This window comes from Delphinus delphis, chromosome 1 (assembly GCF_949987515.2).
Source record: "Delphinus delphis chromosome 1, mDelDel1.2, whole genome shotgun sequence".
In the NCBI taxonomy this organism is placed as follows: domain Eukaryota; kingdom Metazoa; phylum Chordata; class Mammalia; order Artiodactyla; family Delphinidae; genus Delphinus; species Delphinus delphis.
In genome coordinates this window covers 1,328,268-1,396,470 of record NC_082683.1, presented here as the reverse complement: position 1 = coordinate 1,396,470, position 68,203 = coordinate 1,328,268, and the positions used below count along the sequence as shown (strand labels likewise).

At 59.1% G+C, this 68,203-nt stretch overlaps 3 protein-coding genes across 4 annotated transcripts in view; 2 read left to right on the top strand and 1 right to left on the bottom strand.

Moving 5' to 3' along the window:
• TTC34 (tetratricopeptide repeat domain 34) overlaps nt 1-6,164 on the top strand; it is a 22,256-nt gene extending 16,092 nt beyond the window's left edge. Inside the window, exons 6-8 of the mRNA XM_060012095.1 lie at nt 1,598-1,868; nt 2,650-2,864; nt 5,637-6,164. Coding sequence (XP_059868078.1) covers nt 1,598-1,868; nt 2,650-2,864; nt 5,637-6,164 — 1,014 coding nt within the window. The remainder of the gene's footprint in view (nt 1-1,597; nt 1,869-2,649; nt 2,865-5,636) is intronic.
• Nucleotides 6,165-14,873: 8,709 nt separating this feature from the next.
• Nucleotides 14,874-46,571, top strand: MMEL1 (membrane metalloendopeptidase like 1). The gene is made up of 23 exons (XM_060026575.1): nt 14,874-15,012; nt 28,662-28,739; nt 29,448-29,507; nt 30,500-30,661; nt 30,838-30,918; nt 33,532-33,627; nt 33,946-34,064; nt 34,601-34,666; nt 36,071-36,205; nt 36,288-36,377; nt 40,413-40,549; nt 40,906-40,999; nt 42,205-42,333; nt 42,738-42,836; nt 43,254-43,337; nt 43,703-43,806; nt 44,086-44,144; nt 44,351-44,470; nt 44,944-45,077; nt 45,175-45,240; nt 45,781-45,876; nt 46,323-46,399; nt 46,472-46,571. The coding sequence occupies exons 1-23, from the start codon at nt 14,889-14,891 to the stop codon at nt 46,569-46,571; spliced, it is 2,310 nt and encodes a 769-aa protein (XP_059882558.1). The 5' UTR covers nt 14,874-14,888.
• A 1,428-nt stretch (nt 46,572-47,999) lies between these two features.
• On the bottom strand, nt 48,000-51,456 carry PRXL2B (peroxiredoxin like 2B). Of its 2 annotated transcripts, XM_060026368.1 has the most exons (7): nt 51,315-51,456; nt 50,876-51,080; nt 49,896-49,947; nt 49,216-49,279; nt 49,058-49,133; nt 48,654-48,772; nt 48,000-48,163 (listed from the first exon to the last, which is right to left on the bottom strand). In XM_060026368.1, the coding sequence occupies exons 1-7, from the start codon at nt 51,375-51,377 to the stop codon at nt 48,140-48,142; spliced, it is 603 nt and encodes a 200-aa protein (XP_059882351.1). In that variant the 5' UTR covers nt 51,378-51,456; the 3' UTR covers nt 48,000-48,139. The 2 variants fall into 2 exon arrangements, with proteins under 2 accessions (XP_059882351.1, XP_059882437.1); XM_060026454.1 differs by lacking the exon at nt 49,216-49,279.
• Nucleotides 51,457-68,203: the final 16,747 nt, after the last annotated feature.

The following is a 68,203-nucleotide window of genomic DNA, read 5'->3' as shown; positions in this document are numbered from 1 at the left end:
CTAGACACACAGAGAGCCGGGAAATGCGGCCAACAGTAAGGAAAGTAAGTACTCAATAGAAACAGATGTTCGTCTGGAACAGCCACCTCAAGATGGTTCAGATGCTGGAATTAGCATACAAGGATGCTAAAACAGTGATTGTAAACATGTGAAGAACTTCAAGGAAAATGTTTTCATAATGAGTGAACAGATGGGGAATCCTAGCAGAGAAATGGAGACTATAGAGAAGAATCAAGTGGAAATTCTGGAGCTGAAAAGTATATCTAAAATTTTTTAAATTTACCAGATGCGCTTAACAGCTGGTTGGAAATTGCCAAAGAAACGGTTAGTAAAATTGAGGATGGACCAACACAAATCATCCTGTCTGAAGAACAGAGAGGAAAAGGACTTTTTCCAATGAAGAGAGCTTCAGTGACCTCTGGGATGATTCCAAGCAGTCCAGTATACGTATAACTATAGTCCCAGAGGAGAAATAATGGGGCAAAAATATATGCATGTGTGTATATATGTATATGATGTATATGTGTATGCATATGTATTTGAAGAAATAATGGCAGAAAATTTTCCAAGAAGCTCAACAAATCCCAAGACGATAAACACAAAAAGAACCACACCTAGGCACACCTTGATCAAATTTCTGAAAACAAAAGATAAAGAGAACATATTCAAGGCAGCCAGTGGGAAAAAGAAACATTACATACAGCAGTATGAAAAGATGACTGACTTGTCATAGAAACGATGGAAGCCAGAAGACAATGGAATGGTGTCTTTAAAGATACATATTTTGGGGACTTCCCCAGCAGTCCAGGGGTTAAGACTCCACGCTTCCACTGCAGGAGGCACGGGTTTGATCCCTGGTCAGGGAATTAAGATCCCACATGCCATACAGCAGGGCCAAAAAATAAAGGTACATGTTGTCAGCTTATAGGACAACTGCCAACAACTGTTAGAGGCAGAGTTAAAAGGCCAATGGAGGAACTAAAATGAAATACTAAAACTATTCAGTTAACCCAAAAGAAGGCAGAAAGGGAGGAAAAAAAAAACAAAACAAAAGACCATCCAATAGGAGGTCTAGAAAACCAATAGGAGTGTGGACCTGAAGATGACTCCATGGCTTCCGACTGTTGGCCAGGTCAGAGGTCAGATGCAAATGGCTCACCAGGGTCAAGGCTCTCCTAAAGGGGCCCAGCCTCCCCCCTGGCCTTGTGTGCTTCCACAGCACAGTCAGGGCCTCTAGACTCCTCCCCCGCCACTCCAAGCTGCACACTCAGCCCCTGGCCCGTGGCCCTTCTGGTACCAGCCCAAGCCCACCTCTGTGCCATAGCGGGTTCTTTATCAGTGTGGCTCTTCTGGGGTTCCAGACCGTTTCCCCCGTCCAGAGCTCTGATACGCTGGCCTCAGTTTCACCACGCCCTCCGTGACTGCTCACCATATGGGCCCTCACGTTGGCTGACCCTCATTCCTACCCCATGCTGGGAGGGCAGGAGCTGGGCCCTCTGCCCATTCTGGTGGCGCCAACACCCGGCATCAGGAGGAACACGACAGATACCCAGCTGGGGCCACTTCTGCCACCCACCCTGGCCTCCTCCCCTTGCAGGAGGCTGTGGACGACATCCTGTCGGCTCTGAGGCTCAGCCCAAGAACGGCGGTCCCTGAGATCCGCTCTCTGAAGCCAGAGGTCCAGGCCCTCATCACGCAGGGCCTCTCATCCCGCTGCCGGGCCCTGTTGATCCAGCTGCCGGGCACAGGGGCCCGCCTGAGCAACGAGGACACACAGAGCCTCCTGGCCGCGGGGGAAGCACTGATCGAGATCGATGCCGCGCAGCCCAGCTGGCACATCCTCCTGGCAGACGTGCTGGCTGCAGCGGGTATGTGTCAGCCCAGACACGCAGAACATGGGCGTCTGTCCCTGTTCCTCCCACCCCTGGATCCTTTTCTTTAAAATGGGAGAAAGAGACTCAGGACTCTGGGTTGTAAGGTCCCTTCCAGCCTGAATCCCAGGACCTGGTCCCCGTATGGGTCCTCCGTGTGGCTTTACCCACCAGGAGGTGAGACAAAGGAGTGATTTGGGGTTTCGTAAAAGGCTCAGATGCTCAGGCCTCCTCATTAACTCATGCGTGTATTCAGCAGATGTTTACTGAGTGCCCTGCTCTAGGTGAGATTGTCTTAGGCCCACATGTGTCGGTCTTCCCTGCAAAACCTTGAAAATATTCCAGCATTAATTTGAAAGGGAGACCTCTCTGCAGCCTGCGTTTCACAGGCCTGTCATCATCACTTGCAAGCCTGTGAGATGCCCCCACCAAGGCCTTCAGGGCCTCCGGGGCTGCTCTAATCCCATGCAGCCCTGCTCAGGAGAGAAAGCAGGTCCTTGCAGTGACCATGGTGAGGGGGCTTAGAGTCCTGTTACTCCACCTGGGGGTCGAAGAGTGTAGTGACTGCCCCCAAGTGGAGGGGCTGGGTCATCAGGTGAGTCCGTGTGAGCGACATGGTGTCACCGTGCCCCTCTGCTCCCTGCTCCTTCCTTCTGGTGCTGAGCCCCTCCATCAGCCAGCCACTCCCAGAGCCAGCACCAAGAAAGGCTGAACTGGGCTTCCCAGTGGCCCCCCTGCCCCAGCTCCACCCTGACTGTCCTTCCCCAATCCCTGACAGGCAGCTTTGAGAAGGCCGGCGCCCGCCTGCAAAAAGTCCTGCACCTGGCCCCTGCATCAGAGGCGGCCCGGGCCCGGCGTGGCCTGCTCCGGCTCAAGAAGGGTGATGTGCCGGCCGCCACACAGGACCTGCAGCGTCTGGCAGAGACAGACGCCCAGGACCTCGGCTTCCTGCTGCATCTCCTGGAGGCCTCGGAGAGGCAGAGCCTCACCCAGGTGGGCACAGCACCCCACGGAGGCCCCAGCCCAGCCCCTCTCCAGCACCTCGGGTGGGAGACCCCCAGGCCCGGGGCTCCGGGTATGCTAACTCCCTGTGCGCCTGATCGCACTTGGACATGGGGGGGGATGGAGGTTCAAGCGGGAGGCACCCAGATCTGGCCAGCTCAAGCCCTGACACCCCCAGAGACCTCAGGGCTTCTTTACATGAGGCGTACAAGCCACAGCTGACTCGGGGTCTGGGAGAGGGAGGGGGCCCCATCCTCAGAGCCAGACTGAGCCAGGCAGGAACACCTGGCCCTCGTTGAAGCCCACCCCAGCCCCAAGGTCAGGCCAGGATAGGTGTGTCCCTCCCCGTGAGCACGTGGGTGGCGGGCCAGCTCCTGCCCCTCACGAGCTGAGAGGGACCCTGAAGGGATGTTGGGCTGCGGCTGCTGCCTCCTTGGGTGGGTGATTGTTCCACTGCTCATCTGACAAGAGCAAAGAGCACCTTCCCCCAGGCCTTGGGTGGAGCCACTGCCCGCACTGTGGCCCTGGCAACTTAGTGGGCCGGGGGGGCGGGGGGGGGGGCGGGGGGGGACTGTTTCGGGGGAGGGGGAGTTCACTTCAGAGAGTGAAAGTGTATGGAAGACCCTGAGACAGGGCAGTGGGGGTGCGAGGCGGCCCTGGAGGTGAGACCACGGTGGCGACAGGTAGGCCAAGGCAAAAGCCTGGAGGCAGGAAAGATCTCAGTGTTCAGGAAACAGGTGGGCAAAATGCAGCTGGTGTGGGAGTGCAGGAGGAGGGGCTTGGGAGGGGGCAGAGGGAAGGGTGTCCTCCATCCTGGTCTGGCCACCTTATTCCCTTCACTTGCTGGAGGCAGGAGCAGGAGAGGCAGGGCTTTGGAGGGGGTGGGCGGTGAAGGGACCAGCAGGTTGGAGTGGGGCGGGGCCAAAAGCATCAGCCGGTGAATCAAAGCCCTGCGCGGCCAGGGCACGTGCTTCACCTCCTTATGCTTCCGTGGGCTCTATCACTCAGGGTCCTTCAGGAAAACGAAAACCCCACTAGGTGTGTCAACGAGGGGGTCAGTAGGGTAGTTGGCTAAAATGAGCGTTAGGGACGGAAGGAGTGAAGCGAGCAATAGGTCATGCAGGGGGGGACAGCCCTCATAGGGCTGAGGGGGCCAAGAAGCGTGTTAACAAGGGCCTAGAACTCAGAGGAGCGGCCGCGGAGCCCGGGGATGTCGGGGGAGGGGGCCTGGCTGGGGTCTCAGAGCCTTGAGGCGGGGGAAGGGGGGGCTCTAAGCTGGGAGCGGGGACCTAGGTGAGCGTCTCTCGGTTCACAAGGTGGGGCTGGGCAGGGCTCTGTCTCTGAGTTGAAACGATGGCCTGGGCCCGGAGGAGAGCACTAGGCAGGGCCGCCTGGAGCCCAGATTCGGTGCCGCGACAATTCGCTCCACGTTGGCCGTGGCCGGGCGACGAGGGCCGACCCGGAAGTGAGACGGAAATAGTGGCGCCCCGTTTCCGGCGATAGTACGGCTGCACGGCCGGTGGCGCCGCACTTTTCCCCAACTCCGGGAGGACCACGCAGAGCCCGTGGGGAGGGCGCTGCACGGAAAGGATGGGTCGCCGGTCCGCGTCGCACAGCAGGGCCGAACTGGCTCCAGCCCGGGCTCCGGCCTCCCGCCAGCCTGTGTGCACGGTCGGGCTGGTGGGAAGACAGGACCATGCGTTCAGCCCGCCGGGTGCTGGGTGCCCTGTGCTCTCCTGGGGACAGGCGGGGATCGGGGCGTTGCTAGTACCTGGCTGCATGGAAGAGGGAGGGTCTGGAATGTGCCCGTTCAGTCCGTGGGGGGCCACTGTGGGCTCTTGGCAGCAGGAGGAGACGAATGAGGCCAGCGGATTTATCCGGGCCAGTTCGGCGGAAGAGATGAGGCATTTTGGCAGGTTTGCGGAGTGGGCTTCAGTCACACTCAGAAAAGGAGAGTGAGCCTGGGGGCCAGAGGAGAGGCATCGGCCCTCAGGGCTGCGCCATCCAGACGGGGGCAGCGCCATCCAGACGGGAGGCAGCGCCATCCAGACGGGGGCAGCAGGGGACTCAATCCAGCAGTCCCCAGGGAGAGAAGTGCTAGGGCGGACAGCGCCCTCTGATCTCTGGCCTGGCCCTGCGGCATCCAGCGAGGCCGAGGCTGAGTCCACCACAGCCCTCCTGGACGCGCCGCTCTGCCCGTCCCTGAGGAGCAAACGCAACCCCAGCCCCTGGGTCATGCTGGCAGGCGCTGGCAGTGCAGGGGGCGCCCGGAGAGTGTCTCCCTGGCCTTGACTCTGGCTCCACAGGGCCTGCGGGAGCAGCTCGTTGGTTAGCAAAGTGAGAAGCACAGAAGCGCAAAGCAGACCCTGCTTTTCTGACCCGGGGCGCAGGGGGAGGCCCAAGGAGCAGGCTCAGCGGAGGCGATGTTTGCTTCTGTCCTTGGGGCCAGGGCGGCCTCGGTGGGTGGGCAGGGCGGGAGGCTGGGAAGGGGAGGGGAAGGAGGAGGTCACCCCGGTAAGAGAAGCTGGGCCCGCAGGTGGGGCAGTAGGGCTGTGAGGAGGGGGAGGACGCCTTCTGAGCAGGGTCTGCCTAGGGAGAGCTTGCAGGGTGGAGGGATTGCAGCGGGTGCCTCCACGCTGTGCCTCCACCCCTTCCAGAGGGAGCGGGCAGCTTCTGCCTGGGGAACAAGCAGCGGCCAGCCCGTGAGGGGCCTTCAGTGTTCTGGGTTGACCTGACCTTCCTCCCTCCATCCTCTATGTGCAGGCCGCAGCCCAGGAAGCTGACACCCTCATGAACTCAGGGCAACCCGGCCAGGCGCTGGGCTACTGCTCACTGGCCGTCCTGGCAGGCGGCGGTAGCGCCTGTCACCTGCGCCGGCGGGCTGCCTGCCTAGCCGAGCTACGGGAGTTTGGCCGGGCACTCGGGGACCTGGACCACGTGCTCCGAGAGGGTTCAGGGGACGGTGACCTCCAGGCACGGGCGGAGGACTTCTGCTCCCAGGGCCGCCTGCTTCTGAGCCTGGGGGACGAGGCCGGGGCCGCCGGGGCCTTTACCCAGGCCCTCAGGCTGGCGCCCGCCCTAGCCCAGAACAACCTGTGGCAGCAGCCAGGCCGGGCCCCCACTGCCCACGCGCTCCTGTGCAGGGCGCAACGCTGCCTGGACGAGCAGCGCTACACAGAGGCCTGGACGGCAGCCGAGGGCGGCCTCCTGGTGGACCCGGAGCACAGCGGCCTGAAGAGACTGAAGGCGAGAATCCGGAGGGAGGCAGCCTCGGGCTGCCGGCTCCACTGAGCCAGCGCTCCCCAGGCCCAGCCGTGGGGCCCCCCTGTCGTTAGCATTTCTCGTCCGGACCCTGGGGTGCACCCCGCCCCCAGATCGGGGAGGTGCTCACCCACCCTCCCCCTCCTCCCAGTCCTGGGGTGGGCTGGTGACACCCAGCCTCGGGAAGCAGAGGCAGAGAGCTCCCCACTTGCCTGAGTCACCATCCCAGGAGGCTCAGACACCCTCCTCTCAACAGCAGCCTGGTCCCCAAAGCTGCGGCCCTCTTGGCCCACACGTGGGGCTCGGGCCTCAGAGAGCAGCCCCAGTCCTGTCTCTGGCTTGGGACCTGCAGGGTGGACAGGGTTCAGGCCGGCCCCTCGTGGCCCTGGGGAGACGGTGCCAGCCCAGGAAGCCCTTCTCCCGGTGTGAAGCAGCCCTTGACCCTGGCCTGACGTTCGGGCCAGCCTCCTGCAGGGCCTGGGCCCCCTCAAGGACAAAACTGCCAAGCTGGGCCCCAAACCCACGCTTTCATCAAAGTTGTTCTCCAGGGAACCCAGTGCCTCCTCCCCCACCTGCCGTGCAGAGCCCTCCGCCCCCCCGAGGGGCCCCTGATGAGCAGAGCAGCCAGACGTCTACTCGGCAGGTCTCCGGCAAAGCTGCCTGATGTCAAGGCGCTTCCTACGTGATTAAACTGAGCCACCCCCGCTCACCAGTCTGCTTGGAAAACCTTCTCTCCTGGCGGGAGCGGAGAAGCCCACCCTTCTCCCATCACTGGGGTTTCAAAGAAGCCAGGTCCGAGTTACGCAGTTTTTCTCTCCTGTTCCCGAACGCAACTGCTGGACGGGCCATCGGGTAAAGCCGGGGGCCATGGGGTGCGTTCGCCCCTGCTGTCCTGCCCCCAAGACGTCCTGCCCTCATCCGTCCCCTCAAGGCCAGAGATCCCCGCGCTGAGCCTGCAGGTGCCCGACTCACCACAGCTCTCCAGGACCTGATGCTCTTTGCGGAGCCCCCGACGTGCCTCCCACCCCCGGCTGCTCACTGCTGAGCTGGAGGCTGAGAAGCTGGGCCTGCATGTGTCCCAACAGAAGGCACAGAGGGCAGCCCTCTCCCTGCAGCCTGGCCGCCTGGCCTCATCGCCTGCCCCTGCTGGGCACCAGGACTGCTCACAAGTGGGCCTCTCAGCCCGCGGCTTCCTCTCCCCCCTCCTCCAGGGCAGAAGCTGGGAAGGTGGAGCTAACTGCTGTCAAGCCCCTCACCACCAAGCGCATCTCCCAGAAGCTTTTCACGTGTGTTGCTGCTTCCTTTTTCTCACTGGAGGCTGAAGTAAGCTCGTCCTGTTCTGAAAGCTGAGGCTGGAAAGGTCCAAAGGTTCACAGATGGTCACAGTCAAGTTAGCCGGGATGTCTGGGGACCACTCCCAAGCTCCCGGCTCTCCGGGCAGCTTCAACAGAAGACAGGCCTACGGGACCTGCAGAGAGGGCCCATCCTCCCAGCTCCACGGGCCAAGTCTGCCCTGCCCCGAGTCGTCCCCGCCCACCTCCACCTGGGCAGGGGGTGGTTCTCACATCTGCAGGTACACGTGAGGCCACTGTCCGAGCCTCCTGTTGTGGTGCCCAAGTGGACAAGGACTAGCAGACGCCGGACGGCCTCCAGAGCAGATGATCAGGTGGGTCTGACGCAAATCAGACTCCTCCCCCAGAGCAGATGCTGCACCTTGTTTTCTCAAAATCACATTTCAGCTCACCAAGAAAATGTTTATGATGTGGTATAGAGAGCATTACCTACTCTCAAGGCGATAAAGCTATAAATTAATTTTTTAAAATTCCCTGCAGGAGGGGCTTCCCTGGTGGCGCAGTGGTTGAGCGTCTGCCTGCTGATGCAGGGGACACGGGTTCGTGCCCCGGTCCGGGAGGATCCCACATGCCACGGAGCAGCTGGGCCCGTGAGCCGTGGCCGCTGAGCCTGCGTGTCCAGAGCCTGTGCTCCGCAACAGGAGAGGCCACAGCAGTGAGAGGCCCGCGTACCGCAAAAAAAAAAAAAAAAAATTCCCTGCAGGTGAAACACCTCTTGGATCCAACAGGAAATCAAATCTGGAATTGCAGAATATTGGAAAAAATAATTGTGACAAAAACAGTCCAGGGAAGCCCCTAAGGGATACAGTGTCCAGAGGGAAGTTCACACCCTGAGTATATAACTGACCAACGAATATGAAGCACATCTTCATCTTGAGAAGTTAAAAAAAGACAATAAAATAGAGAAAATCAGCAGGTAGGAATTAGTAACAATAGGAGCAGAAATTAATGACTTAGGAACAGAAGAATGGAAGAACTCAGAAATCCAAGATACAATTCTTCAAAAATCAAATAGATGAACCAGTAGCTAACTTAGTCTAGAAAGATGGAAAAAGCACAAAGACAAATTTTTTGTAAGTAATAAGGACAAAATAACAGGAAATTTAGAGAATCAGGCATTACTTTTCTCAATTTCTGCGCAAATAAATTTGAAGGGCTGGATGAAATGTATAGGTTCCTAGGAAAACATTATTTAACTAAACTAAGTCCAGAGTAGACGTAAACATTACGGGACAATTACCGTGGAGGGAAACAGAAGGTTGTTAGGGAGCTTTCCTCAGAGCAGCTCCAGTTCCAGATGGTGTCAGGGAAGATCTGCCAGCCTTTAAAGAACAGTCAACTCGTAATTGCTTTAAACTCCTTCATAGCCAAGAAAAAGAAGAAAAGCTTCCAAGTTCTTTTTTTTTCTATCGAAGTATAGTTGATTTACAATATTGTGTTAGTGTCTGGTGTACAGCAAAGTGACTCAGTTATACATATACATGTATATATCTGTATTCTTTTCTTTCGATTCTTTTCCATTATAGTTTATTACAAGATAGTGAATACAGTTCCCTTCCAAGTTCTTTTTTGAAGAAAGCATGATCTCAACCAAATGAAAGCCACAAGCCAATTTCGTTTAGATTTCCAGTTCAGAAACCCTAAATGAAATACCAACAAACCTGAATCCAACAGCACGTTAAAAGAATAACACACCACAAGCAACGTTCACGGGAATGCAAGGATGGTTCACAATTGGGAAAGGTGTTCATATAGTTTATCACAGGAATAGACCTAAGGAGAAAGTGAGTCCCGTGACCCTTCCTGGGTCTGTAGCGGGGGCACGGGTCACGCGTGGTAAGTCCACTCCTACATGTCATCTCCCTGTGCCATTGGGTTCCTTCCTCTATGGCACACAAGGGAGGTTCTGGCATCTCAGCTCCATTAGCTACAGACCACCATTAAGTCCAGATAGAGTCACTACCCGCAGCTGCCGTGAGCCGACACACAAATGCAGAATCTTTGTTAGGTGCACCCGTATGAATGGGGCCAACCCAGCCCAGTGCTGGGCTCCCTCCACTGTGGTCTGACACCCCTAGACCCAATCCCCACACATAATCCTCAGCTTTCTCAGTGTCAGTTAATTATACCTTGAAATTCTTTGGGTGGATATGCTATTTCCTTCTGGGAAAGATGTCGTACTTTCCCCCACCCTGAGCGTGCTGAGATTGGACCCTACTTATGGGTCTGGGGTCAACAGGGGGGTTGAGTAGAATGAGGATCCTCTTTCTAGGCACCTGATCCACGTGAGGTTCTCGCAGGGTTTATAGTGAAGAAGGGCTCGGGCTTCCCTGGTGGTGCAGTGGTTGAGAGTCCGCCTGCCGATGCGGGGGACACGGGTTCGTGCCCCGGCCCAGGAAGATCCCACATGCCGCGGAGCAATTGGGCCCGTGAGCCACAACTACTGAGCCTGCACATCTGGAGCCTGTGCTCAGCAGCAAGAGAGGCCGCAACAGTGAGAGGCCCGCGCACCGCGATGAAGAGTGGCCCCTGCTCGCTGCAGCTAGAGAAAGCCCTCGCACAGAAACGAAGACCCAACACAGCCAAAAATAAATAAATACAGTGAAGAAGGGCTCATCTCCTCAGACCCTGGAGGGGCTCAGAGGACCCTGTGTGTTCAAGGTTCTCAGCTTCATCTGAGCCCAACCACACATCCCATTCCTCGTTTCAGGGTCCCATTCCTTCCCAGTCAATGCCCGAACTTTCTCATAAGAAACTTGGTGAGGCTGTGAAGGCACCAACACTGCTGGGATTGTGCTACTCACAGGATCAAATGCTGTGTTTGCCTTTCAGCCACATCAGCGCTGTGCTGCTGAGAAATGAGGGGCTCTTAGGGCTGTGGCTGGAGCTGAGTGCAGACCTGAGCTCGCGAGTGTCCAGGACACCAGGGACCTCGGCTGCTGTCATTCTGTCAGCAGTGGGGGCAGCCCTCAGCTCCCGAGGCCCAGATTCAGCTGTCACATCACAGCCGAGCTCGGTGGCAGCTCGGTCACTCCCGAAGCCACCATGTGCCACGAGTCACATCTCCCACGGCCTCAGGCCCAAGGACACAACTAGGCCAGTCCCCAAACCCATCTCCGGAGGCACCTGCTGGGGCCACTCCTAGTGCCAATTTATGTGTCATCAGGGTCCACTCAGGAGACAAAAACCACAACCAGTGATTCAAATAGCGAGAATTTAATATAAAGAACAGTTAGTTACGGGGGTAAAATAACTCTAGGGTCACGGAAGTAGCAGCCGAGCTCCAAAACAGGCAACCCGGCCCTCGGCACAGGGCCCTCCCGCCCCCAGGTGTCTCCCAACCACACTGTTGGGCCAGGCACTGCACATCTGTCTTCTCCTCTGACTCCGTGGCAAACCTTGTAGGGGAGGGGACCAGTGTTCCAGCTATTGGGGCTGGGTTGGGCACTCAGTGACGGAGCCCTGGGGCACAGTCAGACCGCCCTGGCCCCTTCCCTTCTGCCCAGGAGGCCCAAGGCCTGGCCTCAGGATGCAGCGAGCAGGGAGGGGGTGCGGGGGCTCCCAGAGGCCTGGCTCTCATCCCAGCTCTCCACCTGCCTCAAAACTATTTAACCTCTTCCGGCCTGGAGGTCTTCTCCAAGCGGGGCACCTCGTGCCTGCCTGCCGCGTGGATGGGCAGGGCCAGGAGAGGTCCGGTTCCCGTCGTGCTGAGGCCCAGAAACACGCCTGCTAGGGGATGCTGGGCTTCCTGCAGAGGACAGGACCTACCCCAGACCACCCAGCCCGAGAGCGTGGGGCAGGGAGGGACTGGACCCAGCAGTAAAGGGCAGGCGTCTACAGGGTCTGAGGGTAGCCCCAGGAACAGAGGCTACTCCCTGCCTGCCATGGTCCCAGCACTGATGAGGGAAGGGATGCCCACCACCTGCCATCATGGGGGGCTGCCTTCTTGGACCCCAGAGCTGACGCTGGGCCTCAGACCTCCACATCCCGCATCTGCTGCCTGAGAGACAGGGAGGGGTGGGCAGGGAGCCCGCACTGACCCCTGAGCTCATCTAGAAGAAAGGACCAAAATCCACCTGTTGGAGGTGTCCTGAGCAGCTGGGTCGCTGTCTGTCTAGGGACCTGGCTGGGGCTGGGAGTCTGTAGCTCCTTGGCCTGTGGACTCCCCTGCCCCGCTTCCCAGCTTCTCTTGGAAGGGAGCCAGCACTGCTAGGCTTGGCACCCCCAGAACCTGCCGGCCTCAGCGCACTGCCTGCTAGGAGGCCGGGCCAGGACCCCAGGCTCCTTGCTCCCTCAAAGTTTCTATCTTTCACTGATAGAGCTACAGACGGGGAGGACCCGGAACGGGGCAGTGTGGGTGGGAAAGCGCAGCTGAGCTCCTGAGACCAGCCAGCCTCTGCATCCACGCAGCCTCTGGCAGGGATGGGCGCCGCTCTGGCTGCACTGCAGGGAGCGTAGGTCCCCAGGGCCGTCACACTCTGGGAAGGAGTCTCTAGCTGGCAGGCTGGACCCTGACCCACCTCTGGCTCCCAGGAAGGGCAGTTGCAGCTTCTCAGTCCCCTGACCTTGACCTCATCCCCATTCAGGCCAGCAGCCCAGACAGCTTCCAGGCCAGGCTGCCAGCCCCTCGCTCTGGCTGGGTTCGGGGGAGTGGAGGGCTGCCAGGGCAGCCGGGGGCTGAGGAGAGCCTTGCCTGGGGGTCGGGGTGGGTTCTGGATCTGAGCCCCGGAAGTGCTGCCCTCCTCCCAGGGAGGGGCCAACCCAAGAGGCCACCTGAACGTGGACTGGAATATTCCAACAAGGCCCAGTGCGGGCCTTCTGGTGAGGGGTGGCATGAGCGGCTGTGTACCCCCACACCCCTGGCTCTGTGGCCTGGCCCCTGGCCTTGGACACCCTTACAGAGTCCCAGGGGCCTGGGAGGATCCCTCCGTCCGTGGGATTCTGAAACGGAGGCAGAACCATGCTGATGACCGACTTGGGCCCAAAGAAGGGACATCTGGGTCCTGACTGGGGCCCACTCCACGCAGAGCCCCCCAACCCGGCCTCCAGCCCTGGGCCAGGGGCACCCGCCTAACGCTCTGAAGCACTGGGGTGCCTCTGCGAAGCCCGGAGGGCCCCTCCTGTCCCCCAGCCGGGCCGCCTGCCTCCTAGGGGTTAGGGTCTGAGCCTCGAGGCCCCCCAGGGGCAGAGAGGCAGCCGAGCCCCACGCCAGCTGAATGTGGGTGTCTCTGGGTGCAGACCACCCCCGTCATGATGAGCAGGGACGCCTCTTCCCCTGACACCCCGGCAAGACCGCCAGAACCCACCAGCCTCACTGGAGATGGAAGGGAAAGGACCCCGCGGCCCGCGTGCTTCTCTGGTTCCAACCTCTCTCGGGCAAGGCGGGCAGGGTGAGGAGAGGGGTCTGGCCTTCCTTCCCAGGAGCCGTGCGGCCCCTTCGGACTCCGAAGGGAGGGAGGAAGGAGGTCCGGGAGGCAGGGTCCTCAGCCTCCGGGGGGCGCCGCTCAGCAGGGAGCCTCGTGCCCCTCCCCCCACACCAAGCCCGGATGGAACCTGGCAGCTGTGAGCAGGGGGCGGTCCAGGCCTCCAGAGAACCCATGACCGCATCACAAAGGAGGCCCCACCCCGGGAGCCCTGCCGACCCAGCCTTCCGAGACCTGCCCGTGGGTAGCGGCCTTTCTGAGAGACCCGCAGGTGAGCCGGGCCAGCTTTCCTGGGCGGTGCGGCGGGGGGAACACTCTCCAAGCACCGGCCCATTTCCCAGGCCGTGGGGCAGGCAGCCCAGCACCCCAGAAGTCAGCAGGACAGAGTGAAGTGGATTAACTGAGTGATGAGCGGACTCTAGTTCTGATCAGAGAAAGAAGACGCTAGTGACCCCAGAGCCACAAGTGCCAGGCGAGGCCCGGACCCGGGCATTCATTCATTCGACAGTCGTCGATGGGTGCCTCCAAGGTCGTGGGCACCCGTCTAGGTCCTGGGGACCAGGCAGAAGCAGCCCCCTGCCCCGGCACTGACGTTCCCAAGGGGGCGGTGGGCAACAGAAGTAGAAATAAGGGCCGTAGAGGCTGAGCCGTAGGCGAGGTGGTGAAGCAGGCCAGGTCTGGGGGCAGGTGGGCCCGGAGAAGGTCTAGCTGAGGTGACCTTGAGCATGGACTTCCGGGGGCGAGGGGCTCAGGTGGGGGTCCGGGGTGGGGAGTGCAGAGAGAGGTGATGGGGGCTGAGGGAGCTCCTGAGATCAGAGCGGGCCTGGCTTCTCCTCTCTGCTTGGGTCATGTGACAGGTGATGTCACAGGTTGAGAGACCCAACCCCCCCACCCCCCAGCAGGTGAGAACAGCTAACCCAGCCCTGGGCGATCTCCGGGCTGCGCGGGCGCGTGGGACAGGGTCTGTCCTCTGTCCTGGGGCGGGGCTGGGCTCCCACCGACCCCAACCCCGACGTCAGGAGCGTGAGCTTGTGTGAGGACTGAAGCTGGGCAGGGCAGCCAGCTCTCCCCCGGGGCCCGGGCGCACTCCTGGGTCAGGGCTCTGTGTACCAGCAAGAGCGGCGAGCACACACGGACGCCCAGGAGCACGCGCAGCCCTTGGTCCGCTGCCCCCACCTGACCGGAGCGCACACAGCAGCAGCACACCCTCTCCCGCACACAGCAGCAGCCCTGGGTGTCTTCCACCGCTGCTCACCGCCCGGCTGTCACCGCCTGGCTGGCTGGAGAAGGCGTCCCTTCTGTAGTGACGGGGTGGGGAGACGGCGGGAACTGCGCGCCAGCCAGGTGACTCCTGGAGCTGCCCTGCCGGGGCCCGTCGTGGCCTGCGTGGTCACCGCTGCGTAGGTTCCAGTCATTCTCGCCTCCCTCTTGCCCCTTGGGCTCCAGGCAGGAACAGTGGGCAGGGAGCCCAGTGGCCCAAGCCACCTCCCAGAGCGTGTCCCTGATGCTCCCAGGCCCACAGCTTCTCGGCACAAGAACCCCAGGCAGGCTCCGCTGCAGAAGCCCCTTGACAAGCCTGGGAGCTGGGCCTCTGGGTCCCGCACGCCCACCGCAAGCTGTGAGCGGAGCCGCCCCGGACCAGCCCCGGCCAGAGAACAAGCTTGGAGGGGACTCCCTCCAGAAGGGACGGCCACCAGGGCCAGCAGGCCAGTCCTGCCCCACCCCCGGCACTCAGACGCTGGCCCGGGGAGAGAGAGAGGAAAGCCCTCAGGCACAGGCCGGCCGTGGCCTTGGGATGGAGAGAGGGGCTGAGCATCCGCCAGCCTCAGGCAGGGCCTCGGGAGCTCCACGCCCGTCCTGCGGGCCCTGGCGCCCCAGGCTGGGTGGACGCCGCCCCAGGCCTCGGTCCTGGAGCTTCTCAGCTGTGCGCTTTCCCCGTCTAGAGACTTGCAAGGAGGAAGCCCGAGAGCCTGGTGGGGATGGTGGAGATCGCAGGCTGCGCAGGGCAGAAGCGCCGAGGCTTCCTGGAGGGAGGGCTGCTACTGCTGCTGCTGGTGACGGGTGCCCTGGCCGCCCTGGGCCTCCTCTACGCCGACAGAAGAGGTGAGTGAGGGCGCCCCTCCCCTCGGGCCCGCCACCGACACCCTGCTCACCGCCTCTTCCCCACGCGGCCTCGGCAACGTCTGCGTGCCCGCCCACCTGGATAAGCCAGCCATTGAGCGGGCAGGTGGGGTCTGCTGGGGCACCAGGGGCTGCCGGGCTGTGCTGCAGCCTGGAGAGAAGGGGCACTGACCTGCGGGGGCCGGGGCCCTTCCAGAAGGCTCCGCCCAGGCGCTGGCTGGCACAAGGCTGGTTCTGCTGGCTCTGGGCTGGCGGGGCCCTGCGGGACTCCCGAGATGCGGCAGAGCGGTTCCCCACGCCACATCTGCGCGGCCCCCTCCCCTCCCCTGCCGCACAGGGCGCTGCAGTTCCCGGCCTGCCCAGCAGCAGGAGCCCGCGCTCCAGCGCTGGGGACCCGCGGCACAGCATCCCTCCAGCCAGCGGGGCTCGCCTGCCGCCTCCCGGGCAGCCATCCTGCAGAGAACCTGCTGGGGTCCTCCTCGCGGCCTCCTGAAGGCCTGGGTCCCCGGGGCCTCGAGGCTTCCCAGGCCCTGCTTTTTGCACAGTGATGGGTGGGGGCCAGGCCGGGGTCCTAGGGAGATGGGAATGCCAGGGCCACCCTGCAGGAACACCCCCACTCACAGTCCCTCCCCAAGGCCAACGTGGAGGAGCCTGGACTGTTCCCCCCTTGCGTCGGGAAGCACTGCGGGGGCGGGGGGAGGTGCTCGCCTGCCTGCACCTGGGCGCCAGGTGGCCTGGGTCATATCCCAGAGGCACCTTACTCCCAGCAGGCACAGCCTCGGGCACAGCTGGGAGATGCAGTTGGTTCCTCCTGCAGGCGGGTGGGTGGACGGGTGGGCTCAGGACTCAGGAGGATCTGCAGGAGAAGCCCTCCCCACGGCCCCAACAGTAGGGCAGCACAGGCGTTGTTACTAGAATAGTCCCTCGCTGGCCAGAGCCACCTGCGCTGCGGTGGGACCATCCATCCGTCACAGGGCAAGGCTGTTTCTGAGAACCAGGCGCGGGTGCTGCCTACAGATGTGGTGGGCGGCCCCTGCCCAGGGCTGCTCCCACCTGACCAGGTGCCTGGCCGGACCCTGCCAGCCGCTGCCGTCTCTGGCCCCTCGGGGTCTCCTGGCAGGGTCGATGGACACTGCATCTCCATGGTCACGGGATGTGGGGAGGGACCGCTCACTGCTCGGAGAGCCCTGGAGAGCCCAGACCCCAGGGAACCTCTGTTCGGGACTACTGGGCTGCAAACACCTGGTTGAGAGGCTCCCAGGGGACAGGGCTGACCCCCCCCCCCACCCCACCCCACCCCGCCCCACCCCAGTCCTCATCTAGGTGGTACCAGCCTGACAGCAGGGACCCTCCCTGCCCAGCCTGCCTCCTCCTCATGGTCCCCTAAATACAAGTGGGGTCTCTGCCAGGGCCCCTCAGGCAGGACTCTGTGCCCCTACCCCCCCGAAATGACCCAAGCCGATCTCAGCCTCAGGCCCTGATGGAGCCCGTGGAAGAGTTTAAATGCTGCATTATTATTTATTTCTAAAGACTTTCTCATCCACTATGGTTTTGTGGGGTTTTTCCATTGATTTATGAGTTATTTAGAAATCTCTCTTTTTAAAATTTCCAGATGCTTGGAGACTTTTTCTTAGTTCCCTTTTCAAACTGGTTTCTAATTTAATTGCATATTGTCGGCAGCCCTGGTTTATGTGATGTCGGTTCTTTGGTCTTTGCTGAGGCCTGCTTTAGGGCTACTGCACGGTCAGCTTTATAAATAATCCACGTGTGCACGTGCAGTGAAAGTGGAGACACGGACAGAGGCTTAGATGCCTCCATTAGGTCAATCAGATCGTCTGTATGTTTGTTTTTTTCCATTTTCTTGACCTTTCAATTATTGAAAGATGTGTGTGGCTAAAACCTTGGCCTAGAGAACTATCAGTCTTCTTTGTAGTGATGCCAAGTATTTATTTGTGTATTTCAAGGTTAAACTACGGGAATTTCCTGGCTGTCCAGTGGTTAGGACTCCGTGCTCTCACTGCCGAGGACGCCGCCAAAAAAAAAAAAAAGCCACATTATTATGTGGATGCAAATTTAGAATCAGTGTATCTTCACTCCGTATGATTACGTAGCGCCCCTTTCTGCCTTAACTGTGCCTTTTGCCTTAATATGTTTTGTTTTGACTTCTGTTTTGTCTGATATGAACTAGCATTTGTTCTCTATTTTCTCCATCCTTTCTCTTTGAGGCTTTGTCTCTTTGGCTCTAGGTGTGTCTTTTGGAACCGTGTGCAGCTGGGTTTTGTCCCCATCTTGTACCTGGAGGATTTAGTCTATGTGCACTCACACAGAAATGTACGGTTTTTTTCTGTTGTGTCCTTCCGTGTTTCTGATGCCTCTTCTTTCTCTTTCCTTACCTTCTTTTGGACTGATCTGTTATTTTTCACTCTGTTTTCCTGCAACTATCTTGAAAGTTTTATATTTCTAATCCTTTTAATGGTTACCTTAGTTTTTTGTTTTAATATTTATTTCAAAAGTTATAGATAAACCTTTTTCAGAAAATTGAGTGTTTTTTGAATAAAACTTTGAGTGGGAGATACAATCCTACACCCACAATCCTGCCTCCTGGAATTCTGCTTCTCAGAAAGAGCCATATTCATTGTCTAGTGCAGAGGTCTGCAAACTATGGCCTGTGGGCCAAATCTGGCCCACTGCCTGTTTTTGTAAATAAAGCTTTATTGGAACACAGCTGTGCCTACTCACTTATGTATTGTCCGTGGATGTTTTCAGGCTACAAGCGCTAAGTTGAATAGGTGAGACAGAGTCTGTATATGGCTCACAAAGGCTAAAACATATATTGTCTGGCCTTTTACAGAAAAATATTGCCAACCCCTGGACTGGAGAGTCTAAGCCTCATCTTTGGACCCTTCTCTCTTTATCGTCAGTGTTAGATCACAGGGAGGCATCGTAAGGTTGTGGTTAACACCCAGGCTCCTGAATCTGACAGCCTGGGTGGGCTGCCAGCCCCCCGGATCCCAGCTGTGTGACCTTGGAAGGTTTTCTTCACACCTCTGTGCCTCAGTTTCCTTATCTGTAAAATGGAACACAACATAGAGGCTTACTGGAGGGTTCAATGATTTAATACATCAATAACACTTAGAAAAATGTCTGTCATGCCATTTATGATCAGATTTAATAATAAAATATTAGATTTGTCATTGATTCCCTATCCATATTGTTATTGACATCCCGAATGGGCGGCAGATTTAGTTCCTTAAGCCACCCAGGCTTCCACTGTCCTGGTATAGGTACATCATTGCTTTTGGATAAATCCATATGCGTCATTACAATAGTTCTCCTGAGCATTTTTCACAGCTGAGCCATGAAGAATAGTTGGATTACATTTACTTCCCTTGTTATTATTTTGTTTTCTTATCATTAATAGCTATCTTGTTTAAGGAGTTTCATTTCTCTCTCTCTCTCTCTCTCTCTCTCTCTCTCTCTCTCAGACTCTATATACATATCTGTGGGATGGTTTGATATTATCCCACAGTATTTGGGTGCCCTGTTCAGATTTTGTTCATTCTTTTACTCTTTGTGATACAGTTTGAAGAGTTTGACCCTAATTAGTCTTCAGTTCCGCTGGTTCTTTCCTCAGCTGTATCCAGTGTGCTGGTCAGCCGGTCAGAGGAATTCTTCATCTCTAATAACATGCTTTTTCTTTCTGATATTTCCATTTCCCTCTTTTTTATAGTTTCCATCTCTTGTTGAAATGTCTTGTCTGTTCATGCATGTTATCCACCTTTTCCATTGGATGGAAACGTATTACCATATTAACCATAGTTATCGTGCAGTCCTTCTCTGATAATGCCAGTATCTGAGCTATCTCCGAGTCCAGTTCTATTGATTACTTTATCTCATGGCAATGGACTGTTTTTCCTTGCCTGTGTGTGTGTGTGTGTGTGAGATACATTTTTACTGAAGGCTAAACACCCAGCGAAAGAGCAGAGGCTGAGGTAAACAGCATTTGCACCAGAGCCAAGCACAGTTGTTCTGTCTGTTAGTGTGAGAGATGGAATCCATCCAGTCAGGAGTCAGCTGATTCAGGGTTTTGCTTTCACTTTTGTCACCCTCGGTGCCCCACACACTTCACCTTTCTCTGGCTGTGAGCAATGATTACCTGTTCTTAGAGAAATGGGTCTGGGGGGGCCCGAGGTTCCCCATTGTTCCTGCTCCAGCCTCAGCTCTCAGCAGTCCCTGGATGTTTGCAGCACAGAGGGTTCCCCATGCCTCTGCCCCTCCACAGATGGTGGGCTGCCCTTGCTTTTTAGTGCTTGCCTCATGCTGGGGTGGGGGATCTCTGGTGTCCTGGCCCCGTCTCCGTCTCGGAGTGGGGGCGTCTCAGTACCCCTGCCCCGATCCCCATGTCCATCAAACTTTGCCTCATGCCTGAGTCCCCTGCCCCTCTCCTAGTGGCAGCAGACCTCAGCTTGATGTCAGTCTAGGATCCTGGGCCCACAGGGGTGTCCTGTGCCGCTCCCATGAGCAGAGGATTTTTATCTCTGACTCTCCTCTGGGCCAGTAGGTTTTCACCTGGTCCATGGGAGTGAGAGGTTTACTGCGCTCCCCTCAGTGGTTTAAAGCTCTTGCTTCCCACAAGAGGAGGGTCCCACAAGAGGAGGGTCCCACAGGAGGAGGGTCCCACAAGAGGAGGGTCCCACAAGAGGAGACGCCTCATGCTGGCACCCCAGCAGAAGCAGATAACCTCCTGCATGCCTGTGCCACTGAGGGGGACTCTCTGGTCTTCTGAGACCTGCCCCAGTTCTTCTCATTGACACCTGGTAAGGATCCATGGAAATAACTGGTGAATGAGTGCAAAATCCCCCTGTGTTGGGGCTTCCCTGGTGGCGCAGTGGTTGAGAGTCCGCCTGCCGGTGCAGGGGACACGGGTTCGTGCCCCGGTCTGGGAGGATCCCACATACCGCGGAGCGGCTGGGCCTGTGAGCCATGGCCGCTGAGCCTGCGCGTCCGGAGCCTGTGCTCCGCAACGGGAGAGGCCACAACAGTGAGGGGCCCGCGTACCGCAAAAAAAAAAAAAAAAAAAAAAAAATCCCCGTGTTGAGGCTCCAGCTGTTCCACACTGACAGGCTAACTCGCACTTGGCCTTCAAGAATTCATTAAAAGGTTAGCTGATTCTTCTTACCCACTTGTGTGGTGACTGCCTCTTAGTCCTAGGTCCTGTCAGAGTTCTCAGTTCTGCTTGGTGGGACGTGTCACTCTGTTTTCCTGGTCACCCTTTTACCTCAGGTCCTAGATGAGCTCCAGAAAAGCTGTGATTTCTGTAGACTGTCTGGATTTTTCCTGTTGTTAGAAAGGGAATGATACTCTAGTTGGCTTTTGATGTTGTAAGTGGAGAGCAGAAGTAATATACCTTAAATTTTATATGCGTATTTAACTTAAGGTATTCAGCTAGTCAATATCTTCATATTTCTTCCAAACAATACAAGGATTTAGAACAGTTTAACTCGTCCTCCACCCTGATCACATGTTATTGTGGGTAAGTCCGTGGTTTCTATCTTATTTTTTATTTACTGCACATAGGCAACATTCTCTAATATACTCAATTTAATTTCGATTTTCCCAAGTCCTTATCAGTTTCTTTTTTTTTTTTTTTTTTTTTTTAATTTACTTTTGGTTGCGTTGGGTCTTTGTTGTTGGGTCTTCGTTGCTGTGTGCGGGCTTTCTCTAGCTGCGGCGAGCGGGGAATTCTCTTCGTTGTGGTGCGTGGACTTCTCATCGCAGTGGCTTCTCTTGTTTCAGAGCTCGGGCTCTAGACGCACAGGCTTCAGTAGTTGTGGCACATGGGCTCAGTAGTTGTGGCTCATGGACTCTAGAGCGCAGGCTGAGTAGTTGTGGCGCATGTGCTTAGTTTTTCCACAGCATGTGGGATCTTCCCGGACAAGGGGTCAAACCCATGTCCCCTGCATTGGCAGGAGGATTCTTAACCACTGCGCCACCAGGGAAGTCCCTTATCAGTTTCTTTGCTCATCATTCTTCCTACTTCTCAGGTAGCCCTTATGAAATCATTTACCTTCTTTCTGAAGTACATGCTTTTGGAGACTCCTACACAAAGTGTGTCCGTGGACCAGTGGCGTTGGCCTCACCTGAGAGCTTGTTAGAAATTCAGAAACTCGGGGCCCATCTCAGGCCTACTGGATTAGGATCTGCATTTAATCCCCAGGTAACTCAACTGCACTAAAGTTTGGGAAACACTGATTAGGACACAGCATTTGTTGATCTTGCTTGATAATCAGAGTAACCTGGGGCAATTGTTAAAAATCCAGACCTTGGACCCTGTCTCCATCTGCTTGGGCCACTGTAACAAAATACCATAAGTCAGGGTGACTTACGCAACAGAAATCTATTTTCCTCTAGTTCTGGAGCCCAGAAGTCCAACATCAGGGTATCAGCCAGTTCAGTTCCTGGTGAGGACTCTCTTCTTGACTTACAGACAGCCACCTTCTCACTGTGTCCTCATGTGGTGGACAGAGCAAGTTCTGGTGTCTCTTCCTCTTCTTATAAGACACCAGCCCTACTGGATCAGGGCCCCACCCTTATGACCTTATTTAACCTTCTTCACCTCCTCACAGGTGCCAATGCCAAATGCAATCACATTAGGGGTTAGGACTTCAACATAGGAGTGGTGGGTGGCGGGGAGAAGATACAAAAGTTGAGTCCATAACAGGACTCAACCTAGGCAGAACCAGGAAATCTTACAGGGTAAGACCCCCGATTCTGTACTGTAACCAGCATGTGAGGCCTTTCTTGTGATCAGGCAGACTTGGGGAGCACAGCTTCAAAATAGTCTTTCAACTGTAAACCTTCATTTTTGTTTACTTGAAAATGACTTTATTTGGTAGTCATCCTTCAGTGATAGTTTAACTGGTTACACAAATCTGGGCTTAGTTACGTTCTCAATATCTTAAAGATTTAGTTTCACTGTCTCTGACTTCCGTTGCTGCTGTTCAGAAATCTGGTTCAGTCTAATTGGCCTTCTTGCCAGATGAACTTTTCCCCTCTGAGCTGTCTTCTCCCTGACTGTGCATTTTTACCGTGAGGTGTCTAACTATGAAGCTCTTTTTATTTACTCTGCTTTACATCTGTTGTGATTCTTGAATCCGAGCACTAATGACATTTATTAATTTTGGAAACTTGTAGCCACTGTCTTTTTAATATTGTGTCTCCCACATTATCTTTATTTTCTCCTAAAATTATGATTACATATGCACTTAATTTTTCTCACTCTATCTTCCATATCTTTTAGAGAAAAGTTTCCATCTCTTTGATTTTGCCCCACATTCTGGGTAAATTCTTTAGAACTACATTCAAATTCACTAAATCTCTCTTCAGCTCTGTTGTATCTGCCACTTAACCCATCCATTTTGGATTTTTTCTAAAAAAAAAAAATTATTTTCAACAATTTCATGTTTTTTATTTCTAGAGTTTCCAAGTGATTCTTTTACAAATTGATTTTTTCAATTTTTTCTTTGCCCTCATTTTTAATTTTTATTTCTTTCAATGATTCAAACATACGTGAGTTATTTCTGCATCAGCTAGCCACTGCTGCCTAACAAATCACCCCAATACTCAGGGGCTTAAAACAACACTTATTTATCATGACACACATCCATCAGTAGGCTGCAGGGCTCAGCTGATGTAGGTCAGCCTCAGCTGGGGCAGCTGTTCCATGAATTTCATCCTCCTACAAGGACTAGCAAGCATGTCACTCTCCAAACAGAAGCTCATGGGGACAAGTGGAAACACACTTAGGGCCTAGGCTCAGAGCTGGAGTACATTATTACCAAAGCCATAGGGGCAAACCCACAGTGAAGAGAGGGAGGAAATATTCTCTGCCCCTTCAGGGGAAGCAACTACAATGGCATGTGCAAAGGCACAGATACAGAGACATTGAGGTTTGGGGCCTGTGATGCCAGCTTCCACATGTTATGGGTCAGATAATCCCCAAATATGAATCCTTGGGGTTCTAGTCCTGCTGTTTGCTGTTTCTCACTCATAGAATCTGGTCTTTTCATAAACCTCAGTCCATGTTCAAATTGGCTTTATCTGCGAGAAGCCTTTGTTACTTGGGCTAAGTTTCCCTCCAGACAATATGTGTGTTTGTTTCCATCAGGCACCTGGGAATGCTACCAGCCTAAATTTAATTTCTCAGCTTGTGGTTTCCTTGACCACAGGGTCATGTAAGCTCACACCCCACACCTGCATGACAACCAGCCTGTGATGATACATTCTCCAGGAAGGACGGTTATTTTCCACCCAATAAAGTTCTTTGTATCCCTCTTTTGTTAGGTAGGGAGAGACAGAGACAGAGACAGGAACAGGAGAGAGACAGAAAGAGGAAACAAATTATTCACTTCAAGGCCAACCTTTAGGAGAACAGATCTTTCAAAGGAAATGTCAGGTTGTTGGGTTTTTTTAATGTAGAGTGTCTATGTGAAAATAATTGGCATATTACAGAAGTTATTCAAGCAAATATAAAAAAGAACAAGAGTAGACACATGTCAACTGGGCACAAGGAAGTCTACTCCCTTCTGGAATCATGAAGGGGGGAAATATCCCTGTTTGGGTTCTGTTTGCTGTGTGTCCTGTTGATCCTATTTTAGCATTAGAGGAAGACTTCATTTCTATTCAGCTTTTGTGTCAAAGGCATTGCTGTTTGCCTCTTCTCTTGCTCAGAAGGCTAGTGACTGGCCGTGGGTGCATCACCCCACATGCCTGTCAGTTTTCTCATCAGAAAAATGGAGGTGGTGACCCTCACAAATGAGGTGGTGTAAGTTAAAGGCAAAGTACACAAACATGGTGATCTCATCTCATTCAATTTTGGAAATGTTTTCTCAAGAGCCCACTGCATCCTCTTGAGCTGTAGCATCAGATGAACTTACCCCAGGAACTTCCCCCAACCAGAAGGTTATGGCAGCCCACGCTGGAAATGCAGTGGAGGAAATGGGAGGGGGACATAAACATGGAGAAGGCATGAACTTACCTCCCCAGTGTTGGGTGTTTGTTCTGGTTTCGTCTGACTAGACTGGAAGCAGATCAATCAGATGCACTGTTTGGGTTCCCACAATGCTTCATTCACCCTGTTTACCCTGCGCTCCCCTTTCTGGTCCTGGTCATTATTCCTTCCCACCAACCTGGACTCCCAACTGGTTACCTGCTCTTTCTATGGGAAGACTTTCTTTAGTTATTTGTTGTAGTGAGTGTTGTGTAATGGAGACAAATTCTATCAGATTTTGCCTGAAATGTCTTTATTTCACTTTCACTTTTTACTATATTTTTGCTGGATATAGAATTCTAAGTTGGTAGTTAGTTTGTTTTCTTCAAGCATCCATTCAAGAGTTTGTTCCATCGTCTTCTGACCACCACTGTTTGTGATGAGAAGCCAGCTGTCACTCTTCTTGTACCTCCCATGAATTAATGTCTTTTTTCTCCTCTGACTGTTTTTATGAATATCTCATTCTCTATAGTTCTTGGCAGCTTGACTTGATGCTGCTGCGTGCGTGGTTTTCTTTGTATTCATCCTGCTTGGGATATACTGCCCTTCTTGGATCTATAGGCTTATGTCTTTCATCAATTTTGAAAAATTATTAGCCATTATCTCTTCAAAGATTGCTGACTCATACCATTCTCCTGTGGGGCTCTAGCTACATGGATGCTAAGCTATTTAATATGGTTCCACAGATCTCAGATCCTCTGCTCATGTTGTTTCAAAGTAATTTTTCTAAATTTCTTTTTCTTTTTCTTTTTTTTGGCCATGCCACACGGCATGTGGGATCTTAGTTCCCTGACCAGGGATTAAACCCAGGCCCCTTGCATTGGAAGAAGCATGGAGTCTTAACCACTGGACCACAAGGGAAGTCCAACTTTTCTAAATTTTATAACAGCTTTAGATTTACAGAATTATTGCAAAGAGAGTACACAATTCCCATATACTTCATACCACATCTTATATCACATAAGTGTGATACATCTGTCACAAGTAATGAACCAATGTTTATATATTACTATTAACCCAGTCCATGCTTTATTCATATTTCCTCAGTTTTCCCCTCATGTCCTTTTCTGTCCCAGGACCCCACATGACTTAGTTAGCAAATCTCCTTGGACTCTTGGCTGTGATGGTTTCTCAGCCTTCCCTTGATTTTTATGATCTTGACAGTCTTTAGGAGGACTGGCCAGGTATTTTGTAGAATGTCTCTCATTTGTCTGATGTTCAGACTGGGGTGATGTTTTGGGGAGGAAGCCTACAGACCAAGGGGACATAATTTCAGTGACTTACCACATTGATGTCAACCTTGATCACATGGCTTGAGGTAGTGTTTGTCAGCTTTTTCCATTGTATAGGTACCTTTGTCCCCTCTCTTTCCACACTGTCCTCTTTGGAAGGAAGGCAGCACATGCAGCCCAAACTTAAGGGGTGGGGAGCTACACTACACATCCTTAGAAATGGAGTATCTGTGTAATCTATTTGGAATTCTTCTGTTTGGAAGACTTGTCTATTCCACCACCACCCCCATTTTTTATTTATTCAACAATTTAGAAAACAACTTGTCAGCACTTCAATGAAGCCTCACTTGTCGAGTTTTTCTTTCATGGATCATGCTATTTGTGTCGTATTTTAAAAGTCGTCACCAAACCCAAAGTCATGTAGGTTTGCTCCTGTCTTCTTCAAGAAGTTTTACAGCTGTGCATATGATATTTATGTCTGTGGTTTATTTTTAGTTAATTTTTGCGTAAGGCATAAGGCCTGTGTCTAATTTTTTTGGTTTGTTTTTGTATCTGAATGTCCAATTTGCCTTTTGGAGCATTTATTGAATGGCTATACTTTCTCCATCGAATTGCCTTTGCTCCTCTGTCAAAGGTTAGTTGACTGTATTTGTGTGGGTCCATTTCTGGGCTCTCTTTTCTGTTGCATTGATCTATTTGTCTCTTCTTTTGCCAATACTATGCCATCTTGATTACTTGTAGCCTTATCGTAAGTCTTGAAATCAAGTCATGTGTCTCTCCAACTTCATTCTTCTTCATTGTTGTTGTCTGTTCTAGCTACTTGAGCCTTTCCATACAAACTTCAGAATCAGTTGGTCAATAAATACAAAATAGCTTGCTGGGATTTTGATTGGAATTATTTTGAATCTGTAGATCAAGTTAAGAAGAATCAACATCTTAATAATGCTGTCTTCCAGTCCGTGAACACGGAATATTTTTCCATTTCTTTACATATTTGATTTTTTTCATCAGTGTTTTATAGTTTTCCACATATAGGTCCTGTACATATTTTGTTAGATTTATACTTAACTTTTTCATTTTTTAGGTGCTATTGTAAGTGGTATTGCTTTGAAATTTTCAAATTCCGGTTGTTCATTGCTAATATATAAGAAAGCAATTTGTATATTAATCTTGTATCCTGCCACCTACTATCGTCTCTTATTAGTTCCAGGAGTTTTTTGTTGTTGTTGTTGTTTTGTTTTGTTTTGTTTTGCTTGATTCTTTGGGATTTTCTACATAGATGACCATGTCATCTGCAAATAGAGTTTTATTACGTCCTTTCCAGTCTGTGTTACCTATATTTCCTTTTCTTGTCATATTGAACCAGCAGGACCTCTCATGTGATGTTGGATAGGAGAGATGAGAGAGGACAGTGCTGCCTGTCCCCAGGCTTAGGGGAAATCACCCAGTCTCTCACTGTTAACTACCATGTCAGCTCTGGGTGTTTTTTAGATGTTTTTCTCCGTTCGGTTTTTTCATCTTTTCCTTTGTGCTTCAGGTTGGATCATTGACACTGACCTATATATGCTGACACTAATACTTTCTTTTGCAGTATTCAGTGTGTTTTTAAACCCAAAAAATGAATTCCTCACTCTTTCTATTACATTTCCATTTAGTCCTTTTTTAGAATTCCCATTTATCTGGTAAAATTCACCATCTATCTACATATTTTTCCGTCTTTTGTACAAGACCCTTTATCTTAATTATCATGGTGAGTTTAAAGACTTTGTCTGCTAACTCTGACACCTGGTCACCAACGAATCCACTTTGAACTGTTTTGGGGTTTTCTTCTTGGTCATGGGTCACATTTGCCTGTTTCCTCATGAAGGAGGATTTCTCCCAGCTTTCCTGCCCTGGCCCTGCCTTCACCTGCATCACCGCCATGCATTATGGGAGGCCCCAGAGCAGGAACCAGAGGCTTGTGTGACAGGGGCTCCTTGGAACCCGGATCCCTCCCTCCAGCCCACGGGCAGGAGCAAAGGGCTTGTTAAAAATCCCCCCACTCCATACCCCTCCTGGAGGAGCCCTGCCCCTCCTCCTGCTCCGGTTGCAGGTGAAATAGCCACAGTCTGCTTAGACCTTCTGCATCCTAATCAGAAGCAAAGACCCCTTCTCCCCCACCATCTCTTTGGCCAGAGCTCAGATGCCTAGTCCACTCTTCCACCGAGGGCGTGGCCCTTGTCCAGAGGCTCTGGGTTGCTGAGACTGGCAGATGCCCGTGGGGCAGACAGACGTAGCACCCACTGAGCACTGCATTTCTGTTTCTGATCCATGGGACCGTCCACGGTTTGCCTCAATCTATGCATCACTTTTCTCCTTTTCCACTGGACTGGGGGCCCCTTAAGGGCAGTGCCCGTGTGGGACTCAGGTCTGAATCTCCAGAGCCCAGCACCAGGGCTGGTTGATAATATTAGCAAATGTTGGATTCATGGACGAACAAATGGATGGGTGGAAAGAGCAGCCACTAACAGGTGGAGGAGAAACACCTCTCCCCACACCCCCACCCCCCAGATCACACATCTCATAAATACTCCCTCCAATGGCCAGGCCCCCAGGGGACACCCAGCACATTCAGGGCCTCCTACACCCTCTGCGGTCTCAGGGGCCGGGCTGAACCGGGTCCCAGGCTTGCCCACAGCCCTGACCTGAATGAGGCCCTGTTCCCTCCTGCCCACCTCTCCGTGGGTCTCCCTGGTGGGGAAGGTGGCCATGCCTGGTGGGCTCTTTCCCTGGACCTGACCCCCTTCCCTGCACTCACGCCCCCTTCCTGCACCCCCTCCAGGCCGTGCCCGCCCCCCTACGTAGTGGACAAATGAGGGAGGGCAGCTTTGCACTTTCAGCTGCCTGCACAGGTGGAGGGGCTGGAGCTGAGGCCAGTGGGCCAGGAAGATTCCCCCCAGAGGACATCCTTTCCCCCTTAAAGGGCTTATCATCCCTGTCTTGGTAGACCCCAGGGGCTGCCCACCCCCGCCTGGGTGAGGCCCGTGGCCCCGCGGTAGAGGAGGATGTCAGAGAGCACTTCTTAGGGGAGAGGTCCTGCCTCAGGACCCCTCTGGGCCCAGCAGCTGCGGCCCCAGGGCCGGCGGGCCTCCCCCTCTGCTCAGATTTGAGTTCTGCTGGAGCCCCTGTGTCTTGGTGTGCCTGGTGACCAGCCCTCACTACAGCGGGAAGGGGGCCACAGCCCTACACAAGGAATCCCCAGAGCCCCCAGGACCCCCTCCACAGGAGAATGCCTGTGCTGCCCCAGGTCGGCCCCAAGGCACCCGGGAAGCGGTGGCAGCAGGAGAGCTGAGTTCTGTGTTTCTCCCCAGGGAAGCAGCTGCCACTCTTTACTAGCCGGCTTTGCTTCTCAAAGGAAGAGAAGACCATTGTAAAGCGAACACCCCGAGGTAGTCCCATCTTCCCTCCCAGCACGACCCGAGCAGGGGGGTGCTAGGAAATGGCACCCCGCATGGGCAGGCTGGGTTCCACTGCAGGCCCGGGGTGTGCGGCAGGACGGGGGCCCTGCCCAGGGCACCAGGGTCCCGTGGGAAGAAAGGGCAGTGGCAGGGATGCAGCCGTGAGCACCTGCTGATGCAGAATGCTCCCTGGGCGCCTGGGAACCGGCAGTTTCAGGGAGCGGCTCCTGAGGTTCTGCAGCTGCACACTGATACAACCAGCAGGTGAGGGGGTGGGGGGTTGGGAGGGAGGAAGGGCGTGCAGGGACGGGGCAGCACAGGCAGGCTGTCTGGAGGAGGTGACACCTGATGGGTGAGGCTGGCTGGGCCGACAGGCAGGAGGGCAGAATGGCCAACTTCAGCCCTCAGCTGTGGGGATCACAGGTCACTGCAGGGTCACTGCAGGGGTCACTGCAGGGGTCAAGCCAGAATGAGCTTACCCTCACTTAAGGCCCCAGGACTGGGCCACCCAGGGAGGATGCAGGCTGCCCTCCAGATGCCCTCAGGGCCCAGGCTGGACCGCCCATGGGGGTGGGGGTGGCCGAGGTTTAACCCTGCCGGCCCCATCCCTTCCCACCCCACCTGTGCCCCGCCCACCCCTGCCAGCCCCACCGGCACCGACCATCCTCGCCAAGTGCTCACACTACTCCTTGCCGGCAGACGTCCAAAAGCCCAGGGACGCAAGCGAAACCTGCACCACCCCTGGCTGCGTGATGGCAGGTAAGCCCCCCTTCCCTCCGAGCCTCCCACAGCCCTGCCAGGGGGCTCGGGGGCCCCCCGTGATGCTGGCACAGGCGCTGCTTGAGGCCACAGGGAGCCACCGCACTCCCGAGACGCGGCATTGGCTGGTGGGCAGACCCTGGATGTGCCTGGGGGCAGGGACTCTACTGCGGGTGTCTCACCTGCCCTGCCCCCCAGGAAGCTGCTCCCTGCCTGCAGAGGCCCCCGTGACCACAGTGAAGCTGGCACAGGGACCCCAGGCGCTCTTTTTTGCACTTACAGAAGGCAGGTCACACAAACACACACACTCTCTCAAGTTGTCTCCCAGGAATTTGTCTTAAAACTGGGCGCCACGTGCCATTATTTCCAGATAAAACACAGTGAAAATGGTGTGAAGAAACACTAGTGTAAAAACTCAGAAATGGATTGGGGTAGTGCATGGACTCCTGTGGGGCTGCCCCCTGTGAGGTCCCAGCCAAGTGGAACAGAAGGCGAGGGAGGGTCCTGGCTTGGGGTCCAGCCTGGCCACCTCTGCTGAAAGCATCCTGCCGGGAACATGGGGGCCCCACTGTCCGTGCCACATGGGGTTCTGGGAGCAAACCCATCTGCTCCAACAGAAAACAAACCCCTATCGTGGGCGAGAGCCACCCTCCCCCACGGACGCACGGACCGGTGAGGGGGCTCCAGGGCAGGGCCAGTGCTGAGCGCTCGCGGTGAGCCGGGCGGGCTTGGCCAACACCTGGCCATCTGTGTGACCCAGGCGTCCCGGATTCGCAGATGCGTGAGCGGAGGATCGGAGAGGTCACGGGGTCCGAGCTCACGTGGCTGATAAGTGGGGTCCTTAGAACTGGAGGCCCTGCTGCTGACCTCCCTGAGGTCCCGGGCTGACTAACGCTTCTGAGGGCACAGGGCCGTGACTGAATCCCCGACAGCCCACCGGGCTGTCCACACCGGATCTCCCCTCTTCCTCTGCACCCCCTGGGGACGAGCAGCCGCCAGGATCCTCCAGAACATGGACCCGTCCAAGAAGCCCTGTGACGACTTCTACCAGTACGCGTGCGGGGGCTGGCTGCAGCGCCATGTGATCCCCGAGGCCAGCTCGCGATACAGCGTCTTCGACATCCTCCAGGATGAGCTGGAGATCATTCTCAAAGGTGAGCGTGGCCTCCACCCAAGGAGTGGGGACGGCCCATCGGGTCAGTGGGCCCAGGGGAGGGGGAGTCCCCTGGGATAAGGGCCTCCACTGGGTGCGGCAGGGACACGGGCACCTTTGACCTGGCCTCCCCAGCAGCCTCCTCAGGCCTCTGTCCGGTTTCTCCTCTGCCCACAGGGGTGCTGGAGAATTCTACCACCAAGGATCGGCCAGCTGTACAGAAGGCCAAGATGCTGTACCGCTCCTGCATGAACGAGAGTGAGTGGCCAATGGAGCTGCCCCGCCAGGACCCTGTTCCAGGACCCCATAGCCCTGAGACAGAGCACAGTGGAGTGGGCGCCTCTCCAAAGTCGTGCCGGTGGGAGCTGTGTGCTCCCCCTGGCTGGCCACCGGGCCCAGGTGCCCTACGGGGTCCAGGCTGACTGCCAGCTGCCCGGGACCGGCTCACACCCTGACCCCACCAGCCACACTGTGCCCAGGGAAATGCACACGCGTGTGTGTGCACGTGCCTGTGTGTGGTTTGAAGGAAACATTATTCAGGACACTTGGTAAAGATAGTAAGAGGCAGACTCTTCAGGGCCATCTCAGTAGGTGCGGGCATCACCGCGGTGGGGTCTAGCAAGAGGGGAAGGAGATTGGGCTCCACTCCAAATACAGTGAGGGCAGGCAGGTGAGGGTTTATAGCCGAGGGGCAGGAGGGGTCAGTGAATGGAAGATTTTACTAACAGGAAACATGGGGGGGGGCGTGTCTGGCAAAACTAACCTAATGGGATTCTTGCCGAAGGCAGGCCAGGCAGTCAGACATCACCTGGGGGACAGTGAGGGGCGAGGACTGCGGTCAGCTACCGAGAGGGATCAGATATTCAAGGGGCGGGGGGGCTTCTCGTTAAAACGACCACGCAGAGTTCTTGCTAAAACTGGATTTTACCAGGAGGTGCGGTGATGGGCCCAGCAGAAGGTGCAGGAGCCTGACTGAAGGCAGGATCGAGAGAAAATCTTACTCTGTGTGTCTGTGTGTCTGCGTGTGTGTGTGTCTGTGTGTATGTGTGTGTTTGTGTGTATATGTGTGTACACGTATATGTGTATTGTGTGTGTGTAGACGCAAATGCATGTCTATTGTGTGTGTGTGTGCACATGTGTGTAGGAACATGTGTGTGTGTGTGTGTTTATGTGTGTATGTGTGTGTGTACACGTATATGTGTATTATGTCTGTGTGTGGGGGGGTATATATATATGTCTGTATGCCTGTATGTGTGTGTGTCTATGTGTGTGTGCATGTGTGTATGTGGGTACGTATATGTGTGTATATGTATGTCTGTGTGTAGGCGTGTGTGTATATGTGTGTGTGTCTGTGTGTGTGTGCATGTGTGTGTGTGGGTACGTATATGTGTGTATATGTCTGTGTGTAGGCGTGTGTGTGTCTGTGTGTATATGTGTGTGTGTCCATGTGTCTGTGTGTATGTGTGTGTTTTGTGTGTATTGTGTGTACATATATGTGTGTATCTGGGCATTCTACCTATGGTGTGTATGTGTGTATATGGGTATACGTGTCTATGTGTGTGTGAGTTTGTGTGTATGTGTGTATGTCTGAGTGTGTGTTTGTGTGTATGTGTGTGTTGTGCGGCAGGGGTGGGGGGAGTTTCCCAGTGCTTTGGTTCCTGTTAAGAGGTTCACACACTTGGGGCCCCTCCGGCCCGTCTTCCCTTAGGCGCCTGCCTGGGGGCCTGCAAACCCGGCCTGTGGTTCCGGCTGCTCTGGGGGCCGCTTCCCCTCCCCGGCACCAGGGTCTGCGGCTGGCTGTTTCCCCAGGGGTCTCCTGCAGGGCGGGGTTTGTTTCTGGTGTGCCTAGGGCCCCCAGCATTATCGGGGTGTCTCCATGGTGTCCTGGGTTGGCGCGCTCCTCTCCTCCCCATGGAAACAGGAGGTCACGGGATCCAGTCTGGCCAGCACCTGCCAGGTGAAGTTCCCACCTGTATAGAGTTTCTGGCCTGAGAGACCAAATGTACGAAAGGGCCAGGGCCAGACCGTGTATAAAAACACAACTCCGACCCCCGGTCTGCAGCCAGGCGGCCAGGCCGTCACTACAGGAACCAGCGCAGGAAGCCAAACAGTAACTCCTGTAACGATCTGCCCGACACGGCCGACCTGACCCGGCCCTGGCAGCTCCCTAGGTTTTGTCCCTGCTCCCAACTCAGGACCCAAGAGAGCAAGCCCAGTGTGCCCCCACCAGCCACGTGGGACAGCCTGCTTCTCGCTCCCCCAGGCCCCGGCCCCCATCAGGGCGCCCTTGGAGCCGCCCCCTCCCCCTGGACCGCCCCCCTCCCAGCCCGCCCCTCCAGGTCGAGCGACCAACCGGCGAGGCCCTCCCCGCCCCAAGCCTCCACCCCGTCAGCAGCGGGCCAGCTCTATTCCCACCCTCGCGGGTTCTTGTGCCAAGTTCTCCCAAGCTTCCTGGGCGCCCCCATGCTGGGAAGCTGTGCTCCGTGCTCTGTCAGCAGTTCAGTCCACCCGGCGCTGGAGCTGGAGGGCACGCGGGCTTCCCAGCCGCCGGCGTGGACCCCCACCCCTGCCTGTTCCCGGCCTTCCAGAGTGCTGCCTGGGCTGCTCTGAGCTTCGGGGCCTCCCTTCCACACCCTTGTCCTGGTGACGCCTGTGCTTCCATCGACCCCAGGCCCCTTTCCCGCCTGCGTCCCGTCCCTGCTCTTTCCAGGCCCCTGCGTGTCCTGTGCTGCGGAGTCTGCACCGGGAGGGTCAGGCTCCGCGCTGGGCGTCAGCATCCCCGCGGGTCCATGTGCCGGCGGCGGGTGTCACGCCCGCCCCCCCACCTCCCCGCCAGGGCATCGGGTGAGCGACCGCTCCCTCCCCTCTCAGGTGAGATAGAAAAGCGAGACTCGCAGCCCCTGCTGGACATCCTGAAGGCGGTAGGAGGCTGGCCAGTGGCCACGGACAAGTGGAGCGAGAGTGTAGGTAAGGCAGGGCCTGGTGGCGGCCTCGCATGGGCGGGGGGCCCTGGGCCTTCCAGGCCCGAGCCGGAGAGTGTGCAGCAGCTGCTGGCGGGCTCCCAGCGGCTGGGCCCCTCCGCTCTGCAGAGGGGCATCCCTTCCAGAGCCCTAGGGAAGGGCCGCGGCCCCGGCTCTCAGCATGGGCTCTGCTCCCTGCTCTCGGGGGGTCGGGGGCGCACAGCGCTGCTCTCCGGGCCCTGCTGATCCCCGTGGACTCTGGACGAGGGGCTGGGCTAGGACCCCAGGTCCTGACAGGTCTCCAGCACGGGGTGCCGGCCCCCAGGTGCCCGGTGGGAACTGGAGCAGCAGCTGGCCGTGATGAACGCGCAGTTCAACCGGCGGGTCCTCATCGACCTCTTCATCTGGAACGACGAGCAGAACTCCAGCCAACACATCATCTATGTACGAGCCGCGCAGGGGGGCCGGGCAGGCCGGGTCCCCTGGGCCTGGCTGGGGGCTCCCGCAGGGCAGCGGGGAGACAGCTGTTACCACAGGGGGCGGGTGGCCCGCGAATGCTCCCAGGGCCCTGTTGTCATCCACACCTGCAGCTCAGGGGACCTGTGCCAATGGCCTGGGTTTCTGCTGGGCCAGAGGGGCGGCCCGGGTGCCGAGCTGGTCCTCGGGACGGTCCGTCCAGGCCTTTGGCAGCAGCACAGAAAGCCCGACCTCAAAGAGCCACCACTGGCCACAGATAGGCCACAGAGGACCCCGCGTGGAGCACACACTCCGCTCTGGGAGGGGGGCTGTCCGGGGCCCTGTGGGTGGCCCGCACCCCCTGGCCACCCCTCAGCCCACCTGCAGTCCAGCCCCAGAGCAGGGGTCGGGGCCCAATACCTGCACACGCTCCGGATGGAGCGCCCGTGCCCACCAGGCGCAGCACCTCGGCAGGGCTAGGGGTGTCCCGGCTCCATGCCCAGGGCCCCACGCTCTGTCTCCAGATAGACCAGCCAACCCTGGGCATGCCGTCCCGAGAGCACTACTTCAATGAGGGCAGCGACCAGAAGGTGAGTCAGGGGCAGCCGACGCTGGACCTGCCCGCCTGGCGCTTTCCCGCCGGCCCCTTCCACTCTGGGCGCCCTCCGCCCGTCACTCCAGGGCCCGCCTGTGGCCCGGCTCCCTGTGTGTCGCTCGACACCAGCCCCTCAGCTAGCCACCTGCGTGGCTCAAGCCCGGCACTGAGGGCTGGACATGCAGACGTGGACCCGTGCCTTTGTCACCATCGTAGGGGTGTCCCTGAACCCCCAGGGGCAGGCTCGGGGATCCACTCAGCCCTGCAGCCCCGAGGGGCACACCTGCCATCCCCATCTCGCCAGGGCAGGACTGCGGTCCACACCGCGGGCTCACTGCACGTGGCCTGTAGAGGTCTGAGTGCAGGCCACCCGGGCCCTGAGGCTGCTCCCGGAGCCACCCTCCTCCTGCACCCGGGAGAAGAGAGATGGGGAACCGGACAGCAGCAAGGCGCGCGGGACAGGGCCGGGGGGTGTGGAGGGGGGAGTCGGGGGGAAGGCCGGGGAGCAGACTGAAAGACAGGAGGTGACATGGCCCACGGCCTGGAAGCAGTGTGGGGGGCCTCGTGGAGGAGGTGGGCTGTGAGCTAGGCCGGGAGGGTCCAGCCAAGAGAAAAGGCAAGCGTGGCCAAAAGAAGGAGCCGTGGAGTGGGCAGTGGGGCTGCGAGAACAGCCCAAGGAGCCCAGCTCAGAGCAGCAGGGACTGGGGCCCCTGGAAGGGCTCACGCCTGGCAGCCACGGATCAGACCCGGCAGCTGCTGGCCAAGACCGGCCTGGCGGCATCAGCCCAGCCTGATGCCAAGTACCTGGGAAGGCGTGGCCTCTGCGGTCCCTGCCTGCAAGTGAGGAACCCCCGCCCAGACAGGCCCCAAGAAGGTGGGTCCAGGAGGGACGCACAGCCTCAGGACCCAGCTCCTGACGCCCGGCCTGGGCGAGCCTGGCTAGGGCAGCCCACCCGAACCCTGGCGCCCGACGGCTCTGGGCCTTTACTAGGACCTACCGTGTGCCCCGCACTTTATATGCAGCCGTGCAGTCCGCTGGAATCGGTCTGCGGTCCCGTGCGAGCTGCTCGGGCACGGGGTCACACGCAGAAGGGAGGCAGCAGGGAGCCCGGCACTAAGCGTCCGGCTGTGGGTCGGCGAGCAGCCCATCCAGCAGGTGTGCGGAGCAGGCGCCGTCCACCCGCGGCGCTCACAGCCTCCCACCCGCCGGCTTGCCAGCAGCATGAGTCCCAGCGCCGAGGGCCCCTGGTCTGGGAGGCGTGGGCCGTCTGGAACCCCCAAGCCGTTGAGCATCCCGAGGGCTGCTTTGTGGCATATGCCCACCCCACCCCCACAGAGAGCTCCGTGGGGGCCAAGGTGCCCGAGGCTGCCAGACGGTGTCCTGCACCCTTTGGCTCAGGTACGGGAAGCCTACCTGCAGTTCATGACGTCAGTGGCCACGATGCTTCGGGCGGACATGAACCTCCCCCAGAACAGCGACCTGGTGCGGGAGGACATGGCCCAGGTGCTGGAGCTGGAGACGCAGCTGGCCAACGTGAGGCCGCGGACCGGGGGCGGACGGGGTTGGGGGGATCAGGCCAGCCGCCCCGCCCCTGTGACCACCCGCCCCGCTGCAGGCCACGGCCCCCCAGGAGGAGCGGCACGACGTCACCGCCCTGTACCACAGGATGGACCTGGAACAGCTCCAGAACGAGTTCGGTCTGAAGGTGAGCCCCAGCCGTACCCGCCCCGCCGCTCTCCCCTAAGCCTCAAGTACGCCCACACCAAGCAGGGCCCACGGGACCGGTCACCCAAACAGGGACACGTCCACACAAGGACGGCAGGTGTCAGCTGGCTGCCTGGGGACGCGGGGCCACCCGCCTGTGAGGTGCTGGCTGCGGCGTCCCAGGTCTTCCGAGCGGGAGAGCGGCCTGCGAGGGGCTGCTGACTCGGCCGCCCGCGTCGGGCTGGCCCCCCGCCCGGGGCTTCCTGTCCCCAGGCCCGGCTCGGGGCCCCAGCGCAGCTCTGCCCTGACAGAGGGCCCCACGGCCGGACCCTCGGACCCTCCCTTCCCGCTGGCCAGGCCCGGGAAGGGGGAGCTCAGCCCTGCGCCCCCCAAGGCCCCGCACTCACTCAGCCTGTCCTGAGCCGTCAGAGGGGCCTCCTCCTGTGGAAGAAGGGTCCGGACGTGGCTCTAGCCACCGCCAGCTGACTGCGGCGACCGAGGCCCAGGTCAGGGGAGACGGTGCAGCTGGGGACGGAGCCCGCCGGCAGGGGCAGGGCCTGAATGTCCTTCCTGTGACCAGAACACCTAAGTGTCTGGAGCCACAGAACAAGACGGGAGAACTCGGGGGGACCCTGCCCGGGGATCCCGCACCTGGCGCCCCAGAAGGCCCCGTCGTCCCCCACGCTTCCTTCCCGGCTCCCAGCGCTGGCCTGCCGTGACACCACCCCGCACCGCCCGCCAGCTCGCCCCCTCCCAGGCGGGCACTTGGAGGGGCCAGCCGTGCTCTGGCACTGACTCCATCCATAAACGAAGCAGGCAGCCCCCCGCCCAGGGCTTGGGTGGGGGAAAAAGAGATGTGGCCTGCAGAGTGTGTCGGAGGGCAGGCAAGGCGGGCACAGAGGAACAGCGAGTGAGTGCCAAGGTCCTGAGGCCGGGGCTGCAGGGCGGCTGGGGCCGAGCCCAGGCCGGGGAGGGAGGGTGGGCCGTGTCGGGCCTCTGGGGCCATTTTGAAAGCACCGGCTTTGATGGGACAGGACTTGACTCATAGCGAAGAGAACCTGGCTGCTGAGGACACAGGGAAGGGACTGAGGGCCAGAAGCAGGGAGACGGGTCAGGAGGCTGCAGCACAGCCTAGGCGGGACCAGGTGGCGGCCTGGGACAGCGGCAGCGGAAGGGCTGAGAGGCATGGCTCGTGGATTCATTTGGAAGGGAGAACAGCAGGACCTGCAAATGGACCAAACGTGGGAAGTGAGAGGAATGGGGGACGCAGATGGCCAGAAGGTGCCGCGGAGACGCCCCGGAGCAGGGGTGGCCACGTGCAGGAACGCAGGGCTCAGGGTGTCTGGACTCTAATGCGTTCACAGAGCTTAGAATTGCCACACGTGAGCCCATCCACACAGCCCCCCTCCCTGCCCTCCTCCCCAAAGCAGCCACCACCCGGCCTCCACCACACGCGTGGGCCGGGCTGCTCTCGCCTACGTTCTGTAGGTGAGACGACTTCTCACCGTCGTCACACCTCTCGCTGGGGCAGCGGCGGCCTCTCAGTCACCCTGATCCCCGTGCGATCGATCCTAAGAACACTCAACAGCTGTGCTCCCGTTCTACTCTGGCTGGGCCTCTGGCTGTTCCAGTTCTGGACTTTTCTGAGCGATGTGGCTACGCTCATTCCCATGCACGTCTTTTGGCACACGCGCGAGCACTTCTGTCAGGTGTCCATAGGGATGAAGTGGCCAGGTCTTAGGACACAGGTCATTCGAAAATCATCATACAGATGTACACTCCCCAACAGGAGTGTGTGAAACACCCCCTCCAGTGCTTGGCGGTGCTCGTTCCTTCCGTCTTAGCCCATCTAGGGATGTGTTGCAGATGAACGTGTTGCGGAATTTCATCTGGGTTGGATTTGACTTTCCCTGAGCACTACTTCACACTGATTGGCCAGCAGTGGCCCCCTTTTGTGAAGTGTCTGCTCAGGTCTCTTGCCCATCTGCACTACTCGGATATCTGCCTTCTTCTCACTGACTTTTAGTTCTCTGAATACATTGGATGTGACCCCTTGGTCAGTGTCTGTGTAGTAAATGTCCTTTCCAGTGGGCAGCCTACTGTTACACGTTCATACTGGTTCTTTATTTTAAAAGAGGGCTTAAAATAGTCCAATTTATCCAAAGACGGATGGATCCTGTCTCTATGGCTAGCGTTCATTGTGTTCTGCTTAAGAAATCTTTGCCCGCCAAGGTTGTTTAGGTCGACAGTCTACCCTGAGTTGATTTTTATGTACAGTGAGAAGGAATTGTTTCATCTGCTCCTTGTGGCTGTCCAGATGACCTAGCACCATTTACTGAGAAGACTCCCCCATCAGCCATTGCGCTGTGTGCCAACTTGATTAAAGACCGAGTGCCTTTTTGCACGCTTGTGCCTAGTGCATGTCTGGGTCTGTGCGTTTGTACCTGTGTGTGTATTTCTGAACTCTCCTCTGTTCCAATGGTCTCTCTGTCTATTCATGTGCCGGAACCTACCGCCTCCATTGCTATAGCTTTGTGGTAAGTTTTGATGTCTACCAACTTTGTTCTTCAAATCAATTATTCTTGATCTTTTGCATTTTCTTACAAGACTCAAAGTCAGCTAGTCAATTACACACACACACACACACAAAATGCTGCTGAGATTTTGACCGGGATTGCTTGAAATCTAAGCATCAATTTGGGGAAGAGCCACATCTTTCCAAGGTTGAGTCTTCTGATCCATGAAACTTCCATATAGTTACTTCCATATATTTATGTTTTCTTTCATTTCTCTCAATAAGTTTTATAGTTTTCTACTTCAAGGCCTTACATATCTTTCATTACATTGGTTCCTAGGTGCTTGGTTTTTTAATATTATTGTAAATGGTATCATTTTGCAATTTCTCTCATTGTTTGTTGCTAGTATACAGCAATACTTTGTATACAGCAATTTTACTCAAAGCATGTAGTAGTTCTAACAGTTTATCCTTTAATATTTTATAGACACAGAATCATGTCCTTTGTAAAAAATAAGTTTTATGTGATCCCTTTTCAATCCTTATTAATTTTTTTCTTGTCTTATTGAACTGGCTAGGACTTTCAGCATAAGGCTGAAGCCATGATATCTTGTTTCCCTCCTGATCTCAGAAAAAAAGCTTTGCAACATTTTGCAAGCTTTCATTTAATTTTGTTTGCTGTAGAATTTTGTGGGGTTTTGTTTGTTGCCACTGTTGCTGTTGTACACATCCTTTTATTAGATTACAGAACTTCTATTTCGATTTGCTGAATCTTTTTCATGAATAGTCAATTTTAATATGCCTTATCTGCATCTATTGAAATTACCATGTGATTTTCCTTCTGTATTGTTACCATAGTGAATTATATTGATTTTCAAATGTTACACCACACTTGTATTCCTTGAGTAAATCTAATTTGGCTGTGTTGCATTATCCATTTTATATAGGTGCGGATGAATTCCGATTGCTAATATTTTGCTTAGAATTTTTGTATCAATTATCATAAATGAGACTGGCTTATTGTTTTCTTTTCTTTTAATGTCCTTATTTTGGTATTAAGGTTATTCTTGGTCTCATAAATCAAGTTGAAAGAGTTTTCTCTTTTTTCCTTCTCTGGAAAGTTTAAGATTAGTGGTATATCTTCCTTAAATGTCAGATAGTATTCACTGGAAAAGCCGGATGAGTCTGGAAATTTCTATGTGGAAATACTTTAAATTAAATAATCCAGTTTCTTACATACGAAACTATTTATATTTTCTATCTCCTTTCATTTTTTGCTGAGTTGTGTTTTTCCAGGAATTCTTCCATTACACTTGGATTTTCCAATATATTGCCATAATCTCTTTTCACTGTTTGTAGGCTCTGTAGTAATGTCACCCACCTTTTTCCTGATTCTGATTACCTGCACCTTCTCTCTTATTTTTTGAATATTCTTTAGAGGGGGCTGGGTTTCTTGGATGCCCAAGAACTGTGTCTACCACCCCATCTCTCCCTCTTTCTCCTCACTCCCTCCTTCTCCAGGGATTTAACTGGACTCTCTTCATACAATCTGTGCTATCCTCTGTCAAAATCGAGCTGCTGCCAGATGAGGAAGTGGTGGTCTATGGCATCCCCTACCTCCAGAATCTTGAAGACATCATCGATGTCTACTCATCCAGGTGAGGCTCAAGGAAGGTCCCAAGAGGTGTCAGCATCTTTCCCCTGCTCTCTCCTCATCCCCAACAGCTCCTCCTCTCAGGAGAGAACCCCATAAAGCATTACTCTGAGGTGCGAGGGACATGATGGGGTCAAATGTTTGTGGGCAGTGGAACCTTACATTAGAGATGCGAACCCCTCCTTGAGTCATCCAGGGGCAGGCAGGATGTATCTGTGGGTCGTCTTGGAGATTTTTTCCACCACCCTGAAGTCTCTGTTTGGTGTGGAGCCTGCTGTCCAAGGGCCCATAAACCACACCCTCTCCCTGGGCAAACAGCGCACACCTGTTCTATCCGCTGCCCTCTGCCTCCTGCCCCAGGACCATGCAGAACTACCTGGTCTGGCGCCTGGTCCTGGACCGCATCAGCAGCCTGAGCCAGAGATTCAAGGATGCACGCGCAAACTACCGCAAGGTGAGCGATGCCCTGCCCCTGCACCCAGCCTGGCCTGTTTCCTTGTTAACACTGACCACCTGCTGTGGGCCAAGCACCAAGGTCCACCCTGGGATCAGAGCTGCGATCCAGGCTCATGAGACACGCCCTCTTGGGGCAGCCTAACAATAAGCCATCGACAAAGCACAATCTGCTCTTTCAAGACCAGCAAGTAGGATGTGAGGGGAGGGGGTGAGGGCAGGGAGAGCCTCTCTGAGAAAGCGACCATGGAGACCTCAAGGCACGAACGACCCAGGCCAGATTCCCAGGAGCAGAAACAGCTAGTGCAGAGGTCCTGGGGCAGGGACCCCGGGGTCACATGGGGGAAGGAGGGAGATGAGGTCGGGGAGGAGGGGGAGGCAACCATGGGCCAGAGCAGCATGCGGATTCCACGTGCACTGAGAGCCACTGGGGTGTTAAGAGCGGGAACCACAGTCCGATGTCCCGCCTGGTGTGGTCATTCTGGCCGCTGCTGGGGCACAGGCCGAGTGGACGCAGGGGTCCGGCCCCGATCGGGGAGATGGGGGCAGAAGCCGTTGTGGCAATCAGGCCTCCTGCTTTGCCGTCTTGGGCTGAGGACGCCACGAGCCAAGCGTGGAGAAGGGAGCTGAATCCCAGAGCTCAGAGGACAGAGAATGAGTCACACTGACTTGCTAAGAGGCAGGAAACCCCACAGCCCCGGAGCGTGTGGCCAGATGCTGGGCAGAGCTCCGAGGGGGCCACGATTGGGGGCCAGAAATCTGACGGGGGGCACATTTCCATCTTGTGCCCTGTGTCCCCAGGGACAGATGGGCAGACATTCTCATCGTCATTTTGGAGACGGGAAAACCAGGGCCCAGACAGCTGGCGGCTCACGGCTGAGCTAGACAAGGCCCCCAAGGTCAACGCCAGCCTGTGCTTTGGGGTAGGGCTGGAGTCCTTGAGAGCAGAGTCGGCCAGACAGCCAGGCCAGGGTGGCAGGGACAGGGGCCAGGAGGAACTCGGGGCCGGGCAGGGCACCCGCACCCCGGGGTCGGCCTGGGCCGGGAGCCCAGCCTTCCAAACTGCACACCCGGTCCTCCCACACCAGGGGCGGTGTTCAAAGGGGGTGTCTGAGTTCACCAATGTCCCCCACTGGCCCCTGGGCACACTGGGGCCGAGGCCAGGGAAGCAGACGTTGGTAAACGTGGTGAAATGAAACGTGCCAGGCGCTGTACGGCACGTCGGCACAGGAGGTGCGCTGGCGGGAGTGCGTCAGCTACGTCAACAGTAACATGGAGAGCGCCGTGGGCTCACTCTACGTCAAGGAGGCCTTCCCCAGGGACAGCAAGAACATGGTGCGTGCCCGGAGACCCCGCCCTGGGCCAGGGGACACCAGCCCGTGGCACCTCTCGCCCCAGCAGCGCCTGTGTGCTCAGCGGTACCGGGGAGCACGTGTTTGCCCGGCGCCCCATCACACAGCGGGATGCGGGGAAGCCTTGCCCGCCCCAGGCCTCTGGCCCCCAACAGCTATTGGCCCCGACCCCCAGCCCTGAGGGCCTGCCTGGGAAGGGGGCAAGTTGTACGAGGTGTGGGTCCAGGGCCTGGCAGGCCCTAGGCCCACCCAGGACAGAGTGCTGCCGTGGGGACCCTGTCCCAGGGGGTCAGATTCCGCCCCCAACCCCCCACCACGTTCGGCGCGGCCCCCTGCAGAGACCCCAATGCCGATCAGCTGGGCACCAGGGTCACGCGCCCCCGCCAGGTCAGAGAGCTCATCGACCAGCTGCGGGCAGTGTTCATGGAGACCCTGGACGAGCTGAGCTGGATGGACAAGTCATCCAAGAAGGCGGCCCAGGAGAAGGTGGGCAGGAGGCTGGGAGAGGGTGGCCCCGGTGCGAGGGGTACAGGGTAATCGTCGCCACCCCTTCTTCAGAGATGAGGGCAGTGAGCCTGGGGGTGGGGGGCTCAGGAAGGGGCTGCGGGCAGAGGCGAGACCCCCCAGCAATGCGCGGGGGCGGCCACGGCCCCAGGGGGCAGGACCCCCTCTGGGCTGGTGTGACGGCAGCCAAGCAGCTCTGCCCGGCCCGACCCCAGACCCCTGGCTGGCGGCCGGGTGCGAAGGTCGGTCTCTGGTCGAGCCCTTCCACGCTCTGTCCCCATTAGCCTCCCCACAGCCTGCAAGGAGGGCGAGTCCCTTAGCCCCTTACCCACACGGCGGGGGCAAAGCCAGGATGCCCACAGTGGGGTGGGCAGGGACCGGCCCCCATCTCCTCCCTAGGCCATGAGCATCCAGGAGCAGGTTGGGTATCCCGACTACATCCTGGAGGAGGGGAACAAACACCTGGACGAGGAGTATTCCAATGTGCGTGCCACCCACACAGCCCCACCGCCCCCTGGCCCCAACCCAACCCGCCCCGAGCCAGCTCCCGAGGACCTGGGCCCTCAGCTACCGGGGCGGATCCGTCCACAGCTCAGCCGCCTGGCCGCATGCTGGGGCTCTGGCATCGCCTCCCATTACAGGTGGGGAAACCATGGCTGGGAGGGACTTGGATCTTGCCCGGTAAGTGCACAGAGCCAGGCTTGGCCCCTAGCCCACTGCAGGCAGAGCCTGTGGGCCACATTTGGGACTGCCTGGCGAGTCCTGAGGCCAGTCCCCAGCCGCCCTGGACCTCCCTTACCCCCGGGCCCCTCGAGGACCCCGCACGCATGCCCACCCGTCTCCTGTAGCTGAACTTCTCGGAGCACCTGTACTTTGAGAACGGACTGCAGAATCTCAAGGCTGGCGCCCAGCGGAGCCTCAGGAAGCTTCGGGAGAAGGTGGACCGAAACCTGTGAGTGGGGACGGCACAGGGAAGGGGGGCACATGGGCCAGCGGGGGAGGGCGCTGGGTCTGACTCAGAGCGCCCCTGCACCCGCCCTCTGCTTCTGGGGTCCCAGGGAGAAGCCAGGGCTTTGGACTGGCCTAGACCCTGCCCTGGCCGTTGGCCGTGCTGGCCTCGTGGCATGACCGCTGTGCATGGGTCAGGGTGGGCTCTGGCCAGCTGAGTAGGGGGACCTGGAGGGCAGGCCCAGGAGACCTGGGCTCTGAATGACCCACTTGTCTATCACAGCTGGATCACCGGGGCCGCTGCGGTGAATGCGTTCTACTCCCCAAACCGAAACCAGATTGGTATGTTCACCCCACGCCCCATAAGCCCTGCCGTCTTGCCTTCAGAGCCTACGTTTTCTGCTCTGTAAAATGCGGCAGGGGATCATAACCTTCACCTCCCGGCCGTGAGGTTAAATGCCAGGACGCCGAGGTGCACCCACCCCGAGCCTGGCGCACAGGTGTGCTCGCCCACAGCTCACTCCGCCCCCCGCCGCCTCCTCGCACAGTGTTTCCTGCCGGGATCCTCCAGCCTCCTTTCTTCAGCAAGGAGCAGCCCCAGGCCTTGAACTTTGGGGGCATCGGGATGGTGATCGGGCACGAGATCACCCACGGCTTTGATGACAACGGTACGGGGCTGCCTGGAGGGCAGAGCCGCACCTCCAGTCACAAACACACCCCTCCCACCGCTGCGCGGGGGCCCCCCGCCTGGTTCCTGCCTGGTTCCAGGGGCCTCCAGCTGCCACCCAGCGAGGTTGCCTTTCCCATTGGGCTAGACCAGCGAAACCTTCTGAGGGCAGCCCCATGTCCCCAGGGTCCAGCGCTCCCCTCCCCTGGGGTTTAGAGAGTGTGGACGCCACAGCAAGGCTCCTTAGTCCACAGTGCCTCTGGGGTCCTGTGACCCAAGACCCCGGGCCCTGACCTTGGGGATGGCATGGACACCACTGAAGCCTTCCATCCCCCAGGGCCTGAGCAGCCCCGTGACAGGGGGCCCATTCTCTGCTCACGTGAGCTCTAGACACTGGGGTTCCCGGGAGGACGTGGGGGAGAGGCTGGCGCTGCACAGGCCGGGCCTCGTGGGCAGCCCCCCGCCCCCATCCAGGCCGGAACTTCGACAAGAACGGGAACATGATGGACTGGTGGAGTAACTTCTCGGCCCAGCACTTCCGCAAGCAGTCGGAGTGCATGGTCTACCAGTATGGTAACTACTCCTGGGACCTGGCCGACGACCAGAACGTGAGCGGCCACCACCCGGACACACCGCAGCCCTGGCCTGGGGGAGGGCGGAGCTGGGGAGCCCGGGCACCCCCGCCATCCTGTCTCCCGCCTGCAGGTGAATGGCTTCAGTACCCTCGGGGAAAACATCGCAGACAATGGAGGGGTGCGGCAGGCCTACAAGGTGCGTCCAAGCAGGGCCCCCGAGGAGGTGGGGCGGGGAGCGACCAGGTCCAGGCAGGGACGGCCCCTCAGCGCGGCAGGGACTGACCCCTTCCCAAGCCCAGGCAGATCCCGGGACCCTTCATCTGACAGGGAGGCAGCAGAGCCCTGGGGGAGCCTGCCGGCCACAGGCGGGCAGGCCCACACTTTACCCCAAGCTTAACTGAGGCCTCCGCGCTCTGGGGAGACCACTGCCCACTGCCAAGTAAGGCAGTGACAGTCACTGAACGCCCGCCAGCCTCAGCGACAGCCCTGCACCAGCAGCCTCGGGCACTGGCCGTCAGGCGCTCATTCATGTGGCGGGCTGCCCAGGCAGTGGGCTCCTACCGATGGTCCCTGGGGTTCTCAGAGGCCCCACGCTGCAGGGGCAGGACCCCCACCGGAGGAGGGCCGGAAGCCAGACCTCCCTTCCGCCCCAATGCAAGGACCCTGGAGTCCTGGCCAGCCCGGTGCTGCCCCCAGGAGGGCAGGCCCTGGCCCAGCACCCGCTTGGTGCCTGCAGGCTTACCTGAAGTGGGTGGCGGAAGGCGGCAAGGACCAGCCGCTGCCAGGACTGCAGCTGACCAACAAGCAGCTGTTCTTCATCAGCTATGCACAGGTGGGGGTCGGTCCCCTGCCCCACTGGCTGGAAACCGGCTCCCCCACTTGCACCCTTGGCGGGCCCCCACTGACACATGCCTCCAGGGACACCCTGGCGGGCAAGCCAGGCAGAACCAGAACTAGTGGGCCAGGAAGGCTTCCTGGAGGGAAAGGATGGTGGTGGCGCTGGAGCCGGGGAAGATTCAGACGTAGCTGTGGAGGGAGAGGGGTGACCCGCTGGCTTCCCTCCCCCCACCCAAGAAGGAGCAGCGGGGGTCCTGACGGGACTCCTTTGTGCCCAGAGAGGAACCAGGCCGCACTCCCTCCGTGCCACAGCCCTAGGGGCGCCTGCCTCCCCAGGCCCACGGTGCCCCCGTAGCATCCCCTCTGGTCCTCCTTGCCCCTGCACCCCATCCCCCTGCCCCTCCTCCAAGTCCCGCAGACATGCCCCTCATGCACCCACAGGTGTGGTGCGGGTCCTACCGGCCCGAGTTCGCCATCCAGTCCATCAAGACCGACGTCCACAGCCCCCTGAAGTACAGGCAAGTGGCCCCCGTGCCCCTGAGCCCCGCGCCCGGGCCGGCGCTGTCTCAGGCTCCTCCGTCCACCCGCAGGGTGCTGGGCTCGCTGCAGAACCTGGCCGCCTTCGCAGACGCGTTCCACTGCGCGCGGGGCTCCCCTATGCACCCGAAGGTGCGATGCCATGTCTGGTAGCCAAGGCCAAGCCGAGCTGCGCGGCCCACGCCCACCCGCCGACCCGAGATGCCCCGTGCGCGCGGAGACGGTGCTGCCAGCGAGGACCCGGCGTGCGCCCCGCTCCTGGCGGCCGACCCACCCGCAGCCAACCCACCCATGCCGCGCCCGGCCTCCGCGCCCGGCCTGGAGTGCGACCCGGCCCTGAGCCCCCTCCGCGCCCGCCCGCGAGGATCCACACCGCCCACCGCAGCCCTGTAGACACGGTTATCAGTCTTCTGCCCGCTCGCCAAAGCGCGTCCTCCTCAGACGTCCACGAGCTTCAGACTTGAGCTAAGTAAAGGCTTTAAAGCAGTCGGCTGCCTTGTCTGTGTAGCAGGGCCCAGGGCCGGCCGTCGGGGTGACATACCTGAGAAAGTGCCCCACTCTCCCGCTGCACCTGCCGCTGACTGCTGGTGGCCAAGTGAGGAAATGGCAGGGCGCTCCTGACAATTCCCCCAGGGTCTCTCTGCTGGGGGCACAGCAATGACCACGATGCCCCCAAATGCCCGCCCTCGGGGATCACAGTTCAGGTAGGGAGAGGGGATCCTGACCCAGGAAGGAGCTGAGTTCCAGGAGAGGGGCGGGGGGATCTGAGCTGCAGCCCAGAATCTGGATTTGGGGTTTTGTGTAACTGGAAGCCAGTGAGCGGTTAAACCTTGTCACCTGCCCTGAGTTTTTAAATGACCACAGAGAGGCTCTGCTGGGGGCTGGGGACGCTGGGACGCCAGCTAGAAGGCCACTGTGGTTGTCCAGGCCTGGACCAGGGGCATGGAGGGTGCTGAGAAAGTCATCTGAACTCAGACAAGAGAGCTCCTGACGGGGCAGGACAGGAGTTCTGCTCTAGACCTGTTAGGTTTGAGGTGCTTGTCACCTCCCCGCCTCGTGACAGGGGCATCGGGGGAACCGGACATCCCCCCCCAGGCTACCCCCCACCCCCAGCGGGGCGCACATGACAAGTCTCACGTGAGTAAAGGGCCTGCTGGCAGAGCAGCCCTTTCCCTAAAAGTCCCCGACTGTCCCCCAGACTCCAGCGGGTGGAATGGAAACCATCTCCTCCCTGGAAACCCAGTCAGCTCCCACCCCTCCGGGCCAGGCTCCCGCCTGGAGCTTGGGGAGTTTCCTCACTATCAGACGGAGCCCATCCCACCCTCGTCTCCCACACCCTGGACCTGTTCTCAGACCCCTGACCCACATGTGCCAAAGGCCTGAGGTCTCCAGGGAGGCTGCAGGGGCGCGTCCACCAACAACAACCCACCAGGGAAAGCGACTCTGCTAGCAGGGAAGGTGCCGCCTCGGGAGGCATGACCGCCCCGCTGGCCTGCACGAAGCCAAGAGCGATGAAGGCCGGGGTGGCCAGGGCTGCCAAGGACGCAAGATTCAGAGGCAATGAAGAAACACTGTCCAGAAAGTGCAGTTTAATGCTCATCGCTGCCTGCAGACCAGGCAGAGTTGAGCCCCAGCCCAGAGATTCTGGAATTTGTTCACATCCAGCTCCCAGTGTGCCCAGGGCAGGAGACGCCGCTCACATCCTTGGAGGCCCGGGGCCCTCACCTTGAGCACGCCTCATCACACTGCGGAGCCAGCAGAGGCCCCGTCAGCCTGGCCACACTCCCCGGGGCCAAGAGCAGCGGATCCCACCCTCCAGGGGTCTGTGGCCCAAGCAGGAGGAGGAGTGTGCTGGACAGTCCCCTCCATTCGGGGCACAGGAGGTAGACCACCAGCACCATGCTAAACTAACGTGGGCAACGGTCACCTGGGACAAACCCCAGCCCTCCCAGGCTGAGAGGACGGGCCCCTCCTCTGCCTTGCAGCCCCTGACCAGCCCCCTGTCCCCTGGAGAGGGCCCTGCTGTGCCTGCCCATCTGGCCACCCTGCCCCTGGCCCGTCACCGCAAAGTGGGGTGGCAGTGACATCCCGGGGCTGCTGTGAGCCCAGAATCACCCAAAGCCAACAAGGTCTGGCTCAGCACCTGGCCACAGCGAGTGCTCACCCAGGGGTTGGGGGGGGGGGGGGCGGGGGGCGGCATTCTTGGCGCAGCGCCCGCCCCAGACCTGGGCTCACCTTGGGCGGCTCACTGGTACAGACCTCCGCAGAGATGCCCAGGGCCTGCAAGATGCTCTCCTGGGGGGCGTAGTCACCTGGAGACTTCTGGACGAAGTGTAGCAGCACTTTGTCTCCACCTGCAGCCGGCGGGCGGGGGGGGGCGTCGTCAGGGTGCCCCTGTGTGGCCACTACCCCACCTGGTTACTGAGATGAGTGAGCTGTTCTGGCCACACCCCGCCCAGTTAGGATGACAGAGCTGGGCCACTCCACTACGGGGGTAACTGTGCTGAGACCAGGAAGCCGGAGGGAGGGAGGATGAGGGCAGGGTCGAGTTCATCAAGACCTTCCCACCTGAGTATGTGGCCCTGCACCCCCAACCCCGTGACCCTGCGGTGGCCCCTGATGCCCCGCCCCTGGCCCACCTCTGGCGACCACCAGCAGCCCTCCGCTCTGCAGCAGGTCCCCGGAGAGATTGCCCTGGATGCCGACAGCCTTGGCCTGGGGGGAGGGGAGCGGGCCAGGTCAGTCCTAGACAGAAGGCCCTGCACCTGAGTCCCACACGACCTTGGCCGTCACAAACCTTGGCGGCTACATCACGAACAGGCTTCCCCAGGGAGGCCGGCAGGACGCTCAAGTTGTTGTACCTGCCGAGACACGGCTGGCTTGTCCAGGCTCTGCCTCTTCACCAAAGACAGCCCAGCGCCTGCCTCCGGTCTCTGCACAGACCAGTTCCCACAGGCAGGCCCCGCCCCATCTCACCAGGGGCTCAGGAGGCACGGGGCAGCCAGCCTGTGGGCTGGCAGGCCTGGAGCCCCACAGAGGGTGTGGGGAGTGTGGACTGGGTGAGCCCGGGGGTGCCGGCTCAGCTGGCACTGCCAATCAGAGGAGGCAGCCAGCCGGTGGGCTGGCAGGCCTGGGGCCCCACAGAGGGTGTGGGGAGTGTGGACTGGGTGAGCCCGGGGGTGCCGGCTCAGCTGGCACTGCCAATCAGAGGAGGCAGCCAGCCGGTGGCAGATGCACCCGAGGTGGCTAGGGTGGCCCCTGACTGGGGCACTAGGCCCAGGTGCCCTCTGCAGCCAGTTGTGGGGAGGCCCTGGGTGAGAAGCCTAACCTACAGCCCATAATAGACACTCGGCACCCAAAAGAGAGCCCAGCAGGGCTGGCTGGAGCAGTGGATGGCCCCAGAGCCGGCTTGGCCAGGGAGAGGGGGAGGGGAGAAGAGGAAGAAGGGAGCGGTGAAGCCCCGAGCCCCCAGCTCACCGCTTGAAGCCCAGCTCCTTGTAAAACTGCTTGCTCTCATCCAGGTAGAGCTCTGAAAAGTAGAGGCCACAGGTGGGTGCCCCAGGCCCACCTGCCCCCCTGGCCCACCCTCCTGCATCCGGCCTTCTGTCCACCCTTGGTACCCAGCTCGCCCACCAAGGACCAGGAGGGGCAGAGCAGGGCTGACTGTCCCCATTGTTAGAGGAGAGGCAGAGGCCCAGAGGTACAGGTGGAAAGGGAGAAGCAGGACTTGTCTGGACTCTGCCACTGGGCCCAGGGCTCTGTGAGGGGAGGGGTCCAGCGGGGTGGGGTCGGGAGGCAGCGGCGCCTGAGCTCTGATCCCAGATACTCCTTGGGGAAAGCATCTGGAGAAGCTCAGGATCTGGCTCCTGGGGAGGCGAGGAGCTGGCAACTGACCCAGTAAAGACCTTTGCCCTGGATTGCAGGCCAGAGTCACCACTGAGCCCTCCACAGTGGGAAGAACATCATGTCTGGGGCAGGCGGGTAGAGGCCACAGCCGGAGAAGGCAGGGGAGGGGAGGGGAGGGGAGGGGAGGGGAGGGAAAGGGGGAGGAGAGGGGAGGGAAAGGGGGAGGGGAGGGAAAGGGGGAGGGGAGGGGAGGGAAAGGGGGAGGGGAGGGGAGGGAAAGGGGAGGGGAGGGGAGGGAAAGGGGAGGGGAGGGGAGGGAAAGGGGAGGGGAGGGGAGGGAAAGGGGGAGGGGAGGGGAGGGAAAGGGGGAGGGGAGGGAAAGGGGGAGGGGAGGGAAAGGGGGAGGGGAGGGGAGGGGAGGGGAGGGGAGGGGAGGGAGGGGAGGGGAGGGGAGGGGACACAGTAGCCTATCAAGGCTGCTCCTGGAGAGAGAAGGGCCTAGGCTGTGCAAGAAGGAGGCAGTGAATGCCCTGAGTTTGAGGAGGGGTCTCAGGGCGGGCTGGGCATTTGAGGGGGGGCCGCAGGGGGAGGAGGGTGGGGAGTGCAGGCACCTCCTGCGAAGTAGCCACCGTCCAGGAACTCCTGCAGGCCCAGGGCCTCGGGCCCCACGCCCACCAGGCGCACGCCGTGCTGGTCCAGGAGCCCCTTCAGGCTGCTGAGGTCCCGGGCGATCCAGCGACACACCATGCAGCCAAAGCGCCGCAGGCCGGCCACCACGCACGCCTGCTCCTGCCACAGGCTCCGCAGCTCCACGGCCTGCGCCGGGGCGGGTGAGAGGCGCCGTCGGACCACCGCCCGTGCGCACGTCCTCACCCCCGGCCCCGCTCCCGCGCCCCGTGCCCCCGGCCAACGCCGCGCACGCCCAGCCTGCGCGCCCAGCCTGCGCGCCCAGCCTGCGCCCCCAGCTCCGCCCTGTGCCCCAGCGCCAGCCTCGGATGCCGCTGCCAGGTGCCGGGGCGCACCCACCACCCTGAGCCCGTCCAGCCTCACCTCCCCGGTCACCGCGTGCTTCAGGACACACGCGCCCACGCGGGCAAGGTCCACCGTACTCATGGCGACTGCCACCCCGGACCCCAGCAGCAAGCCCGCTCTCCTGCAGTCCGCTCAGCCTTCAGTACTACGCGCGGCCCGGCTCCGCCCCGGACACGCCCCACCGCCCCAGCCCGCCCCCTCCGCCCCGGCCCCGGCCCCTGTCCCGCCTACCGCAGCTGCCCGTAAGCAAAATAGGCTCCCGGGCACTCGTTTTGTATATGCATGAGCCCGTCAGCCAATGGCGCCGCTGATAGTGGGCGGAGCTTGGAGGTGCGCCTGCGCAGAGTGCAGCGCCCGGCCGGGGGCGGGGTCAGTCGTGGAGTGCGGGGTGGTAAGCGACGGAGCGGTGGGGGTCCTGGAGTTCCGGCGGGGGTCCCATCTGGTGGAGGAGTCCGAGGGCTTAGCTTTTCCCGTGGTCTTGTTTCATCTTGAAAATCTATGAGAATGCAGCGTTTTCTCAGTTACACGTTCGTGTTGGCTTTAATCATAAAATACTGTCAATTTCATGCCAGCTAATACCTGCCTTTAACCCCCAAACTTTGGGTGAAAGGGACCCGAAAGGGATAACAGCAGTGTACTAGGTGCCTTGCCGATTTGTCTTGTTTTTTCCTCGCGACAGCCCTCTGACACCTTTCAGTATCACCCAATCTTACCGATGAGGGCCCTTGGCACAGAGGCTGAGGGGTGGAGCAAGGCGACTCGGACCGCGGGGTCCCACCTGGCCATGGCCCGCCCCGCTCCGAGGGACTGCGGTTCCTGGCACTCGGCCTCACTCCCCAGGGCCCACAGACGGCTCCAGGCCCTGGACAAGGCTGGAGAATGAAGGGGCAGCAATCAGCCTGCCCTGGGTTTGGGGAGGGGGGAGTCCCCCTCTTGATACCACACGGTATTCCACAGGGCCTCCCAAGAGAGAGGGGGAAAACTGAGACCCAAGGGGGTGCTGCTGCCTCCTTAGCCTGCCCTTGGGCCTGGGAGGATGACGGGGCTGGGAGTGGCTGAAGGTCCAGGCTCCAAAACCAAGTTACTATGCCAAAAAGAGAAGGACTTCAGTTTCTGGGTATTGAAGGCAGAAAGGGCAGGCCATGCAGAAGCTAGTAGCAGCAGGGGGCCGTTTGCCCAGTAGGGACGGAGAAACAAGGGGAAAATGCCACAGTTCCCAAACCCAGCCGTGCAGCCCCGAGGCCGAGGTACCTCCGGGATCGCTGTGAGCATCAGGCATCCCGGTGCCACGTGTGCTGTTCCACATCCCGCCTCTCCTGTCTCCAAAGTGCGGCAACCCTTTCGAGTGGGAGGCAAAGCCTGGGACCAGCAGCACAACATCACGTGACCTGTTCCTCCTGGAGCATTTATCTCGTGGTTATCATCCCCGTCGTTCTTGTGGGACTTGTCATAATATACTGGCAATGCATGAAAACCAGAAGGCTACCTGGTGAGCAAAGCCTGTGGTCCTGTCAGGGCTCAGGTCCCGAGGAGTGACAGCCCAGAGACCCTCCACGCCCTATCCCTCAAATCTAGAGGAGGCAGACCCCAAGAGTGTCTCCAGCATTCCTTGCCCCTTAGGGATGTGGACCTCCCACAGAGCCAGAGCCACTGTGTCATGAGATCTCTCAATGGTAGGGGGACAGGATGGGGAGCCCTCTTCCTCCCTGATGCCCACTCACAGCCATGAACTCTGAGCTCCCATCCTCCCTGAGGGGGCAGTGGGGGCACAGGGCAGGCTGCAAACAGCTGGGAGAGGCACTGGGATAAAGGGTTAGAAGCCCCGTTGTCAAGGCCGTGTCCCCACCAAGAGCCTAAGTGTCCTTCATTCCTTTACTGGTTCGTTCATTTATTCCCTTCTTCTCTTATCTGCCCTACTCTGGGCTCCTCGTCTGCACCAGGTCCCAGCTGGACACCAACATCCAGCCTGTGTAGACCCAGCTCTGGCCTTTGGGAAGCCCCATGCACACCCAAAAGGGAGCAGGTACTCAGCAAAGATATCCAAATTAGAGAGGTCGGCGACCATCTCAGGGTGTGTCAGCAAATCCTTGCTGTCCTCACCCGAAGTCCCCCAAGGCGCAGAGAGGTCTCGGGTTCCAGGCTCTGAGCAGACCGGCCGGGCAGTGGCCAGTGTCCCTTCTCACCCCAATTCTGTGGCACCTGCTCCTTGAGGGGTGGGGGGGAACCTCCCCTCTGAAGTGCTGACCCCCTGTCTGTGCCTGACAGTCAAATTGGAGTTAGGGACCAGGGTTTGGCAACTGAGGAGGTGGGCAGGTTTGCCCCCATATCTCTTCGTGTGTCCCGGGCCCCTGGGGGTCAGGCCAGCAAGAAGCCCTGTCCGCTTTGGCCTGGCCTTTCTCTGAAAAGCTCGGTCTCCTGGGGAGAGGCCCCACATCTCTGTCTGGTTCCTCCTCATGTGTGTCTCTGTTCCACAGGAAGACCCGCCAAAGGGAGATTCTCCCTCCAGTTATTAACACCTGTCCCCCTAGCTGGAGGTGATGCTGCGGGGGTGGGTAGACGCTCCCAGGCCTCTGATGGTCTTGAGTCCTTAGTCTACAGCCCTGCGTGCTAAGCTGGGAAGAGAGACACAACTCCTCCCATACAAACTGGGTCCCCGGGACACCTGGGGGCTGGAGCCGGGCTGGAGCTGAGCGTGTCCAGCAGAAGAGGACATGGCTCTCCAGGCTCTGCAGGCCCTGCCGGGTGTCACCGCAGAGGCTGTGGAGGACACTGCAACCGAGTTCACTGCGAGGGGCCGACCTGCTGATCAACGGGTCCGGGACGCAGGCGCCTGAGGTACCTCGGGCCGTGCCTGCTGGCAGCTTCAGCCCCCCCGGGCCCGAGCGTGGAGGCGAGGGGAGCTGGTGGGACCCCTCCTGAGCTCGCTTCAGGCTCCACCCAGCAGAGAGAGGGGCCGCTGCTCAGGGGGCTTTGCAGACCCCTCACACACACCTCCCCGTCAGCTGCAGGAGGCCTCGCTCCTGAGCCGCCCAAGCACTGAGCCAGCCCTGTGAGGAGGCAGCCACTAGCCCTTCCTGGCGCCCCAACCCCCAACCCCCGGCCCTCTGAGCCCCAGGCGCTCATCTGGAGGACGGACCTGTGGGCACGTCCCTCCCGGGGCTGGGACTGGACCGGACGGGCCTGAATGTGGCCTTATGTGAGCATCACATTTGGAAGGGATTTCTCTAAATTGTAGTCGTGTTCTGCTCCGTTTCCTCATTTGGAAGCTCCGGCCTCCACTGGGGGTCAGACAGGTGTGGACACAGGCCTAAGGCTCCCGGCAGAGAAGATCCCCGGGAGGCGGGGCAGGGCCGGGGGCAGCACCTGGTCCTCCACGTGCTGGGGGTGGGGCAGTGGCAGGATCTGGGGGCCGGGGTCAGCTTTCCTACCTGGGTCACAGACTTGGCACTGCAGACCCTCGATCAGGCATTGAGGTGGACCATGGAGGCCCTGGGGCTGCAGGGAGCAACTCCCCACAGGGCAGCCTCGCCCGGTGCCCTGCAGCCCAGGGACCCAGGGCACTCAGGGCTGGGAGGGCCAGAGGGAGCCCCCCATCACTGGACACCCCGGCAGGTACGACCCCATCTGCAGTGACCTAAAGGCACCTGGGCTCTTCCCCACGCCCTGGTGAGCATGCTGGGGGAAGTCAGACCGTTCTGGGGGAACGTGGAGCCCTCCTGGGACACCTGGGCCTGGTTCTGTCACAGGGGCCGCCCTACAGAGCTCATGGCCCACTCCTGCCGTCTGTGCCCCCTGCCACCCCTGGTGGTGGGCGCTGTGAAGGGAGGGACTCCTGGACAGGGAAGGGGCGGGGGGATCTGCCCTCAGCCCACAGCGCTGGACCCCCAAACCAGCCCCACAGAGAGGGTCCCTCCAGGGCTGCACTCGGGCCGCCGCCTCCTCTTTGCCCAGGGTCATCGCTGGGAGCAGGAGGTACAGCACCTAAGGGAGAGGGCCCCGAGCCTCAGTCTCTCTCTCTGTGAAATGGGGCAGCAGCCCCTGCCTCTGGCCATGCCCTGCAGGGATGCCACGGTGGACCCAGGACAGGCTCCAGGAACGCCTGAGTGTGACTAGCCCGCTCAGGTCTTGGCACCCCCTGCCTGGCAGTGTGGGAACGCCACCCTCAGGGAGCCCAAGGCCCTGTGGTCTGGACAGCATGCCAGCCTCCCTGCTGGCCTGTGCTGGGCCTGCTGAGCCCTGGGGAGCCGGAAGCATCAGAGCAGGGGAGGCCCCCAGGCCTGCCCAGTCGGGGAGACAGGCTGCTCCGGGCCCGGGGCTGGGGGAGGCCACGCTGGGGCCCTGGTCCCAGGGCTGGCTCCGCCCGGCAGTCAGGGGCCCTCCCTGAGGAGTAACGGCCTGCACTGGCAGGGGACCACACTGGCGGGAGCAGGTGGCCTCTGGCCCGGTGCATGAACATCTGGGCTTATCACCCAGGACAGGGCTGCCGACTGTGGGTGGAGATCGGCTGCCTGCTGCAGAGCCCCACCCCAAGGGCACGTCCCAGCCAGGCTTTCCCAGAGCAGCCAGGCCAGGGGGCATCCTCGCCTGCAGGGGGCTCACCTGAGACTCCTGGATGGGGCTGCGGCGCAGGGGCCTGTGGAGGACAGTTTCTGCTGGTGGTGGGCCTGGCTCTCCTGAGGTCAGGGGGGCAGGGTGCCAGGGCCTGGGTCAGCCCGGGAGAGCCAGATACTGGGGGACAGAGGCCCATGTGAGGTCAGGACAGGGACATGGCCCAGGCCGGGATGGGGAAGGAGGGGTCAGTGGGGCACACCCAGGGGGCAGGAGTGGGGACACTGCTGGGTGGTGGGACAGGCAGACACGCTCAGGGGTCTCCCCAGGCTCCAAGCATTAGCCTTGGGCACCGGGCACCAGGGTGGCAGCCCCCCGCCTCGCAGAGGCTCCGTGTCCCTCCACAGGACCATTCAAACCCTGGCTACAGTCCCCCAGAAAGCCAGGGAGGAGGGGTCGCCTGCGGCAGGAAGTGTTTGCTCTCCAGCCCCCAGGGTCCCCTGGGCCCACAGCTGCTGGGGTAACGAGCCCTCTCGGCGACAGCTCAGGCGGGGGTGCAGGCTGCGTGCAGGGGAGAGGCAGGGAGACCGGAGTCAGGCGGGGGGTGCGGGCTGCCGGCCGGGCGGGGGGGCGAGGGGAGGGGCATGTAAGCGGGGAGGTCGGGGCACGGGTCCTCCTGCCCCACCCAGTGCCAGCTTCCTGGCCCCGCCCCTGTGCATTGGCAGGCGCACTTCTGTTCCTGTAGAAGCGGGTGGCCCCCAAAAGTCATGTGCGCTCCGCCCAGTGCTCTGAGCCCACAAAGGGGGCCCAGCTTGGCTTCCCTTTACCTGTCCCAGCCTCCACAGGTGACAGTCCCCGCCCGCATGCAGTGTGTCCCATGCGCGTCCCCACCGCCGCCAGGCTGTGAGTCCAGCTGCCTCCTGCGCCTTCCTGAGCTCAGCTCTGCGGAGTCCGAGGGGATGCGGGAGCGCACACTTTGCCACCTTTGACGGCCAGAGGGCCTCCCCACCTTGTCCACACCCCACCTGTCCCTGGAAAGGGGCAGGGCTGGGTCATTTTGCTCCATTTCACCGAAGGGGAGACAGGGGCTCAGAGAGGGACGGGCCTTGCCCAGAGTCCCCCGTGCAAGCTGTGCTCAGACCCAAACCCCGATCTTCCCGTCCAGTGGGGCTCGGGGCTCTCCCCACCCAGGCTTCTCACTCCACCAGTGCCCTCAGAGCTGGTGAACAGGGGCAGGCCTTGTGGGGGGAGACCACCACTGCCACCCTCTTGTGCCTCCGGGCTGCAGAAGGAGGGTGTGAAGAGCCCCACCTCACATGACACTGGAGCAGGGCGCCGGGAGGGTGGGGACCCCAGCGGCAGGTGCGCGTGTCGCCAGGCTGCAGACACGTGGGGTCAGCCAGCTTTGCCTGGATCTCCCCAGGCAGGAGCTACACGAGTAGGACTGGCCAGCGGCCACCACGTCCTCACGGTCGCCACCTACTTCCATTTCCAGGGGAGCCTGGGGAGGAGAGCCTGGGTGCCAGGGAAGGGACAGGGCAGGGGTGCAGTCATGGGCGTTGGGGTGGGGGGTTGACTACCATCCTGTTTGCAAAGCTTCCCAGAGCTCAGACGCAGAGCTAAGCACGAGCCCCTGTCCCCCAGTACAGCCAGCCCAGTCCCACAGACTCCAGGAGTCTGAGGCAGGGGGGAGGACAAGTGTGACCCAGCGGCTTGGGAGCCCCCGTGAGACGTCCACCAGCACAGGCTCCCGTCCCCCTGGGAGGGCCTGTCCTGCTATTCACCTCTCCACTGCCTGCAGGCCACCGGGGGGTTTCCAGTAAAGGGGAAGGGGCACCCCTGCATCCTTGGAGGAGGCTGGGGCGGGGCCCTTCCCCGCTCACCATGTGTCCCCATCTCTGGCTGTCATCTGCTGGTGTCCCCTCTCCTCCCTCGGCTCCAGGCCCCCAGCATCAGCAGGCAGGGCAGGATCAGAGGGTGTCCCCCAGAGAGCCCTGTGTCTGTCTGAGGCTCCGTGGCGCTCCTGCACCCAATCTATACTTGGGGGGACAGAGGCAGAGCCCGCATCCCAGGGCCTCTCCTTCCACTTCCCTGTATGACTGTGGCGCTGGGACCCAGGGCCTCCTCTCCCCTCTCCTGACTGAGCCAGAGCCTGTGCCAGAGACCCCCCGACACCCTCAGGGCCCAGGGGAGGGCTGTGCCCGGTCGGGATCACAGACCCTGACACAAGGCTGAGCATCTCCCCCATCCCAGTTCTACCGCAGCTGAAGGAGCCCCAACTCCAGCCCCCATCACCCGCTGTCCCCTCGAGATCCTCCCACAGCCCCAACTGTGCCCTCCAAGGGGCTGCCTCTCCCACTGTGTCACCCAACACCCCAGCCACCCTGTCAAGACACCTCCAGATGGACTCCTGGAAACCCCTGATCACATTTCCCCTCTCTTCTTGAGAGGGAGATTTCCAGGGTCTTGAGGGTGGAGAGAGATTGGGAGATGAGCCACAGTCCTGGGGGGCGGGAGGACGGGGCATCCCAAGCCCCACTCTGGAGGCTTCCCTTCCTGTCCTCTGTGTTCAGGCTAGCCTCAGCTCCCCCTGCTCTGTGGCAGCCCCAGGCTGGGCACGGGGCTGACAGGCAAAGCAGCCTGGTGCCCACCTTCCTGGGGCTCATGGTCTAGTGAGGAAGCCGAGTCTAAAAGCCAGAGTAGCTTCATGTGGTGAAGGCTCACTTATAGGCAGCAGATGCCAGGCAGGGCTCTGAAGGATGAATAGGAGCCCTGTGGGGGGGGGTGGGAGGGACAAGGTGAGAAAGGCGTTCTCTGAGGAAGGATGTGTGCTGAGCAATGTGGCAGGGCCCACTCCTGGTGAGGCTTGCAGCGGGTGGCGACACAATGCCGGCCATGGCCCATCCTGTAGGGAGGCCGGAGCTAAGGCAAACCACCTGCCAGGAGAAAATATTCACATCACATATGTCTTGGATCCAAAAGATATAATTCTTCCAACTCAATAAGACAAACAACCCAATTTGCAAGAGATTTGAACAGATCCTCCAAACCAGAGAAGATGCATAGACGGCACCCGCAAAGAGGCGCAACGTCATTGGTCAGCGGGGAAACCCAAACGACAACCGTCGGAGCTGCTGAGGTAAAAGTCTGACCAAGTGCTGACGAGCCTTTGGAGCCACTGGGACTCTCAACACTCCCGGTGGGAATGGAAAGTGGAACGGACACTTCGGACAACGGACTGGCAAATCGTTACGAAGTCACATACACACCTACCATAGGACCCAGCAATTCCCCTCCTGGGTAAATAACAGAGAGAAATGAGACCACGTGTCCACACCAGAACTCGTTTATAGAAGTCCAGAGCAGCTTTTCCTGGTAATAACCAAGAGCAGGAAACCACCCAGACACACAGGTGAGTGGATATGCGAAGTGTGGCATATTCATACAATGGGATACTAGTCGGTAATATGAAAATGAATTTTGATACGCACAGCATCACGGAGGAACCTCACAGTCACGATGCTGAGTGAAGAACCAGGCCCAAAGGAGCCAGGCTGCACGACTGCATGGACGTGAAATTCGGAAGCAGGCAGATACAACCTAGAGTGACCGCCGATCAGGGATGCTTGGACCAGGGCTGGGGCCTGCCTGCAAGGGGCCGGGGTTAGTGGCAAGGGCTGCCACGGCAACGTACCTGGGGCTGGAGGGCTTAAACAATGAGAACTTATTTCTCTCGGGTCTGGAGGCTGGAAGTCTGAGATCGAGGTGTCACAGGGTTGGTCTGAGGCCTCCCTCCTTGGCTCGCCAATGGCTGCCTTCTCGCCACGTCCTCACCTGGCCTTTTCTCTGTGCACATCCCTGTGTCTCTCTTCGTACAAGGACACCAGTCTTATGGGATTAGGACTCCTGCCTTTCGAGCTCCTTTAACTGGAACCACCTCCTGAGAGCCCTGTCTCCAGATCCAGCCACCCTGGGGGTCAGCGCTTCAACACGTGAATTCAGAGCAAACAGTCTCCGAGCAGAACGCCAGTTCCCCAGCGCAGGGAACTCTCTCCCCCGCTCAGTGCTATGTCGCCAGCACCTGGCGACAAGAGGGCACTTGGAACAAATCTGCTGGACAACGGTGAGGTGGAGGAAAGCCACCCGGTGCTTTCAGCCAGCATCACTGCCCTCCTGGTGAACTGAACCATGTCACACCTGCAAGGACATGCCGACCAGGTCTGACCTCAGACTGAACTCAAACGCCGTCACCGCACAAAAGTGACCAGGCTGATGCAGTGACCGCAGCTCCTTCCTTCCACACCCACAGCTCCAGCCCCGCTCCATCCACCGACGTCCTGGATGAGATGTACTGAGATGCCCCATCACGGACTTACCTGGCCCCTGACAGTGAAACCGAACAGGAGCCTTTGGGGATCCTGGGCACAGAAACCTTTCTGTGTCCCCCGTTTCTTGTTTGTAGGGAATAGACTCCAGCCTCTGTGACCTTCCCTGAGTTCCAAAGGGCAGATTTGAGCAGTTGCTAATCAGGGAAGGGAGGGGATGCAGAGACAAGGGAGGAGACCACCTGAGGCCAGATTAAAGGAGCGCAGGCCCTGCACCGCAATCCTTATCAGCAAGCCCACCCTTGAGCCATGGCTATAAAACTCCTCACCAAATCCCCCCAGGCTGGGACATAATTTTCAGGGCATGAGCCCACTGTGCCCCTTTGCCTGGCAGAGCAATAAAGCTATTCTTTTCTACTTCCCCCAAACTCTGTCTCTGCGATTTGATTCGGCACCTGTGCACAGAGGCCGAGTCGTCGGCATGGAGAGTACTCCTTGAGCCCTCCCCCCATCACCCTGCACAGCGCCACACCCCAGATTCCTGTCTGACACCCTCACCGGGACACCCTCACTGCATCCTTGTGGGACGCGGACGTGCTCCCAGCACCTGGCTGCAGCGCTCCGGCTAGTATCCGGCTTCTTCAGGTAAAGTAGCAACAAGATGAACAGATGCTCTTCCTCTTGCCTGTGGCAATCCACCCTGGGGCAGAACTGGGGGATCAATTTGCTAAAAGATCTGGGACACCCACACACACACGTGTGTGCACGCACATCCCAGCCACAAGGACAGGGAGGCCCAGCCGAAGTCCCTCCTGCGTGCGTATGCTTCTCCACAGCCTGAAAAACGCCAGGTGTGCTTCCGGGCTGGGGGCGATGGGGGAAGTGGGGGTGGGGGGGTAGGGGACTGCCACAGACCACGTCTGCTTTCTCCTCTATCCTCTTCTGCATGGTGTGAGTGTTGGTAACCGTAAGTTTCACTTTTTACAAGAAAAAGGCTGATCAGGACACAGATTAACATTCACTTCTGGTCAAGGCCGAGTCCCCAGGCCAGCACCGGGGGGCCCCATGCTGTCCCCAGAAGGGAGCCCCGCCAGGCACTCCCTGTCCGCTGCACCCCCCATTCCCCACTCTCCACGCTGGGCCCCCAACTCCTCAGTCCTGGACTGCGGGGTTCGGAAATGAATCGGGCCCAGCCCTTCCCGGCCACATCCAGGGCTTGGTACACCCATGTGGCAAAGCAGCGTGAGTCACCCCATCACCAAAAGGTGGAAGACACCTGGGAATCCAGCCACGGAAGAGCGGCACCCCTGTACAAGGGAGGTTTATTCACCCAGAAGAAGGAATGGAGCTCTGACGTCTGCTGCAGGTGGATGAACCTTGAGGACACGATGCTGCGTGAGATAAGCCACCACCGAAGGACAAGTACCGACTAATTCCAGGTGTGTGCGGTGTCTGGAGTAGCCAAGCTCGCAGAGGCAGCAGGTGGAAGAAGGGCCACCAGGGCCACCGGGAGAGGGGAAAGGGGGAGTGAGTGTTTAATGGGGAGAGAGTTTCTACTGAGATGGCAAAAAAGTTCTGGAGACGGATGGTGGCGATGGCTGCAGGCAATGTTTATGTCCTTAAGGCCACAGAATTGCACACTTACCGACGCCCACGGTGGCAACTTTTATATTATGTATGTGTGTTTTATCATTATCTGAAATCAATGATTCAATAGTTTTGTTTTTTTTTCCCCCAAAGAAAGTAGAAGTGATCCTTGCAGGGATGGGATGTTCTATATCTCGACCCGATCAGTGCCTGTTGCTCTCATCCCTGTACTATAGTTTTGCGAGACGTGACTGACAGGGAAACCAGGTGAAAGGTGCGTGGGATCCTCCTGTGTTGTTTCTTACAATTCCCTGTGAATTATCTCCAAACAAAACGTTCAACTAAAAGAATACAAATAAAAGGGAAGCACTGTGAATTGAAGTTTGCTCTCGAGGTGCAGGAAAAGTTGGCCAACAGGTGCCCAAGCTCACCGGCCGTGGACCCTGCACCTTCGGAGATGCCAATTGGGGTGTTTCGCCAGCTTCGGTCCTCGGCCAGAAACAGGAAACGCTGCCCCCAGGAGGTGACCTGGGAGGGTTAGGCCCCTTGGGCCTGGAGTGCCTGTCCTGTCCTCCATCTCCAAGAGCTATAGTTTCCTTTTTTTTTTTAATGTGAACCTTGAACATGCTTTTCCCCATAATCATGTTTGTCATCAAGAAATAAAAAAGATAGCTCACCCTGGCCTGTCGCCTTTGTTTAAACACGGTCACAGGATGTAATTTCACAAAGAAAACCTGGGACGATGGAGGGGATGTTGGTGCTGAGGCAGGAGATAGATGGGCCCCGGGCTGAGCAGCTGGGATCTGTCTGCTGTGGACAGATGCTCCGAGATAAAGAGAATCACAGAAGCAAGGAGAGCTGAGCCCTGCCAGATAAAGAGACCACACAGTCCTCATTCTCGAGGTCAAGGAGACCTTCCCGACTACACATGCGCAGAAAGCCTCCTTGGGGGTCAAGAGGGAGGGGGTGCCACCCCATAGTACGTGATGCCAATCTACCCATAGGCCTCTGCACTAGAATCCATCTTGGCTAAGAGATGAGCAGGCACACAGGGGAGGACCCCGAGATAAACCAAATACGGACCCAGAGCCAGGCAAACCAAGATGACTGGCCAGAGGAAACCAGAAGAAATGCCCCACATAAGCGATTCAAACTCTACCCCAAGGGCACGACTCTTCCTCTGAGCCCGCCTGTGTGTGTCCATCCACACGTACCTTTTCCTCCCTTTTTCCTCCTAATAAACACTTTACTTGTTTCATTTCATTTCATTTCATTTCTACAAAGCAGACAAGCCAGGGTCTTGTCACCGGCCGCTGGCCCTCGTGGTCTAGTGGCTGGGATTCAGCACTGTCGCTGCTGAGGCCCGGGAACCGAGATCCTGCTTCGAGCCTCTGCAGGCTGAGGCCGCCGGAGAGCCGTGCGTGGCAGCAGCCTGGTGAGAGGCTCCCCATCCCCCACTCATTCTCTCTCGCCCCTTCGAGCATTTGTGGGGCAGTCCTGAGCCCCCACCCACCTGTGAAATGGACACGCTGACGCGTATCCATGGAGAGCCTGCGACACCCAGGGCCGGGCTGCTCTCCCACTCCACACTCAGTGTACGTCCCACACCTGCGTTCCCGTGTCCCATAGAAGGTCCTCCGCACAAGCCCTCGATCGACCCCCAAATAATCCATCTTGTCAGGGGGACCCCCCCCATACTGCTGCTGAGATATCTGACAGGTGACAGATCGGATCCCTGGATTCGCCATCCAGCCACACTGACCAACTGCCCAAGTGACCCAGAAGCAGGGGGTGTGTCCGCGGCCCCAGCCCTGCCCCTGGGCAAAGGCCCTGAGATAGGCTGGCGGGGAGAGGAGGGGGCATCGGCCCAGGCACGCAGTGGTCGCCCGCTGCGTGGCTCAGGGTCTCTGCCCCTGCCCCCTTAGGGAAGCTGGAGGGCCCTGAGCCAGCGCGGCCTTACCCTGAGTCCAGGCTCCGCAAGCCTCCAGAAAACCATGCTCTGTTTAGCCCACATTTATTAAGCACCTACTGCATGCCAGGGAATGGGGCAGAGGGATGGCCCATTGGGGCTGTCCCCTCCCCCAGAGGAGTGATGTGCTGGTAGACAGGGTAACTAGAATCCTGAGTGCGGACAAGGGGGCTCAGAGGTGGGCACCTTAACTGGGGCGGGAGCGGCTCACGACCCCATGATCTGGAGCTGCTCCAGGCACAGAGGCAGCAGCGGTATCCACAAGGCGGCCGCCGGCTGCTGTGGTCACCACACACCCCTGCCCGCTGACCTCCCTCTCTGGTCCCTCTCCGCGTGAGGCCGGCCTCTGCCCCCCCCCCCACGGGGCGGTGCTTCCCGGAAGGTGACGCCCCTCTGGTTTCAGCGTAACCCCACGCCTTTCCCAGAACTTGCCTGAAGGCCCGCCCAGGCCGGGGCGGTCCCTGGCTGTCTGTCCCCACCCACCGTGCCCTGCACACACCCGGGGCTGGGGCAGGCTTGAGCCGAGGAGCCCTCCGCCAGCGCCTCCGCCTCCGCCTCCGCCTCCGCCGCGGGAGAGGCCTCGGCGCCCCTTCCCTTCCCGGGAGCTGCCAGGCGGCAGGGCCAGGCCGCGAGCCGCCAGGGGGCAGCAAACCCCACACCTGTGCCCCGGTCTCTCCTGGGCCGGCTTTAGCTTCCACCGCGGGCTCAGGGAGCTGGTGGGCAGGGGTCTCGGGCCACACTCCCTTTAACACTGTGACCCCACGCCCCCTCCTGTCGGGTTCAGTGCAGGACACTTCTCAGCCCTGCTGCCACGTGGGAGAAGGTGGGGAATAAACGGGGGGCGAGATTTGGGGGACCGGAAGAGGTATGCAGGGGGCGTTCCACTCCTTGCTCTGCTCCGTCATGCTGGGCGGCCACAGCAGGGGCAGGGAGGGGGCGAAGGAGGTCAGGGCGAGCCCCCACTGCTGAGGGGTACCAGCCCACCCCCGACTCCTGGTGTGTACGTGGCAGGGTCCCTGAGTCAGCAAGGTCTCGGAATGCTCTGCTGTGACAATGACGTTGCTGCCTTGGAACCCACGACATGGGCACCAAGCGGGGCTCACACAAACGGAGGCTCCCCCCCAGGAGGCCTGGGGGGGGAAGGAGCAGTGGCTGCCTCAGAGCACCCTGAGGGTCTTCTTTGTCATTAGGGGCCGGGGGAGTGGGCTGGGCATCGACCACGGTTCCAGAGGAGAGGCCAGCAGGGCAGGGGTCTCGCCCAGGATACCCTGGCACAGTGCCCCACCCCAGCAGGCCCAGTTCCCTCCCCGTGCGCTGGGCGGGGGCCCTGAATCTCGGGGGTGGTGGTCAGCTTGGGGGTGGGGCAGAGACCCAGGGGGAGTCTGCAGACCAGAACGTTTATTCAAGCCCCACGTTATCCAGCTCTGAGACATACACGGTATTTACCCTGCAAGCATCTGCAATGCACACACCTGCATCCCACGGGGATCTCACGGGCCCCTCGCCCCCACTGGTGTCAGGAAGGTGGCCGCGCCCTTCAAGTGCACAGCATGCCCCCAGCCCACTCCCTCTCTAACATAAAGCATCCAGCCCTTTCCTGGCCTGGAAGAAGCAGAGGTCCAACTGCAGGGCCTGGCTGGGATGACCGGGCACACCTACCCTCCCCCAGGCCCCTCCCCACTTCCCTGCCACGGACGATCTTGACCAGTTACAGCCTTTGTAACACACAAAACCCTTGTCCCCAGGACCCCTCCTTCAAGGTTAAGACCCAGGCACTGCCTGCAGCTGACGGCCCCGCCAGTGGCAGGCTGGCTGCTCAATGTCGGCCCTGGCGCAGGCAGGAAAAGGATGGGAACCACGTTCCTTTCTTCAGAAGAAGCACTGCGCCTGGCCAGCCCGGGCCCCCTCTCCTTTGGGCCCAGGGGCCTGGCAAAGTCCCCACCAGGGCCTCACCCAGACCCTGTGGGAGGGGGCTGCGCGGGCGTGCTGCTCTGGGGCGGCGGGAGAGGGAGGTTCTTCTGCAAGTCGCTCTTCAGCTCCGCCTGAGTCTCCATCCTCGCCTGGTGATGGGACAGTTCAGGAAGGCTTCGCGGAGGCGGCGCACCGTGCCTTCCCTGGATCCATCCGTGGTGCTCTCAGTGTTGGGGTGCTGCAAAGAGTGAGCCCAGCTGGTGACCGCGCAGGGGGAGCGGAGACTGGCGGGGCGCCGAGCCCCCGGTTTGCGTGACACCCCCGTCACAACCCCTTCCACCCCCCAGGCCGGGCGCGGAGCTCACCAGGGAGGGTGCCACCTCCTTCTCCGTGATGTCCCTTCCCCAGCGCAGGCGCAAACGTCTCGAGCAGGAGGGAGAGCAGAGCGGTGGCGTGGCGTCCACAGTACCCTGCCGGGACCCCCGAGGGCGCCCTGTGCTGCTGTCACACCAGAGCCTGATTGGGCTTCACTTTGGGGGTACTCACGGGGCCACGCCTGCCGCCGGGCACGAGGGGCTGGAGCGCCTGGCGTAGGAGGGTGGCAGGAAGGCGGTAGTGGTGGTGCCTTTATGGGACTAGGTCGGGATGGGGGGGCCCAAGGGCAATCGGGCTTCCGCACCTCCCCACTCTCGGCAGCCAATCGGAGGCTGGAGCCGGACAAAGCTCGGGACACCAGAGGCCGCTGGGCTGGGTAAGGACGTGCCTCCGCCCCCAGCAGGTGGGGGCGTGGGCAGGGCGGTCGGGGACACGTGGGGCGCAAGCTGGATGCCCTGCCCCTGCGTCCAGCCCTCTAAGCCCCACAGACCGGCCCCCAGCGGTCCAGCAGCAGCCCCAGGATGCAGGGCCAGGAGCAGGGTCCTTCCCTGGGGTCTTAGCATACGGAGCAGCTCCTTCCCTGACACCAAGGACGAGCGTCCCCACTGGCCACCCTCTGGTCACTGCCTGTCCACCGGTGACACCCTTGGTCCCTCTTATGAAGCTCTCCAGTTCCTCACACCTGACCAGGAGCTCTCTCAGCCAGGGAACCTGCTGGACCTGCTCATTCTCACTGGGTGACAGAAGTGGTGCAGGGGCCGCCCAGGATGTGGGAGCAGCATGGGGACACATCCTAATCAGAGAAGGGTGCTACCAGCAGAGCCGCACCCAGGGGTCAGGGCCCCCGGACTGGGCCAGCACCTCTGCCCCTGGGAGTTCCCACCCGCCCCCTTGCTTTTGAGAAGCCAGGCTCCAGCTGCCACCTCCTCCAGGAAGCTCCCCTGGCCTCCCCTGGCCTCCCCCAGGCTGGCTCTCTTCTGATTTGCTCTGGGCACCCAATTCCTGGGGCCAGGTATCCTGCCTCTCCTCCCTGCCAACCCCACCCCCGCTTCTCCAGGACCTGCTATTTTTAAACAGCTGAACTTAGGGGGCTCTTACACCAGCCCAGGGAAGTGGCAGTGCTGTCCCGCACGTCAGATGAGGAAGCTAAGGTCAGGGAGGAGGCCTTGCCCAGCCCTCTGCCCCCACCATGTCCCCCTCCTGTCACCAGCACTGTGGGGCAGAACGGGGTTGGGGTGGGTGAGGGTTTCAAAGCAAATGGGAGGTGGGAGAAGCAAGGCAGTGTGCTAGCGAGGTGACGGCCCAGCGTGGATGGGGGGGGGGGGGCAGCCCGATGGCAGCGGCAGGCACAGCAGCAGGAATGTGAGGGTCCGAGAGAGAAGGCCCAGGATGAGTGACGGGGCCCAGGAACCGTGCCAGCCTCGGGCAAATGGCGGGGGTGGCGAGTGGCTGGCCCGGGTGGCCCCACGAGGCTCTCCCAAGGGCCCAGCCCAGGGACCACTGGGCCCTCGGTGGTCAGCGGGCAGGCACCGCCCCGTGGACGCAGGCACTGCTTGGGGGTGGCCAGGTAGGCTGCGGCGGAGCCTCTGCTCACCCCGCCCGCCTCCGGGCCCTGAAAGGCTGGGAGCCTTTTGTGGGAGAGCAGCTGGCGGCCCGGCCTTTATGTGGGGCTGTGGGAAAGTCCCCGGGCCAGCCTCTCACAGCCTCTCAAAGGCAGGGATTATCTTGGGGCCCGCAGGACACCCTCTCAAGGACATCCCTCCCAGCAGGGGTGGGGGCAGGGCGCCTCCCAGAGGTCCCGTCCACCAAGCCCTGGCCCTACAAGCCCCTTGGCCGGGAAGGGTCCCCTGGGTGGAAACCCTGCCCCCAGCCGTCCAGCTGCCAGGCTCAGAACCGCGTGCCACACAAGAGTGCTCCCCACCATGCCCCTCTGGGGCTCTCCCCGCCGATTGTCCAGGCCCCTGGCCCTTTGGGGGGCTGGTCAGCAGAGGGTCATGCTCGGGGCTGTGCCCGCACTGGGCTGACTCAGGGCAGGCCCAGGGATGAGGTCAGGAGGCCTGGAAGGGGAGGGTGGGCACACTTATTTAGCACCTACTGCATGCAGGCTGAGCGGGACGTGCGCCTTCTCCCTGGAATTGCTCGGAATCCCGAGAGGGAGGCAGGACCTCTGCTGCTCCACAGAGCAGGGGACA

Bases quoted from the DNA above. Each gene is read 5' to 3' on its own strand.
- MMEL1 (XM_060026575.1), top strand. From the start codon at position 14,889: ATGGTGGAGATCGCAGGCTGCGCAGGGCAGAAGCGCCGAGGCTTCCTG. The intron at 30,919-33,531 runs GTGAGTGGCCAA...CTCCCCTCTCAG, and splicing joins CCGCTCCTGCATGAACGAGA to GTGAGATAGAAAAGCGAGAC. The intron at 46,400-46,471 runs GCAAGTGGCCCC...GTCCACCCGCAG, and splicing joins CACAGCCCCCTGAAGTACAG to GGTGCTGGGCTCGCTGCAGA.
- PRXL2B (XM_060026368.1), bottom strand. From the start codon at position 51,377: ATGAGTACGGTGGACCTTGCCCGCGTGGGCGCGTGTGTCCTGAAGCAC. The intron at 51,081-51,314 runs GTGAGGCTGGAC...GCCCCGGCGCAG, and splicing joins AGCACGCGGTGACCGGGGAG to GCCGTGGAGCTGCGGAGCCT. The intron at 48,164-48,653 runs GTGAGCCCAGGT...CTGGCTCCGCAG, and splicing joins GTACCAGTGAGCCGCCCAAG to TGTGATGAGGCGTGCTCAAG.